This window comes from Coffea arabica, chromosome 5c (assembly GCF_036785885.1).
Source record: "Coffea arabica cultivar ET-39 chromosome 5c, Coffea Arabica ET-39 HiFi, whole genome shotgun sequence".
Lineage (NCBI taxonomy): Eukaryota > Viridiplantae > Streptophyta > Magnoliopsida > Gentianales > Rubiaceae > Coffea > Coffea arabica.
The window spans coordinates 13,084,087-13,156,175 of record NC_092319.1 but is presented as its reverse complement, the minus strand read 5'-3'; positions in this window follow the sequence as shown (position 1 = coordinate 13,156,175).

The window sequence follows — 72,089 nt, the reverse complement described above, 5'->3', positions numbered from 1 at the left end:
ATGGATAACCCTAAGAATGAATTAAACTAATCAAATGAATTGAATGAAGTCAATTGATCAAACAGATCGAGTGAAATGATGATTTGACCAACTCGCCCTAAAACTAGGCAAATCGGTCCAATGGATCGAATGATTGATTCAAAATTGACTAGATCACCCTAAAAAGGGTAAACTAGTCAAATGAAATCGGATGACTTATTCAAAATTGATTGAATTGACCTAAGAAATGAGTAAATTGGTCCAATGAATAAAATGGAGATTGATGATTTATGCAAAAATCGACCAAATCACCCTAAAAGGGTAAATTGGTCCAATGAATTGATTTATTCAAAATTGATTAGGAATTGACAAAATGGATCGATTGAATCGTTCCGCCATTGATGGTTTCAAAAAATTAGTCTATGAGCCTTCTAAAATCACGATTTGGCCACAGTTTATTTATCGTCTCAAAAAGGAGGAATCATTTGCGAATTTCTTCAAATTAATGTCCTTTACGCAAGGGATTTTTACCAGTTAGGTTTAAAAATGGCCAAAAAGCGATTATTAGATGCTCATATTCCAAGGATCGCTTTATGAAAAATGATCGGATCCTACCTTACCTTGTGCACTACCCCTTTGGATGGTACGAGAAAGGTAAACGTGCAAGTCTCATTGGATTATATATCCGAGACATGGGGTGGCTGATTTCTAAAACGGGATTCCCTATGTGGCATTCCCTTCTAAGGTGGATGCATGATGCCATTTATTAAAGCGATGTAAATATGTCACAAATATGGCCTAAAGGACATGAATAATGCATCGGGGGGAAAAAAGTCTAAAATGAAATGTATTTATTGAAAATTAAGTGTAATGACTGAAATTTAAACATGTGAGTTATCTAATGGGGTAGGTCACTAAAAGAGTGCCCAAGGGGCCTCTTATTGCTAAGGCACATGAATGCAAGCCAAGAAAACAAAAAGAATGGTTAGTGCAATTGATAGTACACATAACACATTGGGAGCAATTAAGAAAAGAAATACAATAAAACAAGTAAAAGGGGTGGAACCCCTTCCCTCGTGCCTAATGTGCTTAATAGGGTAAGGTCGACTCTACACTAGGCAAGTCTAACATGGATGCATGAGGCTGGGTTCACTAATGCAACTAGACTCGATAAGGCTTCGGCTCCCAAGCCTTCAGACCTAAAGGCAAAGGGTCATCACTCCCAAGGCCTTCGATCGGTGGCTCGAGTGATCCCTTAGGTAGCGCTATGGGCGCAGTGCACACCAGCCGCCTACCCAAGGCAATCGATCCTAATCCTACAAGGCGGTGTGGGGTAGCGCCCACGAAAAATAAAATAAAGTGGGATAACAATAAGTAAACGTGCACGTATGAAGTGTTCCCTATTTTGAGGGAAGGGGTTGAGAACCACACAAGGCTCTAAAGGTGACACCCCCCCCAAATGCAATGCAAGCGCGAGATAAACATACATCCAATCAACCAATCATACATTCATGAACGAGGGAGTAGTTGGATATGCGTGAAAATGCAAAAAATCCTAATAAAAGGAAAAATGCAATCCTAAACACCCAAATGTGATATATGAAAAGATTAAAAGAAGAAAAAGATTGATTAAATCAAATTTGCTCGGACTCTCGAATATCCCCAGTGGAGTCGCCAACTGTCGCGCCCCATTTTTGATAAATAAATAAAATGGTTTAAAAATGTATTTTGATTTAATTTATGATTGGAAAATGAATTGTGATTTAAAAGAAAAATGGGTCTAAATGGGGGTTTGAAAATGCGACGATTTGACCCAAAATTATAGTTTAAAAAGGGTTTTTGAAAAAAATGGGAGTCGCCACTTGGTAATGAGTTAAGGTGTACCAAGTCACCTAAAAATGGATTTTTTAGGAAAAAGTTGTAAGAAACCCCTTTTAAACGACTCCTAATCCACGTAAACCAAAAAAAAAAAAGGTTCGGGAGTCCATTTGACGAAGGGGAAGGCAAGGATAAAAATCCAAGGCACCCCTTCGACCTAGCCAAGGCTAGTTGCGTGATTTAATCAAAATTTTTCTTATTTTAACCAAAGAATTTATTACATTTGGATGCACTACATGAATGCAAAAGGAAAGAAAAAAATGCAAACCTAAATTCTAAAATGTCTCTTGTAAGGTTTTTGATCCCAACCACATGAATTGTGGCGGCCAATAAAGGAAAACCTTATAGAGGTCGATTAATGCAAATGATGGCTAAAGTGCAAGTGTGCAAGTGTATAAAAAGGTGCACGTGTGAAATTGTATGAAAAGTCCAAGTGTTTGTGTGCAAGTGTATGGAAAGGTGCATGTGTGAATTTGTATGAAAAATCCAAGTGTTTGTGTGCAAGTGTATAAAATATAGTGATAAGTGCATATATGTGTAATTAAGTGCAATTTTGTGAAGTAGAAATCAAAATGAACAATAAGGAAAGGAAAAGTGATGAGGAAATGTGAATTGAAAAAAATGAGTAAGTGATAAATGAGAATGAATGAACCTAAAGGAATGCATCAGGTCGGGTGTGGGAATGACTCCTAACTTTTTCGACTTCGATTTTCCCTTTGATTAGAAGGCAAAACTAGCGTGCTAAGGCTATCGAGTAGCCACACTCGCTCGTTTCCCTTATCGGAAGGGGACACTCAAGCAAAATGAACCCTATAGCTAGTATGGGATGCAAAACCTAAAATGAGAGGAAAAGGGGTTTGAGGATCATGCCAAATGATAAAACTAAGGAAAATGCGTGATATGTGGTGAACAAGCAAATGATGTACTATCGAGGGAAAATCCCTAAGGGTCTAGCATTGGACTAGCCCATTCTATGAATTCCGACTAGCGTTGGACTAGTGGAAACGATAAAAGAAGCCACAACTAGCGTTGGACTAGTGTGGTGACGTACATTCATCCATTCCATTCATCCACACTATGGAAAGCAAGTAGACATACTAAATACTCATAAACACGTAGCACGTAACATTTAGCATGCTCGACTAGATGCAAGGACCTAATAAAGCGATTAAACACTTAACACGTAGGCATGCAACCAACTAATGAACCTATTACATTCACTAACTAAAACAAAAAGGGGAAGGGGAAAATGGACCAAATTGCTCGCCACAGCCCTATCTATTACAAGCCAAGAGGTGTACACATACCCCATTTAAAAGAATAATTTAATAAAAGCAAGAATGAATGAAATAATGGAACTAAAGAATGGTAATGAGAGCAAATTAGGCATGCGATTCACACTTAGCACATTGGATCACATAGGAGAGACAAAAGGGATAAAAGAAATTATACCTCCCTTGAAATGAAGCTCTAATGGAGTGAACTCAACTTATTTACCCTCCAAAATAATAAAAGCATCAAGGCATCACTTTAATCAAGAAAATAATCACAAAAGATAAAAATGAATCATGAAATTAAATGAATTAAATCATATAAACAATCTACATGCAAGAAATTAAAACAATGAAGGACTTGATTGCAATAATTAACAAAGTTTGGAGGTCAACATTAAAGAAAAATAAAGTTCAGGGAACTATTTGCAATTAATTTAGGGACCCAATTGACAGCATTGAAAGTTTGTAGGGCCCTAGTGAAATTAAAGAAAAGTACAGGGACTGATCTGCAAATGCGTTCTCTGGTTTCTTAATGGATCAGATCATTGGGCCATTTCCTCTATTTGTTTGGGTCAAAACCTTCCAAGCCCAACCGAAAACCCAAGGTAAGAGAAGTAGGCCAATCTGCTATTTTGGCCCAAAAATTAACCAACAAAACCGGTGGGCTTTTACCCCTTGGCCCAAACCAAAAATCCAAACAAAACAACTTAAATCAACTTTTACAAATCCAAACAAATATTATTGCCCACATCCTAAATCCAAACTAAACCCAATAAGATTAGCAAATCAACTAAAATTATTAAGCCACAATTATGACCTGAAATCAAGAATTAATCTATCCAAAAAGTCACATAAAATATGCAAACAAAGGATTAAACTTAAAAGGGTAAAATTAGTTCAATTTTCCAGATTTTGGGCCATATCAGAATAAGGGGGGACTTGAGGGGTTCAAAAGGCAATTTTTGAAATGATTTTCATGCATGCACGCGAAACAATTCAATTGATGCAACAACAAGAAGATTTCGGCAGCTAAGTCATCCGCAACTTCCCCATGAATCTTTGGCTAACAAAGCTTTAAACTAACTCTAATTAAAACATGCTTAAACAACACTTAATCAAAGTAATTCTTAAAAGAATCTCTTGCAAGTTTACAAACCAAAAGCTGCTGCACTTCTGTTTACAAACCAACTCAAGGATTGCTGCATTTTTCATTTTCGACCAGATTTGGGCAAAAACTAATGCAAACTTTGGACAAATTCTATCACACAAAAATCCAAATTTTGGTCAAGCAACACAACACACAACTTGAACCTCCAAACGAATCAAAACACAAAGGGAAAAACATGCAAATGCTGGGAAATTTTTATGCCAAAAGGTTCAGCAATCCTGTTCTCGTTCAATTTCCAGCAACGTCTTTGATTATAGTTCATACAAACTCATCACCAAAACCTTCCTTTTCTTTCACTTTAGACCAGATTAGCATGCCACTTAAGTGTAAGGATCAATAACAGCCACGGAAAAGGGAAGAAAACAGAACAGGAAACGCGACAGCCCTTTTTTACTTTGCTGCAGATTTTTGCAGCTTTAGGCTTGCGTGGATTAAATGCTGAAAACATGATGTTAGACCCACCATTTATCTACCAAACTCATGCATAACTTCAAACATCCGTCTATCACTGGTCAAGCCTGGCTATCTTCCCCCCAAGCTATCCCAGGAAATTCAACCAAGGCAGCGGGACAATAAAAGATATAGCAAAGACGGAGTGAGCCTGCTGTGAGCATAATTCATGAACTGTCGCCAATTTTCATGCAAATTTCACATACATTTTCATGCAAATTTCACAGGCGTGGTTCTCTTGTTCTTGCACCAGAAATCAACAACACAGAGAAGGAACCAAAACCCCAGATTAAAACTCCAATATTTGAACAAATGCGGCCAGATTCAATGTAATAGAAGAAAATGAGGATGTCATGCCCAAGATTTCACTTTTTTTTGTAGAAAAAACTTCGGACTATGCATTTGCTAGATTGAAACATAAGTATACTCATTCGACAACCAAGAACATGCAGTCTGCAAAATCAGATTTCACAACGTTTAAGTAAGTGAGAAAACCATGATACAAAAACAACAAAAAACAACAGCTTTGGGCTGTATAAGAAAAAGAAACGCATGAAATAGCCTATGTCTGCAATTAAATCCACGATGTAAGAGCCCAGAATCTCTGGTTACACAGACCAGATTTCTTATGAAATGAAAATAGACCAGGGAAAAGGTTGAAGGCTACCTATTTACCACTTCTGGGTTTGAAACTTTCGTCTGGATACGATGACAGGACCAACTGCAGGTTCGGATGAAGCAGCTATCTGGATTCTCGCGGTCTCCTTCCTGGTTGTGGCTTCCGCTTCAGGCCGATCCCTTCCAAGCTCTCAAAACTCTCCCTTTCACTCTCTCAGCCGTCAAAACCCTCAGCTTTCTATTTCCTTTTACCGCCAACTTTGTCTCTTTCTCTCTTAAAATTTCCAGCCGTCACCTTTCTCTCCCAAAACTCTCTACTCTGTCGCTGCTTTCTTCTTTTTTTTTTTTTTGATTTCCGGCCGTCACTCCTTCTCTATTTCACGAAAGCTCACCCTTTTTAGTTTCAGATTTTCCTCCTAGATCAAGCTATCTCTCGGCTCCCTTCACTCCTTCTGATTTCTGGTTCCTTAGTCGTCACCAGCCTCACTCCCAAAACCTCTCTAAAACTTCTAGCCGTCCCCGCTCTTCTCACCCTCCCTCTGTCCGCTCACTCTTCTCGATTTCTCTCTTTCGGCTGCTGCTCTCTCGTCCCCCCTCTCTGTTTTTTCGTTTGTTTCTTTTTCCTTCTCTTTCGCAGACCAAGCTCTCCCCCCAGACAAAAGCCTCCCCCCGTCACTCTTCTCGGCTCTCTCTTTTCAGCCGACCCCATTCTCCCACAACCGAGAGAACTCCCCCCTTTGCGGCTGTCCATCCTTTTGCTATTTATATGGGAACTTCCAAAACCTAAACCCCAGCCCTTTCTGATATATTTGCAGCTAAGGAGCTGCCCGATGCTTCTTTGCAAGCTGCGGCAAAATGCAGCTTGAACGCCGCGAGCACGTTTTCCCTTTTTTTTTTTTTTTTTTTTAAGTAAGAAATAATTTTAACTAAAATAAATAAAATACTAAAAAAATGCTCAAAACATATTTTTATGAACAAATTCTTTTCCTTCTTTTCCTTTTCTTACAAATTTTAATTTTTCATCATTTTTAAATAATGAAACTAAATCTGAAACAACTACAACATATTTTTGAACGCTTTTTTCCTTTTTTTCATTTTTTTCATGATTTTTCCTTTTTCTCTTTTTTTTTCCAAAATAAATTAACAAAAATAAACAAAATGCCAAAAGATTGAATTTAAGAGAAATGAACGTATTTTGTGAACCATTTTCTTTTTCTCTTCTTTTTTTCCTCTTTTTTTTTCACAAATTTTACGTTAAAACTTAAAACTAAAACTAAAACTAAAACGTGAACAAAATTAATATGACAAATAAAACTAAAAATAATTAGCAAACAAAAGACAAATAAAAAGGTAACAACTAAAATGCAGACAATCTAAAACAAAATCATGAATTAGATGCAACATACAAATTATTTAAAAATTTGGTGTCTACATCGGCCCCTGCTAAGGAAAACAAAAGGAATGGGGTAAGCTATATGCTTAGTAAGTAAACAGGGGCGAAAGCACAAATTTCACGTAACAGTTACACAATAAGAGTAAAGCAAAAGCAGAAAAGTAACATCACATAATAAGGATACAGGTGGCTCCAAAGCCAACTCATGTGCCATGCGTGATCTCCTGCCGACACTCCGTCGACTGCAAATAATAGTCCGTAGAACTTCACTTGTACACCCACCGACACCTTATCACCCTCACTGGCCAGTCACCTCACAAACTTGCCCGGACGAACGAAATCACAAACTTGAGCTTGGGTCACAAGCTCGGGTCACAAACTTGGTCACCTTCTCGGTGAACCGGATTCACAAAATTGGTTCATAACATGAACCTCCAAACTTGGTGAGCTCAGACTAAGTTGGACTGCCTTCGACCAAGCACATAGCAAAGAAAACACACCAAACTGGCCTGAATACTTACACAAAGTACAAAAGTAGTACAAACGTGAAAATCACTTCGTGCGTGTTCGCTAGTAGGGCCCACCAGCTCCGCCTAGCTCACCACGATCTGAAATAGAAGATTGCATCACATGATGTCATAAACGGCCACTAACGTGCCCAAAACAAATAAAACAGCAACATCGGCACACGCAAGTACGGAAACGGCGGAAAGGGCACACGCACGCGTGCGGAAACGGCAAACGGCAGATTTGATACTCATTTCTAGTTCACCCATAAGTTGAGCTACGAATATCGGATTAAGGCGGATGAGATGCCAAATCGAAGCTTAAAGGATGAACAACAACTGTTATGAAGACATCCAGAACTGAAACTGGAGGCTTCAGTCCCAAATGAACCAAACACAATCACTTACGAAATCTGGCCAATGCACAAATGGTCAGTTTTGAGTACGAACTGTTTTCTATGCTACACATGGTCAAAAGAGCTGAAAATTGGCAGTTAGATAGTTCATTCCAAATGGAACAGCTTTCATGAAGGTCGGCAATCCAAATTCGGAACGGAAATTGGTCATCAGGACCAAAACAGATTTCTGGTCATTTTCACGGGCAGGCCTTGTTTGCTCGGCTATATCTCAGGTTTTATAAATCCGATTCATGAAATTCCAAGGGCGTTAGAAAGCTCTGATATAGGGCTATAAGTTTGGTGTTTTGGTCAGAAGCCCAAACAGCTTGTAACTCAGTCAAATGTGAAGCCAAAGTTCCAGCCATAAACTTTCCAAAAACGTACTAGAATCACAAACCGTATTTGACCTCAATATGCGGTAATGGCACCAAATTCACTACGGTTATCGGATGGGGGTGTAAGAGCCACCGTTTCGAAGCTAAGAAACAGGAGTACAACAATGTAGAAGGCCACTCAGTCCAAATCCTAGCACAACTAGTTCAAATATGCAAAATACGAAACCAGAATTACCAAAACAGGTTTGCAAAACCAATAAAACTGTAATCGGTATAACTCAGTCTATACAAGTCCAAATGCCGAAATTCCAAAGGCATATGTTAGCTAAGACATCCAGCTACATTTCATCAGAAGACACCAACTTCAAAATCCCAACCAATTCCAGTCAAAATAGCCAAATACAAACGCAGTTTTCGCATTCTGGCCAAAGCAGAACAGCTACAGTAATTTCGACATAACTCACACTACACTAATCCAAATGACCTGAAATTTTACAGGCACCTCAAACACATCAATACCTACAACTTTCATGTTTTGAGCAAAGTCCAATTCGGCCTCTAACCCTATGATCTAAAATCGGACAGAATTGGGGGTTCATGAACCCTAACTTTCCATTTTTCCATCCAAATCCAAAATTGATTGCATTTATCAACAATTCACACTCACTAGAGTCATTTTCCACCATTACAATTCATCATACAAGTCCCCAACATCAAGATCATATTAAACCAGAAAATTCCTCAAAAATAGAAAAACTTCACCAAATCATTTCAAACCAAGATAAAAACCAGAAATTTCAGCACTTTAATCACTACTAAGCATAACTTAAGCATCATTAGGTGTAGGAGGAAGTTTGAGCATCACTTACCAAGAAAACAAGAGAGAGGAAGTAGTAGGACACCTTAGCTCTCCAAGAAAGCTTCACCAAATCACTCACTATCACTAACTAAAGGGATTTTATGGAGTAATTGCAAGATCAAATGGTTGGATGGTTCACCTTGAGCAAGATTGGAGCTAAAACTTGAAGAGTTTCTTGCTTCCTTTTGGAGAGAGAGGGCCGGCCATATGAGGAGAAGAAATGGTGATTTTTGAGCAATTTTTTCAAGATATTTACTCAATTTGGTCAAAAGTCAAAAGTGTGAATAGTTGCCAACAAAGTCTAACCAATGGTTGTGTGACACTTGTCACTCCATTAATGCAATCTTATCACTTCTTTTTCTCTCTCACATCAATCATTTCACACACTCTACTTATCTCTTAACACCCGATAAATTTTACACAGTATCCGGAATTTAACCTAATTGGCCGAATTTTTCCGAACTTTTCGCACTAGTGGGTCCCACGTCCGATATACGTTCTTAATTTCTCAAAAACTAACTAATACTAGAAAAATCATCTAAAAACTCTAGTTACTCAATAAAAATTATCTGGGGAATTTTCTAATAAAGAAAATGTAGGAAAACGGGTTTTCAATCTTAACCGGAACTTAGGGTTTAAATCTTAATCCCTACTTAGGGTTTTCGAAATACTCCCAAAACCAAACGTTACCGCCCAATTAATGAATATATCAACGTAGAACGAACTGGGGCCTCACAATCTCCCCCACTTAGGACAATTTCGTCCTCGAAATTGCAATCAACGAGCTAAGGGTTGAAAAACTCGAAATAATCAAAAGATCAAAAGGTGTACATATATATACAAGTCACGCCAAAATGTACGCAATATAATGCACCATATACACCAAGAGACATTTCAAGTTAGACAAAGTCAAGTGCAGCAAGTACTATAGATGCAGGTATTAACATACCACAAGTAAATGACATGTAGGGACAATACAAGGGCAAATGAAAGAAACGCGACTTGTCGTCCCACACTCAGTGAAAACCACCCTCGTCCGGTTTCTTACTCCACTTCCCAAAGTGCCCGTTGATCTCTTGTACTCACTCTAGCCAGACAAAGCTTGTTCATGTTCCCCAAAATGCAAATCTCAAGTACTTAGCAGCGCCTCAACCCTGGAGTACTCAGGCACAAGAATCCGAAATAAGATAATTCACATCTCAAGCTGCAGTCCCAAGAGTAAACTATCTACAATCGAAATTCCGACCTGACGAACCTACCTATGGTCCTCAGATACCATGAGAAAGATTTAAGGCCTATAACATTTATGATCCATAACTTATGCTTGACCGAGCATCTAGTCCTTCATACTTATTCACCACTTCATCCAGGCTCACCCCGCGCAGAGACCACGCGAAGCAGCTATAGGTTTTATCCCTCAATTGCTTAACTTTCAAATAAAATCAAATCCCACAGTCCGGCATCCTAAACTTTCAGCCTAGGATACACTACAGAGATCTGAAGCCTAAGCTCTGATACCAACTGTGACAGTTCTCAGGGTCACATCACAAGGTACCTATCAGCTTGCCACCCGCACGCGGGCATCCCCTACGGAGAGTTTCGCTTCGTGACTCTTCACGAACGAGAGGCTCGGGGCTTTTCCAGTAAAGGGACGTAGAGTCCCAACCGTCGGCATATGGCTCTGATACCAACTGTGACGACCCCACTTCTCCCAAGGGCGAACCCAAGGGTATCGGCGGGCCGCCTGCCTAGCTCGCGCCAGGACTCAAAACTTAAAACAATCAAAGCCAGAAAATTCAAAAGAGTACTATATACAACCCCAAAAGAGTTATAATTACATTCTCCAAAAGTATCGAGTCAAACCACCAAAACAAAAACAAACATCCTAACTGTTCAACTATTACAAGCCAATCTAACTATACTAGTATACGAGCCAAAAGTCCCCGCGTCGGCCCCTGCTAAGGAAAACAAAAGGAATGGGGTAAGCTATATGCTTAGTAAGTAAACAGGGGCGAAAGCATAAATTTCACGTAACAGTTACACAATAAGAGTAAAGCAAAAGCAGAAAAGTAACATCACATAATAAGGATACAGGTGGCTCCAAAGCCAACTCATGTGCCATGCGTGATCTCCTGCCGACACTCCGTCGACTGCAAATAATAGTCCGTAGAACTTCACTTGTACACCCACCGACACCTTATCACCCTCACTGGCCAGTCACCTCACAAACTTGCCCGGGCGAACGAAATCACAAACTTGAGCTTGAGTCACAAGCTCGGGTCACAAACTTGGTCACCTTCTCGGTGAACCGGATTCACAAAATTGGTTCATAACATGAACCTACAAACTTGGTGAGCTCAGACTAAGTTGGACTGCCTTCGACCAAGCCCTAACCGGCTCGAATAGTCCAACCAGGTCAAGAGTTCGCCCCAAACTAACAAACTTCACAAAATTATTCAAAATCACAAACTTTGCAAACTTCACAAACTTTATTCGAAAGTCGCCCCGAGCCACAAGCTCAAGGGTTTTGGTTCCAAAAGGTTCATATACATATGCCAAGTACAATTATACATTCAAATTAGGGTTTAGGTCGAGTGCGATAAAGTACACCCTCGCCTAAGTGCCCTTTTCACATATCTCAAACACATAGCAAAGAAAACACACCAAACTGGCCTGAATACTTACACAAAGTACAAAAGTAGTACAAACGTGAAAATCACTTCGTGCGTGTTCGCTAGTAGGGCCCACCAGCTCCGCCTAGCTCACCACGATCTGAAATAGAAGATTGCATCACATGATGTCATAAACGGCCACTAACGTGCCCAAAACAAATAAAACAGCAACATCGGCACACGCAAGTACGGAAACGGCGGAAAGGGAACACGCACGCGTGCGGAAACGGCAAACGGCAGATTTGATACTCATTTCTAGTTCACCCATAAGTTGAGCTACGAATATCGGATTAAGGCGGATGAGATGCCAAATCGAAGCTTAAAGGATGAACAACAACTGTTATGAAGACATCCAGAACTGAAACTGGAGGCTTCAGTCCCAAATGAACCAAACACAATCACTTACGAAATCTGGCCAATGCACAAATGGTCAGTTTTGAGTACGAACTGTTTTCTATGCTACACATGGTCAAAAGAGCTGAAAATTGGCAGTTAGATAGTTCATTCCAAATGGAACAGCTTTCATGAAGGTCGGCAATCCAAATTCGGAACGGAAATTGGTCATCAGGACCAAAACAGATTTCTGGTCATTTTCACGGGCAGGCCTTGTTTGCTCGGCTATATCTCAGGTTTTATAAATCCGATTCATGAAATTCCAAGGGCGTTAGAAAGCTCTGATATAGGGCTATAAGTTTGGTGTTTTGGTCAGAAGCCCAAACAGCTTGTAACTCAGTCAAATGTGAAGCCAAAGTTCCAGCCATAAACTTTCCAAAAACGTACTAGAATCACAAACCGTATTTGACCTCAATATGCGGTAATGGCACCAAATTCACTACGGTTATCGGATGGGGGTGTAAGAGCCACCGTTTCGAAGCTAAGAAACAGGAGTACAACAATGTAGAAGGCCACTCAGTCCAAATCCTAGCACAACTAGTTCAAATATGCAAAATACGAAACCAGAATTACCAAAACAGGTTTGCAAAACCAATAAAACTGTAATCGGTATAACTCAGTCTATACAAGTCCAAATGCCGAAATTCCAAAGGCATATGTTAGCTAAGACATCCAGCTACATTTCATCAGAAGACACCAACTTCAAAATCCCAACCAATTCCAGTCAAAATAGCCAAATACAAACGCAGTTTTCGCATTCTGGCCAAAGCAGAACAGCTACAGTAATTTCGACATAACTCACACTACACTAATCCAAATGACCTGAAATTTTACAGGCACCTCAAACACATCAATACCTACAACTTTCATGTTTTGAGCAAAGTCCAATTCGGCCTCTAACCCTATGATCTAAAATCGGACAGAATTGGGGGTTCATGAACCCTAACTTTCCATTTTTCCATCCAAATCCAAAATTGATTGCATTTATCAACAATTCACACTCACTAGAGTCATTTTCCACCATTACAATTCATCATACAAGTCCCCAACATCAAGATCATATTAAACCAGAAAATTCCTCAAAAATAGAAAAACTTCACCAAATCATTTCAAACCAAGATAAAAACCAGAAATTTCAGCACTTTAATCACTACTAAGCATAACTTAAGCATCATTAGGTGTAGGAGGAAGTTTGAGCATCACTTACCAAGAAAACAAGAGAGAGGAAGTAGTAGGACACCTTAGCTCTCCAAGAAAGCTTCACCAAATCACTCACTATCACTAACTAAAGGGATTTTATGGAGTAATTGCAAGATCAAATGGTTGGATGGTTCACCTTGAGCAAGATTGGAGCTAAAACTTGAAGAGTTTCTTGCTTCCTTTTGGAGAGAGAGGGCCGGCCATATGAGGAGAAGAAATGGTGATTTTTGAGCAATTTTTTCAAGATATTTACTCAATTTGGTCAAAAGTCAAAAGTGTGAATAGTTGCCAACAAAGTCTAACCAATGGTTGTGTGACACTTGTCACTCCATTAATGCAATCTTATCACTTCTTTTTCTCTCTCACATCAATCATTTCACACACTCTACTTATCTCTTAACACCCGATAAATTTTACACAGTATCCGGAATTTAACCTAATTGGCCGAATTTTTCCGAACTTTTCGCACTAGTGGGTCCCACGTCCGATATACGTTCTTAATTTCTCAAAAACTAACTAATACTAGAAAAATCATCTAAAAACTCTAGTTACTCAATAAAAATTATCTGGGGAATTTTCTAATAAAGAAAATGTAGGAAAACGGGTTTTCAATCTTAACCGGAACTTAGGGTTTAAATCTTAATCCCTACTTAGGGTTTTCGAAATACTCCCAAAACCAAACGTTACCGCCCAATTAATGAATATATCAACGTAGAACGAACTGGGGCCTCACAATCTCCCCCACTTAGGACAATTTCGTCCTCGAAATTGCAATCAACGAGCTAAGGGTTGAAAAACTCGAAATAATCAAAAGATCAAAAGGTGTACATATATATACAAGTCACGCCAAAATGTACGCAATATAATGCACCATATACACCAAGAGACATTTCAAGTTAGACAAAGTCAAGTGCAGCAAGTACTATAGATGCAGGTATTAACATACCACAAGTAAATGACATGTAGGGACAATACAAGGGCAAATGAAAGAAACGCGACTTGTCGTCCCACACTCAGTGAAAACCACCCTCGTCCGGTTTCTTACTCCACTTCCCAAAGTGCCCGTTGATCTCTTGTACTCACTCTAGCCAGACAAAGCTTGTTCATGTTCCCCAAAATGCAAATCTCAAGTACTTAGCAGCGCCTCAACCCTGGAGTACTCAGGCACAAGAATCCGAAATAAGATAATTCACATCTCAAGCTGCAGTCCCAAGAGTAAACTATCTACAATCGAAATTCCGACCTGACGAACCTACCTATGGTCCTCAGATACCATGAGAAAGATTTAAGGCCTATAACATTTATGATCCATAACTTATGCTTGACCGAGCATCTAGTCCTTCATACTTATTCACCACTTCATCCAGGCTCACCCCGCGCAGAGACCACGCGAAGCAGCTATAGGTTTTATCCCTCAATTGCTTAACTTTCAAATAAAATCAAATCCCACAGTCCGGCATCCTAAACTTTCAGCCTAGGATACACTACAGAGATCTGAAGCCTAAGCTCTGATACCAACTGTGACAGTTCTCAGGGTCACATCACAAGGTACCTATCAGCTTGCCACCCGCACGCGGGCATCCCCTACGGAGAGTTTCGCTTCGTGACTCTTCACGAACGAGAGGCTCGGGGCTTTTCCAGTAAAGGGACGTAGAGTCCCAACCGTCGGCATATGGCTCTGATACCAACTGTGACGACCCCACTTCTCCCAAGGGCGAACCCAAGGGTATCGGCGGGCCGCCTGCCTAGCTCGCGCCAGGACTCAAAACTTAAAACAATCAAAGCCAGAAAATTCAAAAGAGTACTATATACAACCCCAAAAGAGTTATAATTACATTCTCCAAAAGTATCGAGTCAAACCACCAAAACAAAAACAAACATCCTAACTGTTCAACTATTACAAGCCAATCTAACTATACTAGTATACGAGCCAAAAGTCCCCGCGTCGGCCCCTGCTAAGGAAAACAAAAGGAATGGGGTAAGCTATATGCTTAGTAAGTAAACAGGGGCGAAAGCATAAATTTCACGTAACAGTTACACAATAAGAGTAAAGCAAAAGCAGAAAAGTAACATCACATAATAAGGATACAGGTGGCTCCAAAGCCAACTCATGTGCCATGCGTGATCTCCTGCCGACACTCCGTCGACTGCAAATAATAGTCCGTAGAACTTCACTTGTACACCCACCGACACCTTATCACCCTCACTGGCCAGTCACCTCACAAACTTGCCCGGGCGAACGAAATCACAAACTTGAGCTTGAGTCACAAGCTCGGGTCACAAACTTGGTCACCTTCTCGGTGAACCGGATTCACAAAATTGGTTCATAACATGAACCTACAAACTTGGTGAGCTCAGACTAAGTTGGACTGCCTTCGACCAAGCCCTAACCGGCTCGAATAGTCCAACCAGGTCAAGAGTTCGCCCCAAACTAACAAACTTCACAAAATTATTCAAAATCACAAACTTTGCAAACTTCACAAACTTTATTCGAAAGTCGCCCCGAGCCACAAGCTCAAGGGTTTTGGTTCCAAAAGGTTCATATACATATGCCAAGTACAATTATACATTCAAATTAGGGTTTAGGTCGAGTGCGATAAAGTACACCCTCGCCTAAGTGCCCTTTTCACATATCTCAAACACATAGCAAAGAAAACACACCAAACTGGCCTGAATACTTACACAAAGTACAAAAGTAGTACAAACGTGAAAATCACTTCGTGCGTGTTCGCTAGTAGGGCCCACCAGCTCCGCCTAGCTCACCACGATCTGAAATAGAAGATTGCATCACATGATGTCATAAACGGCCACTAACGTGCCCAAAACAAATAAAACAGCAACATCAGCACACGCAAGTACGGAAACGGCGGAAAGGGAACACGCACGCGTGCGGAAACGGCAAACGGCAGATTTGATACTCATTTCTAGTTCACCCATAAGTTGAGCTACGAATATCGGATTAAGGCGGATGAGATGCCAAATCGAAGCTTAAAGGATGAACAACAACTGTTATGAAGACATCCAGAACTGAAACTGGAGGCTTCAGTCCCAAATGAACCAAACACAATCACTTACGAAATCTGGCCAATGCACAAATGGTCAGTTTTGAGTACGAACTGTTTTCTATGCTACACATGGTCAAAAGAGCTGAAAATTGGCAGTTAGATAGTTCATTCCAAATGGAACAGCTTTCATGAAGGTCGGCAATCCAAATTCGGAACGGAAATTGGTCATCAGGACCAAAACAGATTTCTGGTCATTTTCACGGGCAGGCCTTGTTTGCTCGGCTATATCTCAGGTTTTATAAATCCGATTCATGAAATTCCAAGGGCGTTAGAAAGCTCTGATATAGGGCTATAAGTTTGGTGTTTTGGTCAGAAGCCCAAACAGCTTGTAACTCAGTCAAATGTGAAGCCAAAGTTCCAGCCATAAACTTTCCAAAAACGTACTAGAATCACAAACCGTATTTGACCTCAATATGCGGTAATGGCACCAAATTCACTACGGTTATCGGATGGGGGTGTAAGAGCCACCGTTTCGAAGCTAAGAAACAGGAGTACAACAATGTAGAAGGCCACTCAGTCCAAATCCTAGCACAACTAGTTCAAATATGCAAAATACGAAACCAGAATTACCAAAACAGGTTTGCAAAACCAATAAAACTGTAATCGGTATAACTCAGTCTATACAAGTCCAAATGCCGAAATTCCAAAGGCATATGTTAGCTAAGACATCCAGCTACATTTCATCAGAAGACACCAACTTCAAAATCCCAACCAATTCCAGTCAAAATAGCCAAATACAAACGCAGTTTTCGCATTCTGGCCAAAGCAGAACAGCTACAGTAATTTCGACATAACTCACACTACACTAATCCAAATGACCTGAAATTTTACAGGCACCTCAAACACATCAATACCTACAACTTTCATGTTTTGAGCAAAGTCCAATTCGGCCTCTAACCCTATGATCTAAAATCGGACAGAATTGGGGGTTCATGAACCCTAACTTTCCATTTTTCCATCCAAATCCAAAATTGATTGCATTTATCAACAATTCACACTCACTAGAGTCATTTTCCACCATTACAATTCATCATACAAGTCCCCAACATCAAGATCATATTAAACCAGAAAATTCCTCAAAAATAGAAAAACTTCACCAAATCATTTCAAACCAAGATAAAAACCAGAAATTTCAGCACTTTAATCACTACTAAGCATAACTTAAGCATCATTAGGTGTAGGAGGAAGTTTGAGCATCACTTACCAAGAAAACAAGAGAGAGGAAGTAGTAGGACACCTTAGCTCTCCAAGAAAGCTTCACCAAATCACTCACTATCACTAACTAAAGGGATTTTATGGAGTAATTGCAAGATCAAATGGTTGGATGGTTCACCTTGAGCAAGATTGGAGCTAAAACTTGAAGAGTTTCTTGCTTCCTTTTGGAGAGAGAGGGCCGGCCATATGAGGAGAAGAAATGGTGATTTTTGAGCAATTTTTTCAAGATATTTACTCAATTTGGTCAAAAGTCAAAAGTGTGAATAGTTGCCAACAAAGTCTAACCAATGGTTGTGTGACACTTGTCACTCCATTAATGCAATCTTATCACTTCTTTTTCTCTCTCACATCAATCATTTCACACACTCTACTTATCTCTTAACACCCGATAAATTTTACACAGTATCCGGAATTTAACCTAATTGGCCGAATTTTTCCGAACTTTTCGCACTAGTGGGTCCCACGTCCGATATACGTTCTTAATTTCTCAAAAACTAACTAATACTAGAAAAATCATCTAAAAACTCTAGTTACTCAATAAAAATTATCTGGGGAATTTTCTAATAAAGAAAATGTAGGAAAACGGGTTTTCAATCTTAACCGGAACTTAGGGTTTAAATCTTAATCCCTACTTAGGGTTTTCGAAATACTCCCAAAACCAAACGTTACCGCCCAATTAATGAATATATCAACGTAGAACGAACTGGGGCCTCACAATCTCCCCCACTTAGGACAATTTCGTCCTCGAAATTGCAATCAACGAGCTAAGGGTTGAAAAACTCGAAATAATCAAAAGATCAAAAGGTGTACATATATATACAAGTCACGCCAAAATGTACGCAATATAATGCACCATATACACCAAGAGACATTTCAAGTTAGACAAAGTCAAGTGCAGCAAGTACTATAGATGCAGGTATTAACATACCACAAGTAAATGACATGTAGGGACAATACAAGGGCAAATGAAAGAAACGCGACTTGTCGTCCCACACTCAGTGAAAACCACCCTCGTCCGGTTTCTTACTCCACTTCCCAAAGTGCCCGTTGATCTCTTGTACTCACTCTAGCCAGACAAAGCTTGTTCATGTTCCCCAAAATGCAAATCTCAAGTACTTAGCAGCGCCTCAACCCTGGAGTACTCAGGCACAAGAATCCGAAATAAGATAATTCACATCTCAAGCTGCAGTCCCAAGAGTAAACTATCTACAATCGAAATTCCGACCTGACGAACCTACCTATGGTCCTCAGATACCATGAGAAAGATTTAAGGCCTATAACATTTATGATCCATAACTTATGCTTGACCGAGCATCTAGTCCTTCATACTTATTCACCACTTCATCCAGGCTCACCCCGCGCAGAGACCACGCGAAGCAGCTATAGGTTTTATCCCTCAATTGCTTAACTTTCAAATAAAATCAAATCCCACAGTCCGGCATCCTAAACTTTCAGCCTAGGATACACTACAGAGATCTGAAGCCTAAGCTCTGATACCAACTGTGACAGTTCTCAGGGTCACATCACAAGGTACCTATCAGCTTGCCACCCGCACGCGGGCATCCCCTACGGAGAGTTTCGCTTCGTGACTCTTCACGAACGAGAGGCTCGGGGCTTTTCCAGTAAAGGGACGTAGAGTCCCAACCGTCGGCATATGGCTCTGATACCAACTGTGACGACCCCACTTCTCCCAAGGGCGAACCCAAGGGTATCGGCGGGCCGCCTGCCTAGCTCGCGCCAGGACTCAAAACTTAAAACAATCAAAGCCAGAAAATTCAAAAGAGTACTATATACAACCCCAAAAGAGTTATAATTACATTCTCCAAAAGTATCGAGTCAAACCACCAAAACAAAAACAAACATCCTAACTGTTCAACTATTACAAGCCAATCTAACTATACTAGTATACGAGCCAAAAGTCCCCGCGTCGGCCCCTGCTAAGGAAAACAAAAGGAATGGGGTAAGCTATATGCTTAGTAAGTAAACAGGGGCGAAAGCATAAATTTCACGTAACAGTTACACAATAAGAGTAAAGCAAAAGCAGAAAAGTAACATCACATAATAAGGATACAGGTGGCTCCAAAGCCAACTCATGTGCCATGCGTGATCTCCTGCCGACACTCCGTCGACTGCAAATAATAGTCCGTAGAACTTCACTTGTACACCCACCGACACCTTATCACCCTCACTGGCCAGTCACCTCACAAACTTGCCCGGGCGAACGAAATCACAAACTTGAGCTTGAGTCACAAGCTCGGGTCACAAACTTGGTCACCTTCTCGGTGAACCGGATTCACAAAATTGGTTCATAACATGAACCTACAAACTTGGTGAGCTCAGACTAAGTTGGACTGCCTTCGACCAAGCCCTAACCGGCTCGAATAGTCCAACCAGGTCAAGAGTTCGCCCCAAACTAACAAACTTCACAAAATTATTCAAAATCACAAACTTTGCAAACTTCACAAACTTTATTCGAAAGTCGCCCCGAGCCACAAGCTCAAGGGTTTTGGTTCCAAAAGGTTCATATACATATGCCAAGTACAATTATACATTCAAATTAGGGTTTAGGTCGAGTGCGATAAAGTACACCCTCGCCTAAGTGCCCTTTTCACATATCTCAAACACATAGCAAAGAAAACACACCAAACTGGCCTGAATACTTACACAAAGTACAAAAGTAGTACAAACGTGAAAATCACTTCGTGCGTGTTCGCTAGTAGGGCCCACCAGCTCCGCCTAGCTCACCACGATCTGAAATAGAAGATTGCATCACATGATGTCATAAACGGCCACTAACGTGCCCAAAACAAATAAAACAGCAACATCAGCACACGCAAGTACGGAAACGGCGGAAAGGGAACACGCACGCGTGCGGAAACGGCAAACGGCAGATTTGATACTCATTTCTAGTTCACCCATAAGTTGAGCTACGAATATCGGATTAAGGCGGATGAGATGCCAAATCGAAGCTTAAAGGATGAACAACAACTGTTATGAAGACATCCAGAACTGAAACTGGAGGCTTCAGTCCCAAATGAACCAAACACAATCACTTACGAAATCTGGCCAATGCACAAATGGTCAGTTTTGAGTACGAACTGTTTTCTATGCTACACATGGTCAAAAGAGCTGAAAATTGGCAGTTAGATAGTTCATTCCAAATGGAACAGCTTTCATGAAGGTCGGCAATCCAAATTCGGAACGGAAATTGGTCATCAGGACCAAAACAGATTTCTGGTCATTTTCACGGGCAGGCCTTGTTTGCTCGGCTATATCTCAGGTTTTATAAATCCGATTCATGAAATTCCAAGGGCGTTAGAAAGCTCTGATATAGGGCTATAAGTTTGGTGTTTTGGTCAGAAGCCCAAACAGCTTGTAACTCAGTCAAATGTGAAGCCAAAGTTCCAGCCATAAACTTTCCAAAAACGTACTAGAATCACAAACCGTATTTGACCTCAATATGCGGTAATGGCACCAAATTCACTACGGTTATCGGATGGGGGTGTAAGAGCCACCGTTTCGAAGCTAAGAAACAGGAGTACAACAATGTAGAAGGCCACTCAGTCCAAATCCTAGCACAACTAGTTCAAATATGCAAAATACGAAACCAGAATTACCAAAACAGGTTTGCAAAACCAATAAAACTGTAATCGGTATAACTCAGTCTATACAAGTCCAAATGCCGAAATTCCAAAGGCATATGTTAGCTAAGACATCCAGCTACATTTCATCAGAAGACACCAACTTCAAAATCCCAACCAATTCCAGTCAAAATAGCCAAATACAAACGCAGTTTTCGCATTCTGGCCAAAGCAGAACAGCTACAGTAATTTCGACATAACTCACACTACACTAATCCAAATGACCTGAAATTTTACAGGCACCTCAAACACATCAATACCTACAACTTTCATGTTTTGAGCAAAGTCCAATTCGGCCTCTAACCCTATGATCTAAAATCGGACAGAATTGGGGGTTCATGAACCCTAACTTTCCATTTTTCCATCCAAATCCAAAATTGATTGCATTTATCAACAATTCACACTCACTAGAGTCATTTTCCACCATTACAATTCATCATACAAGTCCCCAACATCAAGATCATATTAAACCAGAAAATTCCTCAAAAATAGAAAAACTTCACCAAATCATTTCAAACCAAGATAAAAACCAGAAATTTCAGCACTTTAATCACTACTAAGCATAACTTAAGCATCATTAGGTGTAGGAGGAAGTTTGAGCATCACTTACCAAGAAAACAAGAGAGAGGAAGTAGTAGGACACCTTAGCTCTCCAAGAAAGCTTCACCAAATCACTCACTATCACTAACTAAAGGGATTTTATGGAGTAATTGCAAGATCAAATGGTTGGATGGTTCACCTTGAGCAAGATTGGAGCTAAAACTTGAAGAGTTTCTTGCTTCCTTTTGGAGAGAGAGGGCCGGCCATATGAGGAGAAGAAATGGTGATTTTTGAGCAATTTTTTCAAGATATTTACTCAATTTGGTCAAAAGTCAAAAGTGTGAATAGTTGCCAACAAAGTCTAACCAATGGTTGTGTGACACTTGTCACTCCATTAATGCAATCTTATCACTTCTTTTTCTCTCTCACATCAATCATTTCACACACTCTACTTATCTCTTAACACCCGATAAATTTTACACAGTATCCGGAATTTAACCTAATTGGCCGAATTTTTCCGAACTTTTCGCACTAGTGGGTCCCACGTCCGATATACGTTCTTAATTTCTCAAAAACTAACTAATACTAGAAAAATCATCTAAAAACTCTAGTTACTCAATAAAAATTATCTGGGGAATTTTCTAATAAAGAAAATGTAGGAAAACGGGTTTTCAATCTTAACCGGAACTTAGGGTTTAAATCTTAATCCCTACTTAGGGTTTTCGAAATACTCCCAAAACCAAACGTTACCGCCCAATTAATGAATATATCAACGTAGAACGAACTGGGGCCTCACAATCTCCCCCACTTAGGACAATTTCATCCTCGAAATTGCAATCAACGAGCTAAGGGTTGAAAAACTCGAAATAATCAAAAGATCAAAAGGTGTACATATATATACAAGTCACGCCAAAATGTACGCAATATAATGCACCATATACACCAAGAGACATTTCAAGTTAGACAAAGTCAAGTGCAGCAAGTACTATAGATGCAGGTATTAACATACCACAAGTAAATGACATGTAGGGACAATACAAGGGCAAATGAAAGAAACGCGACTTGTCGTCCCACACTCAGTGAAAACCACCCTCGTCCGGTTTCTTACTCCACTTCCCAAAGTGCCCGTTGATCTCTTGTACTCACTCTAGCCAGACAAAGCTTGTTCATGTTCCCCAAAATGCAAATCTCAAGTACTTAGCAGCGCCTCAACCCTGGAGTACTCAGGCACAAGAATCCGAAATAAGATAATTCACATCTCAAGCTGCAGTCCCAAGAGTAAACTATCTACAATCGAAATTCCGACCTGACGAACCTACCTATGGTCCTCAGATACCATGAGAAAGATTTAAGGCCTATAACATTTATGATCCATAACTTATGCTTGACCGAGCATCTAGTCCTTCATACTTATTCACCACTTCATCCAGGCTCACCCCGCGCAGAGACCACGCGAAGCAGCTATAGGTTTTATCCCTCAATTGCTTAACTTTCAAATAAAATCAAATCCCACAGTCCGGCATCCTAAACTTTCAGCCTAGGATACACTACAGAGATCTGAAGCCTAAGCTCTGATACCAACTGTGACAGTTCTCAGGGTCACATCACAAGGTACCTATCAGCTTGCCACCCACACGCGGGCATCCCCTACGGAGAGTTTCGCTTCGTGACTCTTCACGAACGAGAGGCTCGGGGCTTTTCCAGTAAAGGGACGTAGAGTCCCAACCGTCGGCATATGGCTCTGATACCAACTGTGACGACCCCACTTCTCCCAAGGGCGAACCCAAGGGTATCGGCGGGCCGCCTGCCTAGCTCGCGCCAGGACTCAAAACTTAAAACAATCAAAGCCAGAAAATTCAAAAGAGTACTATATACAACCCCAAAAGAGTTATAATTACATTCTCCAAAAGTATCGAGTCAAACCACCAAAACAAAAACAAACATCCTAACTGTTCAACTATTACAAGCCAATCTAACTATACTAGTATACGAGCCAAAAGTCCCCGCGTCGGCCCCTGCTAAGGAAAACAAAAGGAATGGGGTAAGCTATATGCTTAGTAAGTAAACAGGGGCGAAAGCATAAATTTCACGTAACAGTTACACAATAAGAGTAAAGCAAAAGCAGAAAAGTAACATCACATAATAAGGATACAGGTGGCTCCAAAGCCAACTCATGTGCCATGCGTGATCTCCTGCCGACTCTCCGTCGACTGCAAATAATAGTCCGTAGAACTTCACTTGTACACCCACCGACACCTTATCACCCTCACTGGCCAGTCACCTCACAAACTTGCCCGGGCGAACGAAATCACAAACTTGAGCTTGAGTCACAAGCTCGGGTCACAAACTTGGTCACCTTCTCGGTGAACCGGATTCACAAAATTGGTTCATAACATGAACCTACAAACTTGGTGACCTCAGACTAAGTTGGACTGCCTTCGACCAAGCCCTAACCGGCTCGAATAGTCCAACCAGGTCAAGAGTTCGCCCCAAACTAACAAACTTCACAAAATTATTCAAAATCACAAACTTTGCAAACTTCACAAACTTTATTCGAAAGTCGCCCCGAGCCACAAGCTCAAGGGTTTTGGTTCCAAAAGGTTCATATACATATGCCAAGTACAATTATACATTCAAATTAGGGTTTAGGTCGAGTGCGATAAAGTACACCCTCGCCTAAGTGCCCTTTTCACATATCTCAAACACATAGCAAAGAAAACACACCAAACTGGCCTGAATACTTACACAAAGTACAAAAGTAGTACAAACGTGAAAATCACTTCGTGCGTGTTCGCTAGTAGGGCCCACCAGCTCCGCCTAGCTCACCACGATCTGAAATAGAAGATTGCATCACATGATGTCATAAACGGCCACTAACGTGCCCAAAACAAATAAAACAGCAACATCAGCACACGCAAGTACGGAAACGGCGGAAAGGGAACACGCACGCGTGCGGAAACGGCAAACGGCAGATTTGATACTCATTTCTAGTTCACCCATAAGTTGAGCTACGAATATCGGATTAAGGCGGATGAGATGCCAAATCGAAGCTTAAAGGATGAACAACAACTGTTATGAAGACATCCAGAACTGAAACTGGAGGCTTCAGTCCCAAATGAACCAAACACAATCACTTACGAAATCTGGCCAATGCACAAATGGTCAGTTTTGAGTACGAACTGTTTTCTATGCTACACATGGTCAAAAGAGCTGAAAATTGGCAGTTAGATAGTTCATTCCAAATGGAACAGCTTTCATGAAGGTCGGCAATCCAAATTCGGAACGGAAATTGGTCATCAGGACCAAAACAGATTTCTGGTCATTTTCACGGGCAGGCCTTGTTTGAGAAAGCACTGATATAGGGCTATAAGTTTGGTGTTTTGGTCAGAAGCCCAAACAGCTTGTAACTCAGTCAAATGTGAAGCCAAAGTTCCAGCCATAAACTTTCCAAAAACGTACTAGAATCACAAACCGTATTTGACCTCAATATGCGGTAATGGCACCAAATTCACTACGGTTATCGGATGGGGGTGTAAGAGCCACTGTTTCGAAGCTAAGAAACAGGAGTACAACAATGTAGAAGGCCACTCAGTCCAAATTGTGACGACCCCACCTCCCCCTAAGGCGTACCAAAGGGTTCGGCGGACCGCCTGCCCAGCTCTCGCCAGGACTCACTCACTATCTTAATCGAGTCACGTACACACATCCATGAACCATAAATAACATTCCCAATTCAAGCTTATAATTTACATTAATAGAAATCGAGGTACAAAGTCTCAACACACCCAACTAGTTCAAAACCTATACAATCCAAGTACAACATGTTCCATTCGAGGAATAGCGCGAGTACAAGACCAAAAAGTCAAAAGTCAAAACAAAAGGCTACGCTAGTCTTTTACAAGTCTCACGCGTCACTCGTACCCCTGAAAGGAAAACAAATGGAGTGGAATGAGCTAAAAGCCCAGTGAGGTTCCAAATAGCAAATTGACCATTATTTAGAAGTACAAGTTTTCGGTATAGCAAAGTAACAAGCATGAAGAGTTCATAAAGGTGAGCAATAACACGTCAAGTAGCAATCTTAAAATGAACGAATGTAAAAAATTTTTCAAAAGAAACAATAGTCCAATAAACAATAATTACTCCAAAGTATAAGGATACGGATGACTCTCAGGAGCCAAATTCCCATTACATTACCAGAAGCTTGATCCCGTAGTAGTTGACACTCCGTCAACTTTCAAGTAAGTAACCAATCCAGTAGAACACCACTTAAACGACTCTCCGTCCACCGTTCAACCCCCAGCTGGGCCCAAAATCCTCAAGAACATGGGTGGTAATACTCGAGTATACCGATTAGTCGAGGAGATATCACTCCACTCGACAATACAAGAGACCCAGGGTTTGTTACCCAATCGACCAAGCCCTTGCCGGCTCGACTAGAGTAACTCGCCACAGGGTTTCTGGAATTCCAGGAAGTGCGCGCATCATAATCAAGTATATCAAGTCAATTGCAACAATAAACAAGTATATCACGTAAGGGCAAGTGCGATAAAGTACACTCTTGCCCTATCAATTCACGTATATAACATGTACTCATATTGGTCACGTATCAAGTTCAAGTATCTAGTGCAATTCGGTATTTGAAAGCACTCACCAAAAGATATAGTGCCTTTACTGGTCACTTTCAGGTTATACTCCGGGTTCGGAGTCCAAATCTGCGATAAAACTCAGTTTGAGAACTTTGAAACATGACTCAGATTCGAAACTTAGACGTTTCGTTCAATAAAATCAAGAAAGTGAAATTCACTCGGATGGTAGTCGTGAAACACTTGCTCGCTTTTTAAATGGTAAAACTTTGTAACATTTATACTTGAAAATGCCATGCAAGTCGAAAGTATAAGGAAAACATACTCCGAGCAATCATTATTTCCTTTCTCAAGGGTACAAGTTCGGCCAAGTCCTTCCTTATATACCTCGGAACAAGAATACTCAAGTTGCAAAGATAGTTTTCTAGACCTCGAGTAAAAATTTGAGCAGCATGCCCTTTGTGTTTACCTAATTTCCAGCCATTTAGGCTTCATTATTTTTCTTCAACAACATCCCAACATCATACAAATCAGCAATTTATGTCAAGAGCCGTTCCATAGGCTCACAATATCATAATAACAAGAATCGCATTAAGTACAAGTGCAGAAATTCACTGTGGCACAAGACAGATTTGACGTACCAAATGCGGAAATAACATATCCAAGGCTATGCTTATCGGATTGCGGCGTAACCTATGCCGTTTCGAAGCTAAGACTCAGGGCTACAATGTTCATGAAGGTCACTTAACCCAGTTTCTAATGTAAATTGGTCAAATTCTCCAATTACCAAACCTGAAATCAATTCACCGGCTGTTTAAATGCAGAACACTGTAATGGACATAACTCAGTGTACATAAGTCCGAATCAGGTGTTCTTAGAGGCATTTTAAAGCTACTTCAGAGCACTACAACTTTCATATTTTGGTCCAGAGCTAAATCAGAATGGATCCTGGTCAAAAATCGTGATAAACTGGACTGAACTGAAGAAACGGACTACTGGGAAATTCTTAAAGCAGTAGGGGTATTTTGGACGTTTCACGTTCTGCGTTGCTCCGATTGAGCTGAAATTTTGTAGGCACCTATAAAACACCATTCTCTACAACTTTCCTTCTTTGACCAAAGGCCAATTCGGCCTCTAACATACAGATACAATTTCGGACAGAATGCTTGGGAAATTTTCCAGAAATCTGGAATTTTTAGCTCTAAGTGTAGTTTCCTCAAATTTCTGGTTCCAATCACCACTAAACAACCTTATATAACTTTAATTGCAACATTCATGCATCATACATCAACTTGAGCAGAAAATCAGGAACCCTAGTTCATCAAATAAATTGGGGAAAACCACTAAAACATGCTAATCATCCATAATCTCACCCTAAAATCAAGTTGCCCATCTTAATTTAACCAAATTAAAAGCAAAACTTGGAGAGATAATCTCTCTTACCTTGAGTAGAGGTCACTAAGAGTAGCACAAGCTCTCCCCTTCAAGAATCACACCACAACTCACTAGCTAGTCACTCAAGAACAAGTTTAATCGGTTTATTTTGTTTATTTTCTCACTAAGTTGTTGGATTTGAAGATGAAATGGAAAAGAGTTTTGTTTTTCCTCTCTTGTTCTTACTCTCTCTCTCTCTATGCTCTTAGCAGCAGAAAATGAAGAGAAATGAAGCTGATTTTTGTCTTATAAGGAGTAAGAAGGTTAGAGTTAATTAAGACCACAATTTGGCTAACACTTGGACAATTTTTAGCCACTAATTTTTCTCTTTCTTCCCCTTGCTTATAAGCCACAAATTTCGGTCCCCTTAGCTGTAATATAAGAAGATATTTTGGCTCAAATATCAATAAGCTTGTGGTGCAAGAAAGTGGTGGTCCAGTGGTGCGTTCAAACGGTAGTGCGCGGGACCCGCCGGTTCGCGCCGTTTTTCTTAAAAACTCACGTACTAGGGTTTTTACTTCCCATTCACTAATCTTATCTCATTGCTACTAGTCACATATTATTTCTCACTTAAAAGTCACTTTTAATCATCAAATTGATCCTCGGCCAGTACCGGAAATTTATCCGGCGGAAAAATCGCAAAACCCTAATTTTGCTCAAATCTTGAGACCGAAGTATAAAACCCTATTTCCAGGTTCATCTGCACTTATTGTTGAACAATTGGGTAGTAGGGCCTTAATAAATAATAATTTTCAGATAAAAGGAAATTTTTTTTTTTTAAGAAAACGTGAGGAATTTACAATTTCAATAATTAACATTAGAATCTCTAGTAAAATATGAAAGATTTAAGAAACCGTTTAGTCACAAGTAAACTAGGGTTTTTTTTTTTATTAAAACATTAGGGTTTCTAGTCGTTTAAAACGAAATAAGGTTTTAAATCAAACCCGAAGAAATATACTTTAATATTTTCTTCACAAACAACCTCCTAATATTCGGGATGTTACAATCTCCCCTCCTTAAAAGAATTTCGCCCTCGAAATTTCAACGGGTACTAAGAGTCCTTTAAAGTCAGTCAGGTACTAGAAATCACTCCAATCCCTTATATATGACCTTATCATTTAGTAAAAAAACTAAGAGATAACCAAATAGAACATGCAAAAAGGGCTCAATTCGCATAACTAGCCCTAAGTTGAAAGAAAAGTCTCAGATATTTGAAAAATTTAAAACATGGCTTAGCCTCAAGTCGAAAATTTTTACCCCTGCCGGGTGCTTGGAAACACAACAGGCAAAGGCACACAAATACAAATAAGTTCAAAAGCAAGGTCAAAGCAGGGTTCAAACATATAAGTTCAAAAGTAGATTCAATTATTTCAAGTTCAAGAAGCACGGGTACAAATAAGAACTCACTCGACTAGCCTATACCCAGCAATTCACATTCTCAAACAGTCGCCAAATTCAAATCCTCATATAGGTCATATTACTCATGTGTAAAAATCAAATCAGGTCCATTACATGTACGTAAGAGCACACTCGCCAAAACAAGTTCAAGTCCCAAATGAGCTCATTTTAGTCTGTCTCAGACAGTTCAAGTATTGCAAACCCCTTTGATCGGTCCAATAACAAGGTTAAATGTTAGAATCATCCACGCTTTAACCTTTCCATCAAAACTCACCTCAAGTGCAATCAAGATACAGACCCTTATTCTAACGCTCTTCACTATATGATACCCAAGTACAAGAATCCACAATAAGACAATTCACAACTCGAGCCGGCCGGTCCCAAGAGTAAATCATCCATATTAGAGATTCCTACCTGGCATAACTAACTAAGGTCTCCAACAATAGACAATTGTTTCACACTTAACAAGTCAATTCCCACAGTCCGAGAACCTTCTCCCGGCACGAGCTCAAAAGGAGCTCTGATACCATTTGTGACGACCCCACCTCCCCCTAAGGCGTACCAAAGGGTTCGGCGGACCGCCTGCCCAGCTCTCGCCAGGACTCACTCACTATCTTAATCGAGTCACGTACACACATCCATGAACCATAAATAACATTCCCAATTCAAGCTTATAATTTACATTAATAGAAATCGAGGTACAAAGTCTCAACACACCCAACTAGTTCAAAACCTATACAATCCAAGTACAACATGTTCCATTCGAGGAATAGCGCGAGTACAAGACCAAAAAGTCAAAAGTCAAAACAAAAGGCTACGCTAGTCTTTTACAAGTCTCACGCGTCACTCGTACCCCTGAAAGGAAAACAAATGGAGTGGAATGATCTAAAAGCCCAGTGAGGTTCCAAATAGCAAATTGACCATTATTTAGAAGTACAAGTTTTCGGTATAGCAAAGTAACAAGCATGAAGAGTTCATAAAGGTGAGCAATAACACGTCAAGTAGCAATCTTAAAATGAACGAATGTAAAAAATTTTTCAAAAGAAACAATAGTCCAATAAACAATAATTACTCCAAAGTATAAGGATACGGATGACTCTCAGGAGCCAAATTCCCATTACATTACCAGAAGCTTGATCCCGTAGTAGTTGACACTCCGTCAACTTTCAAGTAAGTAACCAATCCAGTAGAACACCACTTAAACGACTCTCCGTCCACCGTTCAACCCCCAGCTGGGCCCAAAATCCTCAAGAACATGGGTGGTAATACTCGAGTATACCGATTAGTCGAGGAGATATCACTCCACTCGACAATACAAGAGACCCAGGGTTTGTTACCCAATCGACCAAGCCCTTGCCGGCTCGACTAGAGTAACTCGCCACAGGGTTTCTGGAATTCCAGGAAGTGCGCGCATCATAATCAAGTATATCAAGTCAATTGCAACAATAAACAAGTATATCACGTAAGGGCAAGTGCGATAAAGTACACTCTTGCCCTATCAATTCACGTATATAACATGTACTCATATTGGTCACGTATCAAGTTCAAGTATCTAGTGCAATTCGGTATTTGAAAGCACTCACCAAAAGATATAGTGCCTTTACTGGTCACTTTCAGGTTATACTCCGGGTTCGGAGTCCAAATCTGCGATAAAACTCAGTTTGAGAACTTTGAAACATGACTCAGATTCGAAACTTAGACGTTTCGTTCAATAAAATCAAGATAGTGAAATTCACTCGGATGGTAGTCGTGAAACACTTGCTCGCTTTTTAAATGGTAAAACTTTGTAACATTTATACTTGAAAATGCCATGCAAGTCGAAAGTATAAGGAAAACATACTCCGAGCAATCATTATTTCCTTTCTCAAGGGTACAAGTTCGGCCAAGTCCTTCCTTATATACCTCGGAACAAGAATACTCAAGTTGCAAAGATAGTTTTCTAGACCTCGAGTAAAAATTTGAGCAGCATGCCCTTTGTGTTTACCTAATTTCCAGCCATTTAGGCTTCATTATTTTTCTTCAACAACATCCCAACATCATACAAATCAGCAATTTATGTCAAGATCCGTTCCATAGGCTCACAATATCATAATAACAAGAATCGCATTAAGTACAAGTGCAGAAATTCACTGTGGCACAAGACAGATTTGACGTACCAAATGCGGAAATAACATATCCAAGGCTATGCTTATCGGATTGCGGCGTAACCTATGCCGTTTCGAAGCTAAGACTCAGGGCTACAATGTTCATGAAGGTCACTTAACCCAGTTTCTAATGTAAATTGGTCAAATTCTCCAATTACCAAACCTGAAATCAATTCACCGGCTGTTTAAATGCAGAACACTGTAATGGACATAACTCAGTGTACATAAGTCCGAATCAGGTGTTCTTAGAGGCATTTTAAAGCTACTTCAGAGCACTACAACTTTCATGTTTTGGTCCAGAGCTAAATCAGAATGGATCCTGGTCAAAAATCGTGATAAACTGGACTGAACTGAAGAAACGGACTACTGGGAAATTCTTAAAGCAGTAGGGGTATTTTGGACGTTTCACGTTCTGCGTTGCTCCGATTGAGCTGAAATTTTGTAGGCACCTATAAAACACCATTCTCTACAACTTTCCTTCTTTGACCAAAGGCCAATTCGGCCTCTAACATACAGATACAATTTCGGACAGAATGCTTGGGAAATTTTCCAGAAATCTGGAATTTTTAGCTCTAAGTGTAGTTTCCTCAAATTTCTGGTTCCAATCACCACTAAACAACCTTATATAACTTTAATTGCAACATTCATGCATCATACATCAACTTGAGCAGAAAATCAGGAACCCTAGTTCATCAAATAAATTGGGGAAAACCACTAAAACATGCTAATCATCCATAATCTCACCCTAAAATCAAGTTGCCCATCTTAATTTAACCAAATTAAAAGCAAAACTTGGAGAGATAATCTCTCTTACCTTGAGTAGAGGTCACTAAGAGTAGCACAAGCTCTCCCCTTCAAGAATCACACCACAACTCACTAGCTAGTCACTCAAGAACAAGTTTAATCGGTTTATTTTGTTTATTTTCTCACTAAGTTGTTGGATTTGAAGATGAAATGGAAAAGAGTTTTGTTTTTCCTCTCTTGTTCTTACTCTCTCTCTCTCTATGCTCTTAGCAGCAGAAAATGAAGAGAAATGAAGCTGATTTTTGTCTTATAAGGAGTAAGAAGGTTAGAGTTAATTAAGACCACAATTTGGCTAACACTTGGACAATTTTTAGCCACTAATTTTTCTCTTTCTTCCCCTTGCTTATAAGCCACAAATTTCGGTCCCCTTAGCTGTAATATAAGAAGATATTTTGGCTCAAATATCAATAAGCTTGTGGTGCAAGAAAGTGGTGGTCCAGTGGTGCGTTCAAACGGTAGTGCGCGGGACCCGCCGGTTCGCGCCGTTTTTCTTAAAAACTCACGTACTAGGGTTTTTACTTCCCATTCACTAACCTTATCTCATTGCTACTAGTCACATATTATTTCTCACTTAAAAGTCACTTTTAATCATCAAATTGATCCTCGGCCAGTACCGGAAATTTATCCGGCGGAAAAATCGCAAAACCCTAATTTTGCTCAAATCTTGAGACCGAAGTATAAAACCCTATTTCCAGGTTCATCTGCACTTATTGTTGAACAATTGGGTAGTAGGGCCTTAATAAATAATAATTTTCAGATAAAAGGAAATTTTTTTTTTTTAAGAAAACGTGAGGAATTTACAATTTCAATAATTAACATTAGAATCTCTAGTAAAATATGAAAGATTTAAGAAACCGTTTAGTCACAAGTAAACTAGGGTTTTTTTTTTATTAAAACATTAGGGTTTCTAGTCGTTTAAAACGAAATAAGGTTTTAAATCAAACCCGAAGAAATATACTTTAATATTTTCTTCACAAACAACCTCCTAATATTCGGGATGTTACACAAATCCTAGCACAACTAGTTCAAATATGCAAAATACGAAACCAGAATTACCAAAACAGGTTTGCAAAACCAATAAAACTGTAATCGGTATAACTCAGTCTATACAAGTCCAAATGCCGAAATTCCAAAGGCATATGTTAGCTAAGACATCCAGCTACATTTCATCAGAAGACACCAACTTCAAAATCCCAACCAATTCCAGTCAAAATATCCAAATACAAACGCAGTTTTCGCATTCTGGCCAAAGCAGAACAGCTACAGTAATTTCGACATAACTCACACTACACTAATCCAAATGACCTGAAATTTTACAGGCACCTCAAACACATCAATACCTACAACTTTCATGTTTTGAGCAAAGTCCAATTCGGCCTCTAACCCTATGATCTAAAATCGGACAGAATTGGGGGTTCATGAACCCTAACTTTCCATTTTTCCATCCAAATCCAAAATTGATTGCATTTATCAACAATTCACACTCACTAGAGTCATTTTCCACCATTACAATTCATCATACAAGTCCCCAACATCAAGATCATATTAAACCAGAAAATTCCTCAAAAATAGAAAAACTTCACCAAATCATTTCAAACCAAGATAAAAACCAGAAATTTCAGCACTTTAATCACTACTAAGCATAACTTAAGCATCATTAGGTGTAGGAGGAAGTTTGAGCATCACTTACCAAGAAAACAAGAGAGAGGAAGTAGTAGGACACCTTAGCTCTCCAAGAAAGCTTCACCAAATCACTCACTATCACTAACTAAAGGGATTTTATGGAGTAATTGCAAGATCAAATGGTTGGATGGTTCACCTTGAGCAAGATTGGAGCTAAAACTTGAAGAGTTTCTTGCTTCCTTTTGGAGAGAGAGGGCCGGCCATATGAGGAGAAGAAATGGTGATTTTTGAGCAATTTTTTCAAGATATTTACTCAATTTGGTCAAAAGTCAAAAGTGTGAATAGTTGCCAACAAAGTCTAACCAATGGTTGTGTGACACTTGTCACTCCATTAATGCAATCTTATCACTTCTTTTTCTCTCTCACATCAATCATTTCACACACTCTACTTATCTCTTAACACCCGATAAATTTTACACAGTATCCGGAATTTAACCTAATTGGCCGAATTTTTCCGAACTTTTCGCACTAGTGGGTCCCACGTCCGATATACGTTCTTAATTTCTCAAAAACTAACTAATACTAGAAAAATCATCTAAAAACTCTAGTTACTCAATAAAAATTATCTGGGGAATTTTCTAATAAAGAAAATGTAGGAAAACGGGTTTTCAATCTTAACCGGAACTTAGGGTTTAAATCTTAATCCCTACTTAGGGTTTTCGAAATACTCCCAAAACCAAACGTTACCGCCCAATTAATGAATATATCAACGTAGAACGAACTGGGGCCTCACAATCTCCCCCACTTAGGACAATTTCGTCCTCGAAATTGCAATCAACGAGCTAAGGGTTGAAAAACTCGAAATAATCAAAAGATCAAAAGGTGTACATATATATACAAGTCACGCCAAAATGTACGCAATATAATGCACCATATACACCAAGAGACATTTCAAGTTAGACAAAGTCAAGTGCAGCAAGTACTATAGATGCAGGTATTAACATACCACAAGTAAATGACATGTAGGGACAATACAAGGGCAAATGAAAGAAACGCGACTTGTCGTCCCACACTCAGTGAAAACCACCCTCGTCCGGTTTCTTACTCCACTTCCCAAAGTGCCCGTTGATCTCTTGTACTCACTCTAGCCAGACAAAGCTTGTTCATGTTCCCCAAAATGCAAATCTCAAGTACTTAGCAGCGCCTCAACCCTGGAGTACTCAGGCACAAGAATCCGAAATAAGATAATTCACATCTCAAGCTGCAGTCCCAAGAGTAAACTATCTACAATCGAAATTCCGACCTGACGAACCTACCTATGGTCCTCAGATACCATGAGAAAGATTTAAGGCCTATAACATTTATGATCCATAACTTATGCTTGACCGAGCATCTAGTCCTTCATACTTATTCACCACTTCATCCAGGCTCACCCCGCGCAGAGACCACGCGAAGCAGCTATAGGTTTTATCCCTCAATTGCTTAACTTTCAAATAAAATCAAATCCCACAGTCCGGCATCCTAAACTTTCAGCCTAGGATACACTACAGAGATCTGAAGCCTAAGCTCTGATACCAACTGTGACAGTTCTCAGGGTCACATCACAAGGTACCTATCAGCTTGCCACCCGCACGCGGGCATCCCCTACGGAGAGTTTCGCTTCGTGACTCTTCACGAACGAGAGGCTCGGGGCTTTTCCAGTAAAGGGACGTAGAGTCCCAACCGTCGGCATATGGCTCTGATACCAACTGTGACGACCCCACTTCTCCCAAGGGCGAACCCAAGGGTATCGGCGGGCCGCCTGCCTAGCTCGCGCCAGGACTCAAAACTTAAAACAATCAAAGCCAGAAAATTCAAAAGAGTACTATATACAACCCCAAAAGAGTTATAATTACATTCTCCAAAAGTATCGAGTCAAACCACCAAAACAAAAACAAACATCCTAACTGTTCAACTATTACAAGCCAATCTAACTATACTAGTATACGAGCCAAAAGTCCCCGCGTCGGCCCCTGCTAAGGAAAACAAAAGGAATGGGGTAAGCTATATGCTTAGTAAGTAAACAGGGGCGAAAGCATAAATTTCACGTAACAGTTACACAATAAGAGTAAAGCAAAAGCAGAAAAGTAACATCACATAATAAGGATACAGGTGGCTCCAAAGCCAACTCATGTGCCATGCGTGATCTCCTGCCGACACTCCGTCGACTGCAAATAATAGTCCGTAGAACTTCACTTGTACACCCACCGACACCTTATCACCCTCACTGGCCAGTCACCTCACAAACTTGCCCGGGCGAACGAAATCACAAACTTGAGCTTGAGTCACAAGCTCGGGTCACAAACTTGGTCACCTTCTCGGTGAACCGGATTCACAAAATTGGTTCATAACATGAACCTACAAACTTGGTGAGCTCAGACTAAGTTGGACTGCCTTCGACCAAGCCCTAACCGGCTCGAATAGTCCAACCAGGTCAAGAGTTCGCCCCAAACTAACAAACTTCACAAAATTATTCAAAATCACAAACTTTGCAAACTTCACAAACTTTATTCGAAAGTCGCCCCGAGCCACAAGCTCAAGGGTTTTGGTTCCAAAAGGTTCATATACATATGCCAAGTACAATTATACATTCAAATTAGGGTTTAGGTCGAGTGCGATAAAGTACACCCTCGCCTAAGTGCCCTTTTCACATATCTCAAACACATAGCAAAGAAAACACACCAAACTGGCCTGAATACTTACACAAAGTACAAAAGTAGTACAAACGTGAAAATCACTTCGTGCGTGTTCGCTAGTAGGGCCCACCAGCTCCGCCTAGCTCACCACGATCTGAAATAGAAGATTGCATCACATGATGTCATAAACGGCCACTAACGTGCCCAAAACAAATAAAACAGCAACATCAGCACACGCAAGTACGGAAACGGCGGAAAGGGAACACGCACGCGTGCGGAAACGGCAAACGGCAGATTTGATACTCATTTCTAGTTCACCCATAAGTTGAGCTACGAATATCGGATTAAGGCGGATGAGATGCCAAATCGAAGCTTAAAGGATGAACAACAACTGTTATGAAGACATCCAGAACTGAAACTGGAGGCTTCAGTCCCAAATGAACCAAACACAATCACTTACGAAATCTGGCCAATGCACAAATGGTCAGTTTTGAGTACGAACTGTTTTCTATGCTACACATGGTCAAAAGAGCTGAAAATTGGCAGTTAGATAGTTCATTCCAAATGGAACAGCTTTCATGAAGGTCGGCAATCCAAATTCGGAACGGAAATTGGTCATCAGGACCAAAACAGATTTCTGGTCATTTTCACGGGCAGGCCTTGTTTGCTCGGCTATATCTCAGGTTTTATAAATCCGATTCATGAAATTCCAAGGGCGTTAGAAAGCTCTGATATAGGGCTATAAGTTTGGTGTTTTGGTCAGAAGCCCAAACAGCTTGTAACTCAGTCAAATGTGAAGCCAAAGTTCCAGCCATAAACTTTCCAAAAACGTACTAGAATCACAAACCGTATTTGACCTCAATATGCGGTAATGGCACCAAATTCACTACGGTTATCGGATGGGGGTGTAAGAGCCACCGTTTCGAAGCTAAGAAACAGGAGTACAACAATGTAGAAGGCCACTCAGTCCAAATCCTAGCACAACTAGTTCAAATATGCAAAATACGAAACCAGAATTACCAAAACAGGTTTGCAAAACCAATAAAACTGTAATCGGTATAACTCAGTCTATACAAGTCCAAATGCCGAAATTCCAAAGGCATATGTTAGCTAAGACATCCAGCTACATTTCATCAGAAGACACCAACTTCAAAATCCCAACCAATTCCAGTCAAAATAGCCAAATACAAACGCAGTTTTCGCATTCTGGCCAAAGCAGAACAGCTACAGTAATTTCGACATAACTCACACTACACTAATCCAAATGACCTGAAATTTTACAGGCACCTCAAACACATCAATACCTACAACTTTCATGTTTTGAGCAAAGTCCAATTCGGCCTCTAACCCTATGATCTAAAATCGGACAGAATTGGGGGTTCATGAACCCTAACTTTCCATTTTTCCATCCAAATCCAAAATTGATTGCATTTATCAACAATTCACACTCACTAGAGTCATTTTCCACCATTACAATTCATCATACAAGTCCCCAACATCAAGATCATATTAAACCAGAAAATTCCTCAAAAATAGAAAAACTTCACCAAATCATTTCAAACCAAGATAAAAACCAGAAATTTCAGCACTTTAATCACTACTAAGCATAACTTAAGCATCATTAGGTGTAGGAGGAAGTTTGAGCATCACTTACCAAGAAAACAAGAGAGAGGAAGTAGTAGGACACCTTAGCTCTCCAAGAAAGCTTCACCAAATCACTCACTATCACTAACTAAAGGGATTTTATGGAGTAATTGCAAGATCAAATGGTTGGATGGTTCACCTTGAGCAAGATTGGAGCTAAAACTTGAAGAGTTTCTTGCTTCCTTTTGGAGAGAGAGGGCCGGCCATATGAGGAGAAGAAATGGTGATTTTTGAGCAATTTTTTCAAGATATTTACTCAATTTGGTCAAAAGTCAAAAGTGTGAATAGTTGCCAACAAAGTCTAACCAATGGTTGTGTGACACTTGTCACTCCATTAATGCAATCTTATCACTTCTTTTTCTCTCTCACATCAATCATTTCACACACTCTACTTATCTCTTAACACCCGATAAATTTTACACAGTATCCGGAATTTAACCTAATTGGCCGAATTTTTCCGAACTTTTCGCACTAGTGGGTCCCACGTCCGATATACGTTCTTAATTTCTCAAAAACTAACTAATACTAGAAAAATCATCTAAAAACTCTAGTTACTCAATAAAAATTATCTGGGGAATTTTCTAATAAAGAAAATGTAGGAAAACGGGTTTTCAATCTTAACCGGAACTTAGGGTTTAAATCTTAATCCCTACTTAGGGTTTTCGAAATACTCCCAAAACCAAACGTTACCGCCCAATTAATGAATATATCAACGTAGAACGAACTGGGGCCTCACAATCTCCCCCACTTAGGACAATTTCGTCCTCGAAATTGCAATCAACGAGCTAAGGGTTGAAAAACTCGAAATAATCAAAAGATCAAAAGGTGTACATATATATACAAGTCACGCCAAAATGTACGCAATATAATGCACCATATACACCAAGAGACATTTCAAGTTAGACAAAGTCAAGTGCAGCAAGTACTATAGATGCAGGTATTAACATACCACAAGTAAATGACATGTAGGGACAATACAAGGGCAAATGAAAGAAACGCGACTTGTCGTCCCACACTCAGTGAAAACCACCCTCGTCCGGTTTCTTACTCCACTTCCCAAAGTGCCCGTTGATCTCTTGTACTCACTCTAGCCAGACAAAGCTTGTTCATGTTCCCCAAAATGCAAATCTCAAGTACTTAGCAGCGCCTCAACCCTGGAGTACTCAGGCACAAGAATCCGAAATAAGATAATTCACATCTCAAGCTGCAGTCCCAAGAGTAAACTATCTACAATCGAAATTCCGACCTGACGAACCTACCTATGGTCCTCAGATACCATGAGAAAGATTTAAGGCCTATAACATTTATGATCCATAACTTATGCTTGACCGAGCATCTAGTCCTTCATACTTATTCACCACTTCATCCAGGCTCACCCCGCGCAGAGACCACGCGAAGCAGCTATAGGTTTTATCCCTCAATTGCTTAACTTTCAAATAAAATCAAATCCCACAGTCCGGCATCCTAAACTTTCAGCCTAGGATACACTACAGAGATCTGAAGCCTAAGCTCTGATACCAACTGTGACAGTTCTCAGGGTCACATCACAAGGTACCTATCAGCTTGCCACCCGCACGCGGGCATCCCCTACGGAGAGTTTCGCTTCGTGACTCTTCACGAACGAGAGGCTCGGGGCTTTTCCAGTAAAGGGACGTAGAGTCCCAACCGTCGGCATATGGCTCTGATACCAACTGTGACGACCCCACTTCTCCCAAGGGCGAACCCAAGGGTATCGGCGGGCCGCCTGCCTAGCTCGCGCCAGGACTCAAAACTTAAAACAATCAAAGCCAGAAAATTCAAAAGAGTACTATATACAACCCCAAAAGAGTTATAATTACATTCTCCAAAAGTATCGAGTCAAACCACCAAAACAAAAACAAACATCCTAACTGTTCAACTATTACAAGCCAATCTAACTATACTAGTATACGAGCCAAAAGTCCCCGCGTCGGCCCCTGCTAAGGAAAACAAAAGGAATGGGGTAAGCTATATGCTTAGTAAGTAAACAGGGGCGAAAGCATAAATTTCACGTAACAGTTACACAATAAGAGTAAAGCAAAAGCAGAAAAGTAACATCACATAATAAGGATACAGGTGGCTCCAAAGCCAACTCATGTGCCATGCGTGATCTCCTGCCGACACTCCGTCGACTGCAAATAATAGTCCGTAGAACTTCACTTGTACACCCACCGACACCTTATCACCCTCACTGGCCAGTCACCTCACAAACTTGCCCGGGCGAACGAAATCACAAACTTGAGCTTGAGTCACAAGCTCGGGTCACAAACTTGGTCACCTTCTCGGTGAACCGGATTCACAAAATTGGTTCATAACATGAACCTACAAACTTGGTGAGCTCAGACTAAGTTGGACTGCCTTCGACCAAGCCCTAACCGGCTCGAATAGTCCAACCAGGTCAAGAGTTCGCCCCAAACTAACAAACTTCACAAAATTATTCAAAATCACAAACTTTGCAAACTTCACAAACTTTATTCGAAAGTCGCCCCGAGCCACAAGCTCAAGGGTTTTGGTTCCAAAAGGTTCATATACATATGCCAAGTACAATTATACATTCAAATTAGGGTTTAGGTCGAGTGCGATAAAGTACACCCTCGCCTAAGTGCCCTTTTCACATATCTCAAACACATAGCAAAGAAAACACACCAAACTGGCCTGAATACTTACACAAAGTACAAAAGTAGTACAAACGTGAAAATCACTTCGTGCGTGTTCGCTAGTAGGGCCCACCAGCTCCGCCTAGCTCACCACGATCTGAAATAGAAGATTGCATCACATGATGTCATAAACGGCCACTAACGTGCCCAAAACAAATAAAACAGCAACATCAGCACACGCAAGTACGGAAACGGCGGAAAGGGAACACGCACGCGTGCGGAAACGGCAAACGGCAGATTTGATACTCATTTCTAGTTCACCCATAAGTTGAGCTACGAATATCGGATTAAGGCGGATGAGATGCCAAATCGAAGCTTAAAGGATGAACAACAACTGTTATGAAGACATCCAGAACTGAAACTGGAGGCTTCAGTCCCAAATGAACCAAACACAATCACTTACGAAATCTGGCCAATGCACAAATGGTCAGTTTTGAGTACGAACTGTTTTCTATGCTACACATGGTCAAAAGAGCTGAAAATTGGCAGTTAGATAGTTCATTCCAAATGGAACAGCTTTCATGAAGGTCGGCAATCCAAATTCGGAACGGAAATTGGTCATCAGGACCAAAACAGATTTCTGGTCATTTTCACGGGCAGGCCTTGTTTGCTCGGCTATATCTCAGGTTTTATAAATCCGATTCATGAAATTCCAAGGGCGTTAGAAAGCTCTGATATAGGGCTATAAGTTTGGTGTTTTGGTCAGAAGCCCAAACAGCTTGTAACTCAGTCAAATGTGAAGCCAAAGTTCCAGCCATAAACTTTCCAAAAACGTACTAGAATCACAAACCGTATTTGACCTCAATATGCGGTAATGGCACCAAATTCACTACGGTTATCGGATGGGGGTGTAAGAGCCACCGTTTCGAAGCTAAGAAACAGGAGTACAACAATGTAGAAGGCCACTCAGTCCAAATCCTAGCACAACTAGTTCAAATATGCAAAATACGAAACCAGAATTACCAAAACAGGTTTGCAAAACCAATAAAACTGTAATCGGTATAACTCAGTCTATACAAGTCCAAATGCCGAAATTCCAAAGGCATATGTTAGCTAAGACATCCAGCTACATTTCATCAGAAGACACCAACTTCAAAATCCCAACCAATTCCAGTCAAAATAGCCAAATACAAACGCAGTTTTCGCATTCTGGCCAAAGCAGAACAGCTACAGTAATTTCGACATAACTCACACTACACTAATCCAAATGACCTGAAATTTTACAGGCACCTCAAACACATCAATACCTACAACTTTCATGTTTTGAGCAAAGTCCAATTCGGCCTCTAACCCTATGATCTAAAATCGGACAGAATTGGGGGTTCATGAACCCTAACTTTCCATTTTTCCATCCAAATCCAAAATTGATTGCATTTATCAACAATTCACACTCACTAGAGTCATTTTCCACCATTACAATTCATCATACAAGTCCCCAACATCAAGATCATATTAAACCAGAAAATTCCTCAAAAATAGAAAAACTTCACCAAATCATTTCAAACCAAGATAAAAACCAGAAATTTCAGCACTTTAATCACTACTAAGCATAACTTAAGCATCATTAGGTGTAGGAGGAAGTTTGAGCATCACTTACCAAGAAAACAAGAGAGAGGAAGTAGTAGGACACCTTAGCTCTCCAAGAAAGCTTCACCAAATCACTCACTATCACTAACTAAAGGGATTTTATGGAGTAATTGCAAGATCAAATGGTTGGATGGTTCACCTTGAGCAAGATTGGAGCTAAAACTTGAAGAGTTTCTTGCTTCCTTTTGGAGAGAGAGGGCCGGCCATATGAGGAGAAGAAATGGTGATTTTTGAGCAATTTTTTCAAGATATTTACTCAATTTGGTCAAAAGTCAAAAGTGTGAATAGTTGCCAACAAAGTCTAACCAATGGTTGTGTGACACTTGTCACTCCATTAATGCAATCTTATCACTTCTTTTTCTCTCTCACATCAATCATTTCACACACTCTACTTATCTCTTAACACCCGATAAATTTTACACAGTATCCGGAATTTAACCTAATTGGCCGAATTTTTCCGAACTTTTCGCACTAGTGGGTCCCACGTCCGATATACGTTCTTAATTTCTCAAAAACTAACTAATACTAGAAAAATCATCTAAAAACTCTAGTTACTCAATAAAAATTATCTGGGGAATTTTCTAATAAAGAAAATGTAGGAAAACGGGTTTTCAATCTTAACCGGAACTTAGGGTTTAAATCTTAATCCCTACTTAGGGTTTTCGAAATACTCCCAAAACCAAACGTTACCGCCCAATTAATGAATATATCAACGTAGAACGAACTGGGGCCTCACAATCTCCCCCACTTAGGACAATTTCGTCCTCGAAATTGCAATCAACGAGCTAAGGGTTGAAAAACTCGAAATAATCAAAAGATCAAAAGGTGTACATATATATACAAGTCACGCCAAAATGTACGCAATATAATGCACCATATACACCAAGAGACATTTCAAGTTAGACAAAGTCAAGTGCAGCAAGTACTATAGATGCAGGTATTAACATACCACAAGTAAATGACATGTAGGGACAATACAAGGGCAAATGAAAGAAACGCGACTTGTCGTCCCACACTCAGTGAAAACCACCCTCGTCCGGTTTCTTACTCCACTTCCCAAAGTGCCCGTTGATCTCTTGTACTCACTCTAGCCAGACAAAGCTTGTTCATGTTCCCCAAAATGCAAATCTCAAGTACTTAGCAGCGCCTCAACCCTGGAGTACTCAGGCACAAGAATCCGAAATAAGATAATTCACATCTCAAGCTGCAGTCCCAAGAGTAAACTATCTACAATCGAAATTCCGACCTGACGAACCTACCTATGGTCCTCAGATACCATGAGAAAGATTTAAGGCCTATAACATTTATGATCCATAACTTATGCTTGACCGAGCATCTAGTCCTTCATACTTATTCACCACTTCATCCAGGCTCACCCCGCGCAGAGACCACGCGAAGCAGCTATAGGTTTTATCCCTCAATTGCTTAACTTTCAAATAAAATCAAATCCCACAGTCCGGCATCCTAAACTTTCAGCCTAGGATACACTACAGAGATCTGAAGCCTAAGCTCTGATACCAACTGTGACAGTTCTCAGGGTCACATCACAAGGTACCTATCAGCTTGCCACCCGCACGCGGGCATCCCCTACGGAGAGTTTCGCTTCGTGACTCTTCACGAACGAGAGGCTCGGGGCTTTTCCAGTAAAGGGACGTAGAGTCCCAACCGTCGGCATATGGCTCTGATACCAACTGTGACGACCCCACTTCTCCCAAGGGCGAACCCAAGGGTATCGGCGGGCCGCCTGCCTAGCTCGCGCCAGGACTCAAAACTTAAAACAATCAAAGCCAGAAAATTCAAAAGAGTACTATATACAACCCCAAAAGAGTTATAATTACATTCTCCAAAAGTATCGAGTCAAACCACCAAAACAAAAACAAACATCCTAACTGTTCAACTATTACAAGCCAATCTAACTATACTAGTATACGAGCCAAAAGTCCCCGCGTCGGCCCCTGCTAAGGAAAACAAAAGGAATGGGGTAAGCTATATGCTTAGTAAGTAAACAGGGGCGAAAGCATAAATTTCACGTAACAGTTACACAATAAGAGTAAAGCAAAAGCAGAAAAGTAACATCACATAATAAGGATACAGGTGGCTCCAAAGCCAACTCATGTGCCATGCGTGATCTCCTGCCGACACTCCGTCGACTGCAAATAATAGTCCGTAGAACTTCACTTGTACACCCACCGACACCTTATCACCCTCACTGGCCAGTCACCTCACAAACTTGCCCGGGCGAACGAAATCACAAACTTGAGCTTGAGTCACAAGCTCGGGTCACAAACTTGGTCACCTTCTCGGTGAACCGGATTCACAAAATTGGTTCATAACATGAACCTACAAACTTGGTGAGCTCAGACTAAGTTGGACTGCCTTCGACCAAGCCCTAACCGGCTCGAATAGTCCAACCAGGTCAAGAGTTCGCCCCAAACTAACAAACTTCACAAAATTATTCAAAATCACAAACTTTGCAAACTTCACAAACTTTATTCGAAAGTCGCCCCGAGCCACAAGCTCAAGGGTTTTGGTTCCAAAAGGTTCATATACATATGCCAAGTACAATTATACATTCAAATTAGGGTTTAGGTCGAGTGCGATAAAGTACACCCTCGCCTAAGTGCCCTTTTCACATATCTCAAACACATAGCAAAGAAAACACACCAAACTGGCCTGAATACTTACACAAAGTACAAAAGTAGTACAAACGTGAAAATCACTTCGTGCGTGTTCGCTAGTAGGGCCCACCAGCTCCGCCTAGCTCACCACGATCTGAAATAGAAGATTGCATCACATGATGTCATAAACGGCCACTAACGTGCCCAAAACAAATAAAACAGCAACATCGGCACACGCAAGTACGGAAACGGCGGAAAGGGAACACGCACGCGTGCGGAAACGGCAAACGGCAGATTTGATACTCATTTCTAGTTCACCCATAAGTTGAGCTACGAATATCGGATTAAGGCGGATGAGATGCCAAATCGAAGCTTAAAGGATGAACAACAACTGTTATGAAGACATCCAGAACTGAAACTGGAGGCTTCAGTCCCAAATGAACCAAACACAATCACTTACGAAATCTGGCCAATGCACAAATGGTCAGTTTTGAGTACGAACTGTTTTCTATGCTACACATGGTCAAAAGAGCTGAAAATTGGCAGTTAGATAGTTCATTCCAAATGGAACAGCTTTCATGAAGGTCGGCAATCCAAATTCGGAACGGAAATTGGTCATCAGGACCAAAACAGATTTCTGGTCATTTTCACGGGCAGGCCTTGTTTGCTCGGCTATATCTCAGGTTTTATAAATCCGATTCATGAAATTCCAAGGGCGTTAGAAAGCTCTGATATAGGGCTATAAGTTTGGTGTTTTGGTCAGAAGCCCAAACAGCTTGTAACTCAGTCAAATGTGAAGCCAAAGTTCCAGCCATAAACTTTCCAAAAACGTACTAGAATCACAAACCGTATTTGACCTCAATATGCGGTAATGGCACCAAATTCACTACGGTTATCGGATGGGGGTGTAAGAGCCACCGTTTCGAAGCTAAGAAACAGGAGTACAACAATGTAGAAGGCCACTCAGTCCAAATCCTAGCACAACTAGTTCAAATATGCAAAATACGAAACCAGAATTACCAAAACAGGTTTGCAAAACCAATAAAACTGTAATCGGTATAACTCAGTCTATACAAGTCCAAATGCCGAAATTCCAAAGGCATATGTTAGCTAAGACATCCAGCTACATTTCATCAGAAGACACCAACTTCAAAATCCCAACCAATTCCAGTCAAAATAGCCAAATACAAACGCAGTTTTCGCATTCTGGCCAAAGCAGAACAGCTACAGTAATTTCGACATAACTCACACTACACTAATCCAAATGACCTGAAATTTTACAGGCACCTCAAACACATCAATACCTACAACTTTCATGTTTTGAGCAAAGTCCAATTCGGCCTCTAACCCTATGATCTAAAATCGGACAGAATTGGGGGTTCATGAACCCTAACTTTCCATTTTTCCATCCAAATCCAAAATTGATTGCATTTATCAACAATTCACACTCACTAGAGTCATTTTCCACCATTACAATTCATCATACAAGTCCCCAACATCAAGATCATATTAAACCAGAAAATTCCTCAAAAATAGAAAAACTTCACCAAATCATTTCAAACCAAGATAAAAACCAGAAATTTCAGCACTTTAATCACTACTAAGCATAACTTAAGCATCATTAGGTGTAGGAGGAAGTTTGAGCATCACTTACCAAGAAAACAAGAGAGAGGAAGTAGTAGGACACCTTAGCTCTCCAAGAAAGCTTCACCAAATCACTCACTATCACTAACTAAAGGGATTTTATGGAGTAATTGCAAGATCAAATGGTTGGATGGTTCACCTTGAGCAAGATTGGAGCTAAAACTTGAAGAGTTTCTTGCTTCCTTTTGGAGAGAGAGGGCCGGCCATATGAGGAGAAGAAATGGTGATTTTTGAGCAATTTTTTCAAGATATTTACTCAATTTGGTCAAAAGTCAAAAGTGTGAATAGTTGCCAACAAAGTCTAACCAATGGTTGTGTGACACTTGTCACTCCATTAATGCAATCTTATCACTTCTTTTTCTCTCTCACATCAATCATTTCACACACTCTACTTATCTCTTAACACCCGATAAATTTTACACAGTATCCGGAATTTAACCTAATTGGCCGAATTTTTCCGAACTTTTCGCACTAGTGGGTCCCACGTCCGATATACGTTCTTAATTTCTCAAAAACTAACTAATACTAGAAAAATCATCTAAAAACTCTAGTTACTCAATAAAAATTATCTGGGGAATTTTCTAATAAAGAAAATGTAGGAAAACGGGTTTTCAATCTTAACCGGAACTTAGGGTTTAAATCTTAATCCCTACTTAGGGTTTTCGAAATACTCCCAAAACCAAACGTTACCGCCCAATTAATGAATATATCAACGTAGAACGAACTGGGGCCTCACAATCTCCCCCACTTAGGACAATTTCGTCCTCGAAATTGCAATCAACGAGCTAAGGGTTGAAAAACTCGAAATAATCAAAAGATCAAAAGGTGTACATATATATACAAGTCACGCCAAAATGTACGCAATATAATGCACCATATACACCAAGAGACATTTCAAGTTAGACAAAGTCAAGTGCAGCAAGTACTATAGATGCAGGTATTAACATACCACAAGTAAATGACATGTAGGGACAATACAAGGGCAAATGAAAGAAACGCGACTTGTCGTCCCACACTCAGTGAAAACCACCCTCGTCCGGTTTCTTACTCCACTTCCCAAAGTGCCCGTTGATCTCTTGTACTCACTCTAGCCAGACAAAGCTTGTTCATGTTCCCCAAAATGCAAATCTCAAGTACTTAGCAGCGCCTCAACCCTGGAGTACTCAGGCACAAGAATCCGAAATAAGATAATTCACATCTCAAGCTGCAGTCCCAAGAGTAAACTATCTACAATCGAAATTCCGACCTGACGAACCTACCTATGGTCCTCAGATACCATGAGAAAGATTTAAGGCCTATAACATTTATGATCCATAACTTATGCTTGACCGAGCATCTAGTCCTTCATACTTATTCACCACTTCATCCAGGCTCACCCCGCGCAGAGACCACGCGAAGCAGCTATAGGTTTTATCCCTCAATTGCTTAACTTTCAAATAAAATCAAATCCCACAGTCCGGCATCCTAAACTTTCAGCCTAGGATACACTACAGAGATCTGAAGCCTAAGCTCTGATACCAACTGTGACAGTTCTCAGGGTCACATCACAAGGTACCTATCAGCTTGCCACCCGCACGCGGGCATCCCCTACGGAGAGTTTCGCTTCGTGACTCTTCACGAACGAGAGGCTCGGGGCTTTTCCAGTAAAGGGACGTAGAGTCCCAACCGTCGGCATATGGCTCTGATACCAACTGTGACGACCCCACTTCTCCCAAGGGCGAACCCAAGGGTATCGGCGGGCCGCCTGCCTAGCTCGCGCCAGGACTCAAAACTTAAAACAATCAAAGCCAGAAAATTCAAAAGAGTACTATATACAACCCCAAAAGAGTTATAATTACATTCTCCAAAAGTATCGAGTCAAACCACCAAAACAAAAACAAACATCCTAACTGTTCAACTATTACAAGCCAATCTAACTATACTAGTATACGAGCCAAAAGTCCCCGCGTCGGCCCCTGCTAAGGAAAACAAAAGGAATGGGGTAAGCTATATGCTTAGTAAGTAAACAGGGGCGAAAGCATAAATTTCACGTAACAGTTACACAATAAGAGTAAAGCAAAAGCAGAAAAGTAACATCACATAATAAGGATACAGGTGGCTCCAAAGCCAACTCATGTGCCATGCGTGATCTCCTGCCGACACTCCGTCGACTGCAAATAATAGTCCGTAGAACTTCACTTGTACACCCACCGACACCTTATCACCCTCACTGGCCAGTCACCTCACAAACTTGCCCGGGCGAACGAAATCACAAACTTGAGCTTGAGTCACAAGCTCGGGTCACAAACTTGGTCACCTTCTCGGTGAACCGGATTCACAAAATTGGTTCATAACATGAACCTACAAACTTGGTGAGCTCAGACTAAGTTGGACTGCCTTCGACCAAGCCCTAACCGGCTCGAATAGTCCAACCAGGTCAAGAGTTCGCCCCAAACTAACAAACTTCACAAAATTATTCAAAATCACAAACTTTGCAAACTTCACAAACTTTATTCGAAAGTCGCCCCGAGCCACAAGCTCAAGGGTTTTGGTTCCAAAAGGTTCATATACATATGCCAAGTACAATTATACATTCAAATTAGGGTTTAGGTCGAGTGCGATAAAGTACACCCTCGCCTAAGTGCCCATTTCACATATCTCAAACACATAGCAAAGAAAACACACCAAACTGGCCTGAATACTTACACAAAGTACAAAAGTAGTACAAACGTGAAAATCACTTCGTGCGTGTTCGCTAGTAGGGCCCACCAGCTCCGCCTAGCTCACCACGATCTGAAATAGAAGATTGCATCACATGATGTCATAAACGGCCACTAACGTGCCCAAAACAAATAAAACAGCCACATCGGCACACGCAAGTACGGAAACGGCGGAAAGGGAACACGCACGCGTGCGGAAACGGCAAACGGCAAACGGCAGATTTGATACTCATTTCTAGTTCACCCATAAGTTGAGCTACGAATATCGGATTAAGGCGGATGAGATGCCAAATCGAAGCTTAAAGGATGAACAACAACTGTTATGAAGACATCCAGAACTGAAACTGGAGGCTTCAGTCCCAAATGAACCAAACACAATCACTTACGAAATCTGGCCAATGCACAAATGGTCAGTTTTGACTACGAACTGTTTTCTATGCTACACATGGTCAAAAGAGCTGAAAATTGGCAGTTAGATAGTTCATTCCAAATGGAACAGCTTTCATGAAGGTCGGCAATCCAAATTCGGAACGGAAATTGGTCATCAGGACCAAAACAGATTTCTGGTCATTTTCACGGGCAGGCCTTGTTTGCTCGGCTATATCTCAGGTTTTATAAATCCGATTCATGAAATTCCAAGGGCGTTAGAAAGCTCTGATATAGGGCTATAAGTTTGGTGTTTTGGTCAGAAGCCCAAACAGCTTGTAACTCAGTCAAATGTGAAGCCAAAGTTCCAGCCATAAACTTTCCAAAAACGTACTAGAATCACAAACCGTATTTGACCTCAATATGCGGTAATGGCACCAAATTCACTACGGTTATCGGATGGGGGTGTAAGAGCCACCGTTTCGAAGCTAAGAAACAGGAGTACAACAATGTAGAAGGCCACTCAGTCCAAATCCTAGCACAACTAGTTCAAATATGCAAAATACGAAACCAGAATTACCAAAACAGGTTTGCAAAACCAATAAAACTGTAATCGGTATAACTCAGTCTATACAAGTCCAAATGCCGAAATTCCAAAGGCATATGTTAGCTAAGACATCCAGCTACATTTCATCAGAAGACACCAACTTCAAAATCCCAACCAATTCCAGTCAAAATAGCCAAATACAAACGCAGTTTTCGCATTCTGGCCAAAGCAGAACAGCTACAGTAATTTCGACATAACTCACACTACACTAATCCAAATGACCTGAAATTTTACAGGCACCTCAAACACATCAATACCTACAACTTTCATGTTTTGAGCAAAGTCCAATTCGGCCTCTAACCCTATGATCTAAAATCGGACAGAATTGGGGGTTCATGAACCCTAACTTTCCATTTTTCCATCCAAATCCAAAATTGATTGCATTTATCAACAATTCACACTCACTAGAGTCATTTTCCACCATTACAATTCATCATACAAGTCCCCAACATCAAGATCATATTAAACCAGAAAATTCCTCAAAAATAGAAAAACTTCACCAAATCATTTCAAACCAAGATAAAAACCAGAAATTTCAGCACTTTAATCACTACTAAGCATAACTTAAGCATCATTAGGTGTAGGAGGAAGTTTGAGCATCACTTACCAAGAAAACAAGAGAGAGGAAGTAGTAGGACACCTTAGCTCTCCACACTCCATATAAATAGAAAAGAGAGGATGGCAGCCGCAGGAGGGAGGTTTTTCATCAGGCTGAACGGCAAAAAGAAAAACAGCGCAGGAGGGAGAGAGCCGCAAGAAAGAAACGACGGCTGAAAGCTAGAAAGAGAAAGCAGGGAGAGTTTGGGAGATTCTGGGGAACAGCAAGGACAACGAAGGTGATTGAAGTTGATGGTTGAGAAAGATTTGAGAGGGGGACAGAGAGTGAACGGCAAGCCTTGGTGGGTAGGAAAGAAAGCTGATTGGCGGTTGCATCAGAGGGGTGGCTGTTTTAGAGAAGAAAAACAAAAACAGCTAAGGAAAAGAACCAGAAACTGGAGGAAGGGCGGACAACTGAGAGAGAGGGCTGGTGGTTAGAGGTGGTGAGTGAAAGAGTAGACGGCTGAGAAGCAAAACAATAGACAACGAGAGAGTGAGAGGGAGAAATTGGGAGAGTTTTGGCTGAAAGTAAAACCGAACAAAAGAGAAGAAAGGGCTGTGAGAAGAAAGATTGGAGCCAGTAGCAGTTGCGGAGTGGAGAAGAAACCCAACGTAGCCATCATCGTCTTCAAGCATCACTGAAAAGCACGGATTTTTGCAGCAAGTGGTCAGCTGTTGATCCTCCCTTTTCATTTGGGTAAAATTTCTCCTCTCCTGCTGATGTTATGCTTCTTGCTTCGTTTGTCCGCAGCTGATGTTTGTCCGCTATGATTTCTGTTTTGGTGAATGAGGCATCCATGTTTAAGCTATGTTAGGATTTGTGCTTACATATGTGTGTGAGTTTGTTTGATGAATGATGAAGTCTTGCCCAATGTTCTCGGCATTTCAGCCATACTAGTATGAAACCGCTGCCTCTGTTTTGCTGTTTTCTTCCCTGTAACTGCTTACCAAAGTTTCGGCCATCCGTTTTTGCTGGTTGGGTTTGCGTTTTGGATTTTGGAGTGCTGGTTGAGAGGAATGGGATAAAGGGGGGTCAGGTTTGCATGTTTGGGGGGGGGCTGAAAGGCTTGAATCATGTTGAATACTTGCTGATAAGCCATATCAAAACGAATTGCAGGTTGCTAAATCATCTTTTCATATGAACATCTTGTCCAGAATTTTGCATCAGTTGTTTTTTATGTTCCTTGTTTGCTTGGATTTTCAGCCGTGTTTGATTGGAGTAACTTCAAAGCTGTTGTGTGTGTCTGTTTTGCTGAAATTGCAGACCTTTGTACATGAAATGTGGGCTGCAAAATCGTGCTGAAGGCTTCATCAGTTGCCGAAGCCTTCAGTCGCACAATCTGTTTCTTCCTTTTGCTATTTGGTTTTCTTTTTATCCTGGATGATCAGCTCCATTTTCTGTTTCAAACCCTGCTATGAAGTCATGTTTAGTCGAGGATGGATAGGAAGAATTCTGGTTTCTTATTAAATCTGTTTGCATGATGAAATTGCCGCAAGCTTGGAAACCAAAAAAATGCAGCAAGTTTCATTTCGGTTATTGCAGAAGCTGTTTCGAAGTCGTCACTAGCATGAGGGGCTTCCTATAAGTTGCATTTTTGTCAGGAGGTTTTGCCATGTTTGTGACTGTAGTTGGTTCAAAGTCTTATATGACTCAGCCGAAAGTTTCATGGGATTGCAGAAACTGTTTGAACAAAAATTGCAGCGAGAAATATAGGAATGATTTTGGGTTTTACCAGTTTTTTTTTTCATTCCCCCCTGATTTGCATGTCTAAGTTAATGTCTTATGATGGTTTTTGAGAATCTAATGAACTCCCTGAATAGCCAAGGAAGCTTTAAGATCACGGAAAAATGAGAAGAGTTTTGCTGCACTTGTTTTTGCTGTTATAAACTCTCGCCGCCCCTTTGTTTTTTTTTAACAGCCATTAACCCGGATTTTTCTGATTTGATCTTGCACTGATAGTGTAGTGTTTGGCTTGGTTGATGGTTTGGGGATTGTCTTATGATCATTTGATTCAAAAGTTGTTTTTGATTGGTAATGTTTGGGTTGGTAATGAAGCAACAGGCTGCGGTTGAAGGTAAACCAGAAAATGAGAAACAAAGGCTTCGTTGCATGCATGAAATAATTCCGAGAAATACATTTCCACCCTTACTTTTTCAGCTAATCCTTCTAAGGCCCAGAAGCTTTGAAAATCAATCAATTGGGTCCCTACAATTTCGTAGCAATGTTACAAAGATTCAATTAAGTTTTAATTTTTGCAATTTGGTCCTAGAAGTAGTGGTATTTGAACCATTCCTCCGCCTTTTCTTTGTCTTTGGACCTTTGAAGTTCCTAAAAGTGTTTGATTAAGCTTAAGTGCTTGGCTAGTGTTCACAATTGAGTCTTTGGTAGCATTAATGTTTCAATTCCATTGCTTGTTTGCCTTCATTGGTTACCATGTTTTGCTAAGGTGATGCTTAATGCAAGAGTTTAAGAACTTCGTGTCCAAATGAGCTTGCGTTCGCCTATCTTCTTGAATTTTCTGAAATAAATTGGCGTTGGGCTTTTCTTGCTCTTGGACTTGCAAAGTTTCTAAAATGTTTCAATTGGCTTTGAATGGTTGATTAATGCTTGCAATTGGGTCTTTGGCGAATCCCTTTATTGGAAATTATGTATTATTTGATTCCATTTAAATTACAATTAGGAGAGATTTGGTGACTTTGTTATACTTTACTATTTGAGGTGCCTTGACCCCTTTATTGTTTTGAAGCCATTTTCCTTCATTTGCTTACCATTAGGGGGAGGTATAATCTCTTTTACCCCTTTTGTTTCTCTCCTATGTGGACTAATGTGCTAATTGAAATTTGCATGTCTACTTGCTTCCCTAGCCTCTCCTTATTTCCTTTCATTTATTTCATTTGCTTTTGATTTTTATTAATGGGGTATGTGTGCACCTCTTGGCTTGTAATAGATAGGGCTTTGGCGAGCAATTTGGTCCATTTTCCCTTTCCCCTTTTTGTTTTAGTTAGTGAATGTAATAGGTTCATCAGTTGGTTGCATGCCTACGTGTTAAGTGTTTAATCGCTTTATTAGGTCCTGGCATCTAGTCAAGCATGCTAAATGTTACGTGCTACGTGTTTATGAGTATTTGGTATATCTACTTGCTTTCCATAGTGTAGATGAATGTACGTCACCACACTAGTCCAACGCTAGTTGTGGCTTTTTTTATCGTTTCCACTAGTCCAACGCTAGTAGGATGTCATAGAAAGGGCTAGTCCAATGCTAGACCCAATAGGCTTTTTCCTTTCTTTTCATTAATGCATTTTTGCCTGTTCACCACATATCACGCATTTTCTGTAGTTTTATCATTTGGTATGTTCCTCAAACCTCTTCCCCTTCACTTTAGGACTTGCATCTCATGCTAGTTAGGGTTCATTTGCGTGAAAATCCCCTCTTGATAAGGGAAACGAGCGAGTGTGGCTACTCGATAGCCTTAGCACGCTAGTTTCGCCTTCTAATCCGAGGGAAAATCAAAGTCGAAGAATTAGGCGTCATCCCCGTACCCGACTTGTTGCATTCCCCTAGGGTCATACTTTCATTTTTATCACTTCCATACTCTTTTAATCACATTTTTCTTACATTTCGCAATCCATATTTTTCACTACATCTTTATCATTTATTTACTTTACTTCACAAATGAAATTCAAGTTTCACTTATATATGTACTATTCTATCTTCATTCATTTGCACACACAACACACTTTGATTTTTCATACAAATTCACACATGCACTTTCTTTACACATTCGCACACAAACACTTTGTTTTTTACACCATTTCATACATGAATCTTTTCATACACTTGCACACTTGCACTTGAGTCACCATTTGCATCAATCGACCTCTATGAGGTTTCCCTTTATTGGCCGCCACAATTCATGTGGTTTGGGACCAAAAACCTCACGAGAGACATCATAGAATTTAGGATTGCATTTCTCATTCATTAGTCTTTGTCCAAATTGCAAATACATACTTTGGGTAGGAAAAATTAGGAAAATAAGGGTTAAATCACGCAACTAGCCTTGGCTAGGTCGAAGGGGTGCCTTGGATTTTTATCCTTGCCTTCCCCTTCGTCAAATGTGACTCCCGAACCTTTTTCTTTGGTTTACGTAGACTAGGAGTCGTTTAAAAAGGGTTTCTCACTACTTTTTCCTATTTTTCTTTAAAAATACATTTTTTAGGTGACTTGGTACACCCTAACTCTATACCAAGTGGCGACTCCATTTTTCATATAAAAAACCCTTTTTGAACTATTTTTCTTGGGTCAAATCGTCGCATTTTCAAAAGTCCCATTTAGACCCATTTTTATTTTTATCAAAAAATTCACTTTTTTCAAACCAACAAAATCACAAAAACTATCATTTTATTTATCAAAAAATGGGGCGCGACAATATACGTTCTTAATTTCTCAAAAACTAACTAATACTAGAAAAATCATCTAAAAACTCTAGTTACTCAATAAAAATTATCTGGGGAATTTTCTAATAAAGAAAATGTAGGAAAACGGGTTTTCAATCTTAACCGGAACTTAGGGTTTAAATCTTAATCCCTACTTAGGGTTTTCGAAATACTCCCAAAACCAAACGTTACCGCCCAATTAATGAATATATCAACGTAGAACGAACTGGGGCCTCACAATCTCCCCCACTTAGGACAATTTCGTCCTCGAAATTGCAATCAACGAGCTAAGGGTTGAAAAACTCGAAATAATCAAAAGATCAAAAGGTGTACATATATATACAAGTCACGCCAAAATGTACGCAATATAATGCACCATATACACCAAGAGACATTTCAAGTTAGACAAAGTCAAGTGCAGCAAGTACTATAGATGCAGGTATTAACATACCACAAGTAAATGACATGTAGGGACAATACAAGGGCAAATGAAAGAAACGCGACTTGTCGTCCCACACTCAGTGAAAACCACCCTCGTCCGGTTTCTTACTCCACTTCCCAAAGTGCCCGTTGATCTCTTGTACTCACTCTAGCCAGACAAAGCTTGTTCATGTTCCCCAAAATGCAAATCTCAAGTACTTAGCAGCGCCTCAACTCTGGAGTACTCAGGCACAAGAATCCGAAATAAGATAATTCACATCTCAAGCTGCAGTCCCAAGAGTAAACTATCTACAATCGAAATTCCGACCTGACGAACCTACCTATGGTCCTCAGATACCCTGAGAAAGATTTAAGGCCTATAACATTTATGATCCATAACTTATGCTTGACCGAGCATCTAGTCCTTCATACTTATTCACCACTTCATCCAGGCTCACCCCGCGCAGAGACCACGCGAAGCAGCTATAGGTTTTATCCCTCAATTGCTTAACTTTCAAATAAAATCAAATCCCACAGTCCGGCATCCTAAACTTTCAGCCTAGGATACACTACAGAGATCTGAAGCCTAAGCTCTGATACCAACTGTGACAGTTCTCAGGGTCACATCACAAGGTACCTATCAGCTTGCCACCCGCACGCGGGCATCCCCTACGGAGAGTTTCGCTTCGTGACTCTTCACGAACGAGAGGCTCGGGGCTTTTCCAGTAAAGGGACGTAGAGTCCCAACCGTCGGCATATGGCTCTGATACCAACTGTGACGACCCCACTTCTCCCAAGGGCGAACCCAAGGGTATCGGCGGGCCGCCTGCCTAGCTCGCGCCAGGACTCAAAACTTAAAACAATCAAAGCCAGAAAATTCAAAAGAGTACTATATACAACCCCAAAAGAGTTATAATTACATTCTCCAAAAGTATCGAGTCAAACCACCAAAACAAAAACAAACATCCTAACTGTTCAACTATTACAAGCCAATCTAACTATACTAGTATACGAGCCAAAAGTCCCCGCGTCGGCCCCTGCTAAGGAAAACAAAAGGAATGGGGTAAGCTATATGCTTAGTAAGTAAACAGGGGCGAAAGCATAAATTTCACGTAACAGTTACACAATAAGAGTAAAGCAAAAGCAGAAAAGTAACATCACATAATAAGGATACAGGTGGCTCCAAAGCCAACTCATGTGCCATGCGTGATCTCCTGCCGACACTCCGTCGACTGCAAATAATAGTCCGTAGAACTTCACTTGTACACCCACCGACACCTTATCACCCTCACTGGCCAGTCACCTCACAAACTTGCCCGGGCGAACGAAATCACAAACTTGAGCTTGAGTCACAAGCTCGGGTCACAAACTTGGTCACCTTCTCGGTGAACCGGATTCACAAAATTGGTTCATAACATGAACCTACAAACTTGGTGAGCTCAGACTAAGTTGGACTGCCTTCGACCAAGCCCTAACCGGCTCGAATAGTCCAACCAGGTCAAGAGTTCGCCCCAAACTAACAAACTTCACAAAATTATTCAAAATCACAAACTTTGCAAACTTCACAAACTTTATTCGAAAGTCGCCCCGAGCCACAAGCTCAAGGGTTTTGGTTCCAAAAGGTTCATATACATATGCCAAGTACAATTATACATTCAAATTAGGGTTTAGGTCGAGTGCGATAAAGTACACCCTCGCCTAAGTGCCCTTTTCACATATCTCAAACACATAGCAAAGAAAACACACCAAACTGGCCTGAATACTTACACAAAGTACAAAAGTAGTACAAACGTGAAAATCACTTCGTGCGTGTTCGCTAGTAGGGCCCACCAGCTCCGCCTAGCTCACCACGATCTGAAATAGAAGATTGCATCACATGATGTCATAAACGGCCACTAACGTGCCCAAAACAAATAAAACAGCAACATCGGCACACGCAAGTACGGAAACGGCGGAAAGGGAACACGCACGCGTGCGGAAACGACAAACGGCAGATTTGATACTCATTTCTAGTTCACCCATAAGTTGAGCTACGAATATCGGATTAAGGCGGATGAGATGCCAAATCGAAGCTTAAAGGATGAACAACAACTGTTATGAAGACATCCAGAACTGAAACTGGAGGCTTCAGTCCCAAATGAACCAAACACAATCACTTACGAAATCTGGCCAATGCACAAATGGTCAGTTTTGAGTACGAACTGTTTTCTATGCTACACATGGTCAAAAGAGCTGAAAATTGGCAGTTAGATAGTTCATTCCAAATGGAACAGCTTTCATGAAGGTCGGCAATCCAAATTCGGAACGGAAATTGGTCATCAGGACCAAAACAGATTTCTGGTCATTTTCACGGGCAGGCCTTGTTTGCTCGGCTATATCTCAGGTTTTATAAATCCGATTCATGAAATTCCAAGGGCGTTAGAAAGCTCTGATATAGGGCTATAAGTTTGGTGTTTTGGTCAGAAGCCCAAACAGCTTGTAACTCAGTCAAATGTGAAGCCAAAGTTCCAGCCATAAACTTTCCAAAAACGTACTAGAATCACAAACCGTATTTGACCTCAATATGCGGTAATGGCACCAAATTCACTACGGTTATCGGATGGGGGTGTAAGACCCACCGTTTCGAAGCTAAGAAACAGGAGTACAACAATGTAGAAGGCCACTCAGTCCAAATCCTAGCACAACTAGTTCAAATATGCAAAATACGAAACCAGAATTACCAAAACAGGTTTGCAAAACCAATAAAACTGTAATCGGTATAACTCCGTCTATACAAGTCCAAATGCCGATATTCCAAAGGCATATGTTAGCTAAGACATCCAGCTACATTTCATCAGAAGACACCAACTTCAAAATCCCAACCAATTCCAGTCAAAATAGCCAAATACAAACGCAGTTTTCGCATTCTGGCCAAAGCAGAACAGCTACAGTAACTTCGACATAACTCACACTACACTAATCCCAATGACCTGAAATTTTACAGGCACCTCAAACACATCAATACCTACAACTTTCATGTTTTGAGCAAAGTCCAATTCGGCCTCTAACCCTATGATCTAAAACCGGACAGAATTGGGGGTTCATGAACCCTAACTTTCCATTTTTCCATCCAAATCCAAAATTGATTGCATTTATCAACAATTCACACTCACTAGACTCATTTTCCACCATTACAATTCATCACACAAGTCCCCAACATCAAGATCATATTAAACCAGAAAATTCCTAAAAAATAGAAAAACTTCACCAAATCATTTCAAACCAAGATAAAAACCAGAAATTTCAGCACTTTAATCACTACTAAGCATAACTTAAGCATCATTAGGTGTAGGAGGAAGTTTGAGCATCACTTACCAAGAAAACAAGAGAGAGGAAGTAGTAGGACACCTTAGCTCTCCAAGAAAGCTTCACCAAATCACTCACTATCACTAACTAAAGGGATTTTATGGAGTAATTGCAAGATCAAATGGTTGGATGGTTCACCTTGAGCAAGATTGGAGCTAAAACTTGAAGAGTTTCTTGCTTCCTTTTGGAGAGAGAGGGCCGGCCATATGAGGAGAAGAAATGGTGATTTTTGAGCAATTTTTTCAAGATATTTACTCAATTTGGTCAAAAGTCAAAAGTGTGAATAGTTGCCAACAAAGTCTAACCAATGGTTGTGTGACACTTGTCACTCCATTAATGCAATCTTATCACTTCTTTTTCTCTCTCACATCAATCATTTCACACACTCTACTTATCTCTTAACACCCGATAAATTTTACACAGTATCCGGAATTTAACCTAATTGGCTGAATTTTTCCGAACTTTTCGCACTAGTGGGTCCCACGTCCGATATACGTTCTTAATTTCTCAAAAACTAACTAATACTAGAAAAATCATCTAAAAACTCTAGTTACTCAATAAAAATTATCTGGGGAATTTTCTAATAAAGAAAATGTAGGAAAACGGGTTTTCAATCTTAACCGGAACTTAGGGTTTAAATCTTAATCCCTACTTAGGGTTTTCGAAATACTCCCAAAACCAAACGTTACCGCCCAATTAATGAATATATCAACGTAGAACGAACTGGGGCCTCACAATCTCCCCCACTTAGGACAATTTCGTCCTCGAAATTGCAATCAACGAGCTAAGGGTTGAAAAACTCGAAATAATCAAAAGATCAAAAGGTGTACATATATATACAAGTCACGCCAAAATGTACGCAATATAATGCACCATATACACCAAGAGACATTTCAAGTTAGACAAAGTCAAGTGCAGCAAGTACTATAGATGCAGGTATTAACATACCACAAGTAAATGACATGTAGGGACAATACAAGGGCAAATGAAAGAAACGCGACTTGTCGTCCCACACTCAGTGAAAACCACCCTCGTCCGGTTTCTTACTCCACTTCCCAAAGTGCCCGTTGATCTCTTGTACTCACTCTAGCCAGACAAAGCTTGTTCATGTTCCCCAAAATGCAAATCTCAAGTACTTAGCAGCGCCTCAACCCTGGAGTACTCAGGCACAAGAATCCGAAATAAGATAATTCACATCTCAAGCTGCAGTCCCAAGAGTAAACTATCTACAATCGAAATTCCGACCTGACGAACCTACCTATGGTCCTCAGATACCATGAGAAAGATTTAAGGCCTATAACATTTATGATCCATAACTTATGCTTGACCGAGCATCTAGTCCTTCATACTTATTCACCACTTCATCCAGGCTCACCCCGCGCAGAGACCACGCGAAGCAGCTATAGGTTTTATCCCTCAATTGCTTAACTTTCAAATAAAATCAAATCCCACAGTCCGGCATCCTAAACTTTCAGCCTAGGATACACTACAGAGATCTGAAGCCTAAGCTCTGATACCAACTGTGACAGTTCTCAGGGTCACATCACAAGGTACCTATCAGCTTGCCACCCGCACGCGGGCATCCCCTACGGAGAGTTTCGCTTCGTGACTCTTCACGAACGAGAGGCTCGGGGCTTTTCCAGTAAAGGGACGTAGAGTCCCAACCGTCGGCATATGGCTCTGATACCAACTGTGACGACCCCACTTCTCCCAAGGGCGAACCCAAGGGTATCGGCGGGCCGCCTGCCTAGCTCGCGCCAGGACTCAAAACTTCAAACAATCAAAGCCAGAAAATTCAAAAGAGTACTATATACAACCCCAAAAGAGTTATAATTACATTCTCCAAAAGTATCGAGTCAAACCACCAAAACAAAAACAAACATCCTAACTGTTCAACTATTACAAGCCAATCTAACTATACTAGTATACGAGCCAAAAGTCCCCGCGTCGGCCCCTGCTAAGGAAAACAAAAGGAATGGGGTAAGCTATATGCTTAGTAAGTAAACAGGGGCGAAAGCATAAATTTCACGTAACAGTTACACAATAAGAGTAAAGCAAAAGCAGAAAAGTAACATCACATAATAAGGATACAGGTGGCTCCAAAGCCAACTCATGTGCCATGCGTGATCTCCTGCCGACACTCCGTCGACTGCAAATAATAGTCCGTAGAACTTCACTTGTACACCCACCGACACCTTATCACCCTCACTGGCCAGTCACCTCACAAACTTGCCCGGGCGAACGAAATCACAAACTTGAGCTTGAGTCACAAGCTCGGGTCACAAACTTGGTCACCTTCTCGGTGAACCGGATTCACAAAATTGGTTCATAACATGAACCTACAAACTTGGTGAGCTCAGACTAAGTTGGACTGCCTTCGACCAAGCCCTAACCGGCTCGAATAGTCCAACCAGGTCAAGAGTTCGCCCCAAACTAACAAACTTCACAAAATTATTCAAAATCACAAACTTTGCAAACTTCACAAACTTTATTCGAAAGTCGCCCCGAGCCACAAGCTCAAGGGTTTTGGTTCCAAAAGGTTCATATACATATGCCAAGTACAATTATACATTCAAATTAGGGTTTAGGTCGAGTGCGATAAAGTACACCCTCGCCTAAGTGCCCTTTTCACATATCTCAAACACATAGCAAAGAAAACACACCAAACTGGCCTGAATACTTACACAAAGTACAAAAGTAGTACAAACGTGAAAATCACTTCGTGCGTGTTCGCTAGTAGGGCCCACCAGCTCCGCCTAGCTCACCACGATCTGAAATAGAAGATTGCATCACATGATGTCATAAACGGCCACTAACGTGCCCAAAACAAATAAAACAGCAACATCGGCACACGCAAGTACGGAAACGGCGGAAAGGGAACACGCACGCGTGCGGAAACGACAAACGGCAGATTTGATACTCATTTCTAGTTCACCCATAAGTTGAGCTACGAATATCGGATTAAGGCGGATGAGATGCCAAATCGAAGCTTAAAGGATGAACAACAACTGTTATGAAGACATCCAGAACTGAAACTGGAGGCTTCAGTCCCAAATGAACCAAACACAATCACTTACGAAATCTGGCCAATGCACAAATGGTCAGTTTTGAGTACGAACTGTTTTCTATGCTACACATGGTCAAAAGAGCTGAAAATTGGCAGTTAGATAGTTCATTCCAAATGGAACAGCTTTCATGAAGGTCGGCAATCCAAATTCGGAACGGAAATTGGTCATCAGGACCAAAACAGATTTCTGGTCATTTTCACGGGCAGGCCTTGTTTGCTCGGCTATATCTCAGGTTTTATAAATCCGATTCATGAAATTCCAAGGGCGTTAGAAAGCTCTGATATAGGGCTATAAGTTTGGTGTTTTGGTCAGAAGCCCAAACAGCTTGTAACTCAGTCAAATGTGAAGCCAAAGTTCCAGCCATAAACTTTCCAAAAACGTACTAGAATCACAAACCGTATTTGACCTCAATATGCGGTAATGGCACCAAATTCACTACGGTTATCGGATGGGGGTGTAAGACCCACCGTTTCGAAGCTAAGAAACAGGAGTACAACAATGTAGAAGGCCACTCAGTCCAAATCCTAGCACAACTAGTTCAAATATGCAAAATACGAAACCAGAATTACCAAAACAGGTTTGCAAAACCAATAAAACTGTAATCGGTATAACTCCGTCTATACAAGTCCAAATGCCGATATTCCAAAGGCATATGTTAGCTAAGACATCCAGCTACATTTCATCAGAAGACACCAACTTCAAAATCCCAACCAATTCCAGTCAAAATAGCCAAATACAAACGCAGTTTTCGCATTCTGGCCAAAGCAGAACAGCTACAGTAACTTCGACATAACTCACACTACACTAATCCCAATGACCTGAAATTTTACAGGCACCTCAAACACATCAATACCTACAACTTTCATGTTTTGAGCAAAGTCCAATTCGGCCTCTAACCCTATGATCTAAAACCGGACAGAATTGGGGGTTCATGAACCCTAACTTTCCATTTTTCCATCCAAATCCAAAATTGATTGCATTTATCAACAATTCACACTCACTAGACTCATTTTCCACCATTACAATTCATCACACAAGTCCCCAACATCAAGATCATATTAAACCAGAAAATTCCTCAAAAATAGAAAAACTTCACCAAATCATTTCAAACCAAGATAAAAACCAGAAATTTCAGCACTTTAATCACTACTAAGCATAACTTAAGCATCATTAGGTGTAGGAGGAAGTTTGAGCATCACTTACCAAGAAAACAAGAGAGAGGAAGTAGTAGGACACCTTAGCTCTCCAAGAAAGCTTCACCAAATCACTCACTATCACTAACTAAAGGGATTTTATGGAGTAATTGCAAGATCAAATGGTTGGATGGTTCACCTTGAGCAAGATTGGAGCTAAAACTTGAAGAGTTTCTTGCTTCCTTTTGGAGAGAGAGGGCCGGCCATATGAGGAGAAGAAATGGTGATTTTTGAGCAATTTTTTCAAGATATTTACTCAATTTGGTCAAAAGTCAAAAGTGTGAATAGTTGCCAACAAAGTCTAACCAATGGTTGTGTGACACTTGTCACTCCATTAATGCAATCTTATCACTTCTTTTTCTCTCTCACATCAATCATTTCACACACTCTACTTATCTCTTAACACCCGATAAATTTTACACAGTATCCGGAATTTAACCTAATTGGCTGAATTTTTCCGAACTTTTCGCACTAGTGGGTCCCACGTCCGATATACGTTCTTAATTTCTCAAAAACTAACTAATACTAGAAAAATCATCTAAAAACTCTAGTTACTCAATAAAAATTATCTGGGGAATTTTCTAATAAAGAAAATGTAGGAAAACGGGTTTTCAATCTTAACCGGAACTTAGGGTTTAAATCTTAATCCCTACTTAGGGTTTTCGAAATACTCCCAAAACCAAACGTTACCGCCCAATTAATGAATATATCAACGTAGAACGAACTGGGGCCTCACAATCTCCCCCACTTAGGACAATTTCGTCCTCGAAATTGCAATCAACGAGCTAAGGGTTGAAAAACTCGAAATAATCAAAAGATCAAAAGGTGTACATATATATACAAGTCACGCCAAAATGTACGCAATATAATGCACCATATACACCAAGAGACATTTCAAGTTAGACAAAGTCAAGTGCAGCAAGTACTATAGATGCAGGTATTAACATACCACAAGTAAATGACATGTAGGGACAATACAAGGGCAAATGAAAGAAACGCGACTTGTCGTCCCACACTCAGTGAAAACCACCCTCGTCCGGTTTCTTACTCCACTTCCCAAAGTGCCCGTTGATCTCTTGTACTCACTCTAGCCAGACAAAGCTTGTTCATGTTCCCCAAAATGCAAATCTCAAGTACTTAGCAGCGCCTCAACCCTGGAGTACTCAGGCACAAGAATCCGAAATAAGATAATTCACATCTCAAGCTGCAGTCCCAAGAGTAAACTATCTACAATCGAAATTCCGACCTGACGAACCTACCTATGGTCCTCAGATACCATGAGAAAGATTTAAGGCCTATAACATTTATGATCCATAACTTATGCTTGACCGAGCATCTAGTCCTTCATACTTATTCACCACTTCATCCAGGCTCACCCCGCGCAGAGACCACGCGAAGCAGCTATAGGTTTTATCCCTCAATTGCTTAACTTTCAAATAAAATCAAATCCCACAGTCCGGCATCCTAAACTTTCAGCCTAGGATACACTACAGAGATCTGAAGCCTAAGCTCTGATACCAACTGTGACAGTTCTCAGGGTCACATCACAAGGTACCTATCAGCTTGCCACCCGCACGCGGGCATCCCCTACGGAGAGTTTCGCTTCGTGACTCTTCACGAACGAGAGGCTCGGGGCTTTTCCAGTAAAGGGACGTAGAGTCCCAACCGTCGGCATATGGCTCTGATACCAACTGTGACGACCCCACTTCTCCCAAGGGCGAACCCAAGGGTATCGGCGGGCCGCCTGCCTAGCTCGCGCCAGGACTCAAAACTTCAAACAATCAAAGCCAGAAAATTCAAAAGAGTACTATATACAACCCCAAAAGAGTTATAATTACATTCTCCAAAAGTATCGAGTCAAACCACCAAAACAAAAACAAACATCCTAACTGTTCAACTATTACAAGCCAATCTAACTATACTAGTATACGAGCCAAAAGTCCCCGCGTCGGCCCCTGCTAAGGAAAACAAAAGGAATGGGGTAAGCTATATGCTTAGTAAGTAAACAGGGGCGAAAGCATAAATTTCACGTAACAGTTACACAATAAGAGTAAAGCAAAAGCAGAAAAGTAACATCACATAATAAGGATACAGGTGGCTCCAAAGCCAACTCATGTGCCATGCGTGATCTCCTGCCGACACTCCGTCGACTGCAAATAATAGTCCGTAGAACTTCACTTGTACACCCACCGACACCTTATCACCCTCACTGGCCAGTCACCTCACAAACTTGCCCGGGCGAACGAAATCACAAACTTGAGCTTGAGTCACAAGCTCGGGTCACAAACTTGGTCACCTTCTCGGTGAACCGGATTCACAAAATTGGTTCATAACATGAACCTACAAACTTGGTGAGCTCAGACTAAGTTGGACTGCCTTCGACCAAGCCCTAACCGGCTCGAATAGTCCAACCAGGTCAAGAGTTCGCCCCAAACTAACAAACTTCACAAAATTATTCAAAATCACAAACTTTGCAAACTTCACAAACTTTATTCGAAAGTCGCCCCGAGCCACAAGCTCAAGGGTTTTGGTTCCAAAAGGTTCATATACATATGCCAAGTACAATTATACATTCAAATTAGGGTTTAGGTCGAGTGCGATAAAGTACACCCTCGCCTAAGTGCCCTTTTCACATATCTCAAACACATAGCAAAGAAAACACACCAAACTGGCCTGAATACTTACACAAAGTACAAAAGTAGTACAAACGTGAAAATCACTTCGTGCGTGTTCGCTAGTAGGGCCCACCAGCTCCGCCTAGCTCACCACGATCTGAAATAGAAGATTGCATCACATGATGTCATAAACGGCCACTAACGTGCCCAAAACAAATAAAACAGCAACATCGGCACACGCAAGTACGGAAACGGCGGAAAGGGAACACGCACGCGTGCGGAAACGACAAACGGCAGATTTGATACTCATTTCTAGTTCACCCATAAGTTGAGCTACGAATATCGGATTAAGGCGGATGAGATGCCAAATCGAAGCTTAAAGGATGAACAACAACTGTTATGAAGACATCCAGAACTGAAACTGGAGGCTTCAGTCCCAAATGAACCAAACACAATCACTTACGAAATCTGGCCAATGCACAAATGGTCAGTTTTGAGTACGAACTGTTTTCTATGCTACACATGGTCAAAATATCTGAAAATTGGCAGTTAGATAGTTCATTCCAAATGGAACAACTTTCATGAAGGTCGGCAATCCAAATTCGGAACGGAAATTGGTCATCAGGACCAAAACAGATTTCTGGTCATTTTCACGGGCAGGCCTTGTTTGCTCGGCTATATCTCAGGTTTTATAAATCCGATTCATGAAATTCCATGGGCGTTAGAAAGCTCTGATATAGGGCTATAAGTTTGGTGTTTTGGTCAGAAGCCCAAACAGCTTGTAACTCAGTCAAATGTGAAGCCAAAGTTCCAGCCATAAACTTTCCAAAAACGTACTAGAATCACAAACCGTATTTGACCTCAATATGCGGTAATGGCACCAAATTCACTACGGTTATCGGATGGGGGTGTAAGACCCACCGTTTCGAAGCTAAGAAACAGGAGTACAACAATGTAGAAGGCCACTCAGTCCAAATCCTAGCACAACTAGTTCAAATATGCAAAATACGAAACCAGAATTACCAAAACAGGTTTGCAAAACCAATAAAACTGTAATCGGTATAACTCCGTCTATACAAGTCCAAATGCCGAAATTCCAAAGGCATATGTTAGCTAAGACATCCAGCTACATTTCATCAGAAGACACCAACTTCAAAATCCCAACCAATTCCAGTCAAAATAGCCAAATACAAACGCAGTTTTCGCATTCTGGCCAAAGCAGAACAGCTACAGTAACTTCGACATAACTCACACTACACTAATCCCAATGACCTGAAATTTTACAGGCACCTCAAACACATCAATACCTACAACTTTCATGTTTTGAGCAAAGTCCAATTCGGCGTCTAACCCTATGATCTAAAACCGGACAGAATTGGGGGTTCATGAACCCTAACTTTCCATTTTTCCATCCAAATCCAAAATTGATTGCATTTATCAACAATTCACACTCACTAGAGTCATTTTCCACCATTACAATTCATCATACAAGTCCCCAACATCAAGATCATATTAAACCAAAAAATTCCTCAAAAATAGAAAAACTTCACCAAATCATTTCAAACCAAGATAAAAACCAGAAATTTCAGCACTTTAATCACTACTAAGCATAACTTAAGCATCATTAGGTGTAGGAGGAAGTTTGAGCATCACTTACCAAGAAAACAAGAGAGAGGAAGTAGTAGGACACCTTAGCTCTCCAAGAAAGCTTCACCAAATCACTCACTATCACTAACTAAAGGGATTTTATGGAGTAATTGCAAGATCAAATGGTTGGATGGTTCACCTTGAGCAAGATTGGAGCTAAAACTTGAAGAGTTTCTTGCTTCCTTTTGGAGAGAGAGGGCCGGCCATATGAGGAGAAGAAATGGTGATTTTTGAGCAATTTTTTCAAGATATTTACTCAATTTGGTCAAAAGTCAAAAGTGTGAATAGTTGCCAACAAAGTCTAACCAATGGTTGTGTGACACTTGTCACTCCATTAATGCAATCTTATCACTTCTTTTTCTCTCTCACATCAATCATTTCACACACTCTACTTATCTCTTAACACCCGATAAATTTTACACAGTATCCGGAATTTAACCTAATTGGCCGAATTTTTCCGAACTTTTCGCACTAGTGGGTCCCACGTCCGATATACGTTCTTAATTTCTCAAAAACTAACTAATACTAGAAAAATCATCTAAAAACTCTAGTTACTCAATAAAAATTATCTGGGGAATTTTCTAATAAAGAAAATGTAGGAAAACGGGTTTTCAATCTTAACCGGAACTTAGGGTTTAAATCTTAATCCCTACTTAGGGTTTTCGAAATACTCCCAAAACCAAACGTTACCGCCCAATTAATGAATATATCAACGTAGAACGAACTGGGGCCTCACAATCTCCCCCACTTAGGACAATTTCGTCCTCGAAATTGCAATCAACGAGCTAAGGGTTGAAAAACTCGAAATAATCAAAAGATCAAAAGGTGTACATATATATACAAGTCACGCCAAAATGTACGCAATATAATGCACCATATACACCAAGAGACATTTCAAGTTAGACAAAGTCAAGTGCAGCAAGTACTATAGATGCAGGTATTAACATACCACAAGTAAATGACATGTAGGGACAATACAAGGGCAAATGAAAGAAACGCGACTTGTCGTCCCACACTCAGTGAAAACCACCCTCGTCCGGTTTCTTACTCCACTTCCCAAAGTGCCCGTTGATCTCTTGTACTCACTCTAGCCAGACAAAGCTTGTTCATGTTCCCCAAAATGCAAATCTCAAGTACTTAGCAGCGCCTCAACCCTGGAGTACTCAGGCACAAGAATCCGAAATAAGATAATTCACATCTCAAGCTGCAGTCCCAAGAGTAAACTATCTACAATCGAAATTCCGACCTGACGAACCTACCTATGGTCCTCAGATACCATGAGAAAGATTTAAGGCCTATAACATTTATGATCCATAACTTATGCTTGACCGAGCATCTAGTCCTTCATACTTATTCACCACTTCATCCAGGCTCACCCCGCGCAGAGACCACGCGAAGCAGCTATAGGTTTTATCCCTCAATTGCTTAACTTTCAAATAAAATCAAATCCCACAGTCCGGCATCCTAAACTTTCAGCCTAGGATACACTACAGAGATCTGAAGCCTAAGCTCTGATACCAACTGTGACAGTTCTCAGGGTCACATCACAAGGTACCTATCAGCTTGCCACCCGCACGCGGGCATCCCCTACGGAGAGTTTCGCTTCGTGACTCTTCACGAACGAGAGGCTCGGGGCTTTTCCAGTAAAGGGACGTAGAGTCCCAACCGTCGGCATATGGCTCTGATACCAACTGTGACGACCCCACTTCTCCCAAGGGCGAACCCAAGGGTATCGGCGGGCCGCCTGCCTAGCTCGCGCCAGGACTCAAAACTTAAAACAATCAAAGCCAGAAAATTCAAAAGAGTACTATATACAACCCCAAAAGAGTTATAATTACATTCTCCAAAAGTATCGAGTCAAACCACCAAAACAAAAACAAACATCCTAACTGTTCAACTATTACAAGCCAATCTAACTATACTAGTATACGAGCCAAAAGTCCCCGCGTCGGCCCCTGCTAAGGAAAACAAAAGGAATGGGGTAAGCTATATGCTTAGTAAGTAAACAGGGGCGAAAGCATAAATTTCACGTAACAGTTACACAATAAGAGTAAAGCAAAAGCAGAAAAGTAACATCACATAATAAGGATACAGGTGGCTCCAAAGCCAACTCATGTGCCATGCGTGATCTCCTGCCGACACTCCGTCGACTGCAAATAATAGTCCGTAGAACTTCACTTGTACACCCACCGACACCTTATCACCCTCACTGGCCAGTCACCTCACAAACTTGCCCGGGCGAACGAAATCACAAACTTGAGCTTGAGTCACAAGCTCGGGTCACAAACTTGGTCACCTTCTCGGTGAACCGGATTCACAAAATTGGTTCATAACATGAACCTACAAACTTGGTGAGCTCAGACTAAGTTGGACTGCCTTCGACCAAGCCCTAACCGGCTCGAATAGTCCAACCAGGTCAAGAGTTCGCCCCAAACTAACAAACTTCACAAAATTATTCAAAATCACAAACTTTGCAAACTTCACAAACTTTATTCGAAAGTCGCCCCGAGCCACAAGCTCAAGGGTTTTGGTTCCAAAAGGTTCATATACATATGCCAAGTACAATTATACATTCAAATTAGGGTTTAGGTCGAGTGCGATAAAGTACACCCTCGCCTAAGTGCCCTTTTCACATATCTCAAACACATAGCAAAGAAAACACACCAAACTGGCCTGAATACTTACACAAAGTACAAAAGTAGTACAAACGTGAAAATCACTTCGTGCGTGTTCGCTAGTAGGGCCCACCAGCTCCGCCTAGCTCACCACGATCTGAAATAGAAGATTGCATCACATGATGTCATAAACGGCCACTAACGTGCCCAAAACAAATAAAACATCAACATCGGCACACGCAAGTACGGAAACGGCGGAAAGGGCACACGCACGCGTGCGGAAACGGCAAACGGCATATTTGATACTCATTTCTAGTTCACCCATAAGTTGAGCTACGAATATCGGATTAAGGCGGATGAGATGCCAAATCGAAGCTTAAAGGATGAACAACAACTGTTATGAAGACATCCAGAACTGAAACTGGAGGCTTCAGTCCCAAATGAACCAAACACAATCACTTACGAAATCTGGCCAATGCACAAATGGTCAGTTTTGAGTACGAACTGTTTTCTATGCTACACATGGTCAAAATATCTGAAAATTGGCAGTTAGATAGTTCATTCCAAATGGAACAACTTTCATGAAGGTCGGCAATCCAAATTCGGAACGGAAATTGGTCATCAGGACCAAAACAGATTTCTGGTCATTTTCACGGGCAGGCCTTGTTTGCTCGGCTATATCTCAGGTTTTATAAATCCGATTCATGAAATTCCATGGGCGTTAGAAAGCTCTGATATAGGGCTATAAGTTTGGTGTTTTGGTCAGAAGCCCAAACAGCTTGTAACTCAGTCAAATGTGAAGCCAAAGTTCCAGCCATAAACTTTCCAAAAACGTACTAGAATCACAAACCGTATTTGACCTCAATATGCGGTAATGGCACCAAATTCACTACGGTTATCGGATGGGGGTGTAAGACCCACCGTTTCGAAGCTAAGAAACAGGAGTACAACAATGTAGAAGGCCACTCAGTCCAAATCCTAGCACAACTAGTTCAAATATGCAAAATACGAAACCAGAATTACCAAAACAGGTTTGCAAAACCAATAAAACTGTAATCGGTATAACTCCGTCTATACAAGTCCAAATGCCGAAATTCCAAAGGCATATGTTAGCTAAGACATCCAGCTACATTTCATCAGAAGACACCAACTTCAAAATCCCAACCAATTCCAGTCAAAATAGCCAAATACAAACGCAGTTTTCGCATTCTGGCCAAAGCAGAACAGCTACAGTAACTTCGACATAACTCACACTACACTAATCCCAATGACCTGAAATTTTACAGGCACCTCAAACACATCAATACCTACAACTTTCATGTTTTGAGCAAAGTCCAATTCGGCGTCTAACCCTATGATCTAAAACCGGACAGAATTGGGGGTTCATGAACCCTAACTTTCCATTTTTCCATCCAAATCCAAAATTGATTGCATTTATCAACAATTCACACTCACTAGAGTCATTTTCCACCATTACAATTCATCATACAAGTCCCCAACATCAAGATCATATTAAACCAAAAAATTCCTCAAAAATAGAAAAACTTCACCAAATCATTTCAAACCAAGATAAAAACCAGAAATTTCAGCACTTTAATCACTACTAAGCATAACTTAAGCATCATTAGGTGTAGGAGGAAGTTTGAGCATCACTTACCAAGAAAACAAGAGAGAGGAAGTAGTAGGACACCTTAGCTCTCCAAGAAAGCTTCACCAAATCACTCACTATCACTAACTAAAGGGATTTTATGGAGTAATTGCAAGATCAAATGGTTGGATGGTTCACCTTGAGCAAGATTGGAGCTAAAACTTGAAGAGTTTCTTGCTTCCTTTTGGAGAGAGAGGGCCGGCCATATGAGGAGAAGAAATGGTGATTTTTGAGCAATTTTTTCAAGATATTTACTCAATTTGGTCAAAAGTCAAAAGTGTGAATAGTTGCCAACAAAGTCTAACCAATGGTTGTGTGACACTTGTCACTCCATTAATGCAATCTTATCACTTCTTTTTCTCTCTCACATCAATCATTTCACACACTCTACTTATCTCTTAACACCCGATAAATTTTACACA